This window comes from Monodelphis domestica, chromosome 3 (assembly GCF_027887165.1).
Source record: "Monodelphis domestica isolate mMonDom1 chromosome 3, mMonDom1.pri, whole genome shotgun sequence".
Lineage (NCBI taxonomy): Eukaryota > Metazoa > Chordata > Mammalia > Didelphimorphia > Didelphidae > Monodelphis > Monodelphis domestica.
The window spans coordinates 394,648,942-394,721,030 of NC_077229.1; positions in this window are offsets into that span (position 1 = coordinate 394,648,942).

Consider the following 72,089-nt stretch of genomic DNA (forward strand, 5'->3'; position numbering starts at 1 on the left):
TGAAAATGTATGTATTTTTCCTGATTCCCCAATTCTATCTCAATGTACAACAAAAATTATTTAGGTTAGTGTTTATTGAGCACTGGCCCTGACTATTCCAGAACCAATATGGCTGGTCTTAAGATCACCTCTATCAGTAATTCTCTGATATTCTCTTGTATTGGTCTGTTTTCAATCAAGATGAAGATCACAGCTAAGCAGATCAGCTAGCTGGGGAGCTAATACCACACCTGCATAGTATTTCCTGTTTCTGTCATTCACTGGACTGTTTTATTATCTTCCATAACCACTCCCACCAGTAAATATACCTCTGATTGTGATGTCTGTTGCAGGCAATGTCTGCTTTCTGCAAAATCTTGTGATTGCACTGATCCTTATTAAATTACTGTTTTGAACAAGAAATTTAAAAAATATTTAAAAATAACATTTTCCTCTACAACCTGGGCCATTGCTGGTCTGACTTTTGTCCTGCTAATGGACTTCAATAACTTCAAAAATAGAGTGAGGCCAATGGCTTTGTGCAACTCTGCCTCACTTAAATCCAAGACATCACCCCCTGCCTTTGTCATTGGACCTCTTCTAACATGAATGACAAACAATGACAATTTACCAGATAAAGTTTCTTGTTGCTGCTCCAAAGAAAGTACAATAGCTGCCTCTGAATCTTGGGGTTGATCTGCTTCAGTCACTGACTGCATGTTTAAATCCTTAAATAACAAAAACTGTGCCTAGGCGAACTTCAGTTAGGAATGGAGGAAGACTGTCACAGGAAGCACATGGCCAGAGGGTCCTATGGGGTGTTTGTACATTCTATTTTCACAGGACTTGGATCAACGAGGAAGACACAGTAACTCCTCTACAAATACTACATGTTAGTTCCGAGGGCAGAGCCCGATTGAGCCTTCATAGATTAGGGCTCCAACCTATTATACAACTGTAAAAACTGAATTTTCAACAATTTATTGTGTAGTCATTAAATATGAAACATCATGGACTATCAAATTGTGGGCCTAAGGACAATCTGGAGGAATTTAGGAGAAAGAACACTATCCACATCCAGAGAAAGAACTGTGGGAGCAGAAACATAGAAGAAAAACAACTGCTTGATCACACAGTTCGATGAGGGTATGACTGGGGTTTGGGGCTTTGAAAGATCACTCTATACAAATATGAATAATATGGAAATAGGGTTTGAACAATAATATATGTGTAACCCAGTGGATTTGCTTGTCAGCTCCAGGAGAGGGGAGGGAAGAGGGGTGGGAAAAATCATGAATCATGAAACCATGGAAAAATATTCTAAATAAATAAATAAATTTTTAAAAATTACTTCTGTATGCCAGGCACTATGCCAGGTGCAGTGAATGTAAAAACAAAAATTAAACATTCTCTGTCCTCAAAAAAAAATGTGGGTCTAGCACTAAGATGATATTTGGAGCACAACTTTAAAAAAAAGATTTATTTGTTTGCTTGTTACATTAAAATACCCAGTTAATTCCTCCTTCCCTCTCCTCCTCTATTAAAGAAGGCATCATTTGGCAAAAAGATATATATGTATATAAATATATATATGTATAATTCTATCTTATTAATTTCTACTTATCCTTTCAGATGCATTAAATTAAAAAAGGTTTTTTTTTTTGCATAACTTTTTATATAGGGTCATAAGTATAAAGCCAGAAGGAACTTTAGTGACCATCTTATCTGAACTCTTCATTTTACAAATGAGGAATCTGAGCTCCAGAGAAGTTTAAGTGACTTGCTCAATCACACATATAGAGATGGGATTGGAACCCAGATCTCCTGATCCAAATCCATTTTTTTTTTTACACTCTAACACATGGCCTCTCCATGTGACAATTACTTATTGCTCTTTATCTGAGCAACTTCTACCTAGTATTGTGAAGCTAAATAACTGCAAACATGACTGGAATACAACAGGATTAAAGAATGTATCAAAGGGGCTAATGTGGAAATCTGTTTTACATGACTATTTCTATTTGTAATGGGTTTTGTTTTTCTTTCCTTGTCAATGAGTGTGGGAGGGGGAGGAGGGAACCATATAATTCAGAATTGAAAATAACATAAAACTGATCTTTAAAAAAGATATATTAAAGAACTGTAAAAATGACAACAGAATAGAACACTCCTAGGCCCACCTAACATGCGGTCATCAGTACTGGGGTGGGTACTTTTGTGAATCAAGAGAGGGAATCCCATAGAATTTTGTTTAGAAAAAAAATCCAGTGTGTTTGATTTAGATATTGATTTAGATATCAAACTATATCCTAACACTACATCAGAGTATACCACTTGAAACAAAATATGTAAAAATATCTTATAATGGAAACATCAATATCATCGTTCTGAAATTTTATTGCATTCACATTGTCTTAGACAAACTAAATTTCTGAAAAAAAAAACATGGCTTTTGAGATAACTGAAAAAGATAACTGCTGAATTTTTAAACAGGAGCAAGAGCAAGGTTAATCAGAATCTTTTCTACTAAGAAACTGCTACAATATTTTTGGAAATTAAAGAAATGGAAGAGAGACCTTTTCAGAAAACCACATCAAAATGCAAATTGTTACTGCTTGATCTCCTTCTCAACATCCTTGTTAATAAAGCTTTGAAATGAGAAACTAGTCCCTGAAACAAGAAAGCCTTTAAATAATTTTTTTTTTTATGAAAAGAATGAGTTTATTTAGATTTTCCAGTTTTTGTACAGTACATTTACATCTTCAGTAGAAAACCTTTAGCATTTTCAGGCTGGCATGAATTAAAGTGTACGATCGTTGGGGGAAAGATATAGGTAATGCCTGATAAATGCTTTAAGAAACAATTAGGTTTGAATACACCTTTTCAGTTTGTCTATCCTTTTGCCTTACAAATACATACATACATATACACACACACTCACATAAGTTACTACCCGCCATGCTGGGCAGAATCCCACAACTTTACAGGTGGAGCCACATTGCAGATAGTGACATAGACAGATGACATATTTATTAGCTTGTCAAAGCCTCCCCTGTTTATGGAAGGCTCACCCAGCTAAACAAAACAGTCTGCTTCCCATTGGCTAATTGAGATGGCCCCCGTTGAGAGTCTCAGCAAAGTGCTTGATGAGGCATAAAATGATGATTAATTAATTTACTGCTCAGTTGATCATCAAACTGAGAGGTTTATGATTCTCACAGCGGTCAACACTCTCTCTTCAATGTGCAGCAGCAGGAGCAGCCTTCACTCTGGCCCGGCACTGCCTTTGCTTTGACCTGAGCTTTGGTGACTTAACTCGGAAGAAAAAGGCAGGTGGAAAAATCAGGAAAACAAAGTTTCAGGAGGTGCTCAGGCACCCTGTTATGGAGGGGCCTGGGATTGCCAGGACACAGTTCACAAAGCAGCTTTTCGTGGCTGATCATCCATCACAACTCAATTGGCACACATTGTTAGGATTTAAGGAGAAAAAATATTAAGAACAACAGTTCCTTTGCTGATTACATAAGGCAGAGTGAGCTGGTCCATTGACAAGTGGTTTTGCTGTTAGTAATGTGTTTAGAGTGGTCAGTGTCCGGACAACATTTAATATTTTGCAACCCAAGAGAGAAATTTTAGTTATTTAAAACTGATCATGACTTTTTCAAATAATAACTTATAGATGCTTAGATAGCATGAGCCTAAGACTAAAGATGGGTTAATGACAAGTTAGATTTTTGCACAGATTTTCAGTCAATTGGAATATTCTCACATATTTAAGCTTTTTCAAGAGATTAAAAAATATAGAAGAATAAAGACAAGACTTATGATTTTACTAGTAAAGGGAAGTTGCAGGTGAGAAAGCTTTCTCTACAATTTTGAGTAAACCCCTTCACTGTAACCTAAAGAGAGTTTAATTTAGAGAGTGGTCTACACAACCTTGAGAGTTGAAGTGATTTGTCTGGGGTTACATGGATTTAATGTGTGTCAGAGGAAGGACTAGAACACAGGTCCAGCAGACCTTGCCAATGATTTCTAATGATTTCTATCTCTCACAGACAAAATAGAATATTGATAGAGGCCCTCTAGTAATAATAACTTAAGCTCTAAATCTTGACTCTGATGATGGGGATGTAAGGAATACTAATAAACTTGTTTTAGAATATAAATATTTGTGAGTGGTAGACCATATTATTTTATTAATGGTTTAATATGGTAGTTAGGTGTCCTAGAAGATAGCAGAAGAATTGAGTTCAAATCTAGCCTCAGACACTTACTAGCTATGTGGTCTCAGACAAGTCAGTTAACTTCTCTTTTTTTAAGTTTATTTATTTAATTAGTTAATTTAGAATATTTTTCCATAGTTACATGAAGTCAGTTAACTTCTGCTTCTCAGTTTCCTCATTATGGGGACAATAAAAGCATCTGAATCCTAATGTTGTTAGGAGGATAAAATGAAATCATAATTTCGAAACCCTTTGCAAGTCTTAAAGAACCATATAAATGGTGGTAGTAGTAGTAGTAGTAACAGTTGTAATAACAGTACTAATAACTCAGGTTACCTAGCTTTTCTAAAATGGAAATATCCTTGATGGTCCTTTTGAACATGCCCACTTTGCTTAACATGGAGGCTGTTATATATTCTGTCATATAGGTGTGGTAGCCTCCTTTGATTGATTGGCCCCTCTTACCTTTAAAACTGGCAAAATTAAGGTATTCCTGTTTTTGTTTTCTGGTGTTTTTTGTTTATTTGTTTGTTTGTTTGGCTGTGTTCTTTCACTTACCCTCATCAACTCTGTTCAGAAGGTGGACATTCTAGTTCATCTGTTGCAAGAACTTTATGCGAGAGGGAAAAGACTTTCCTTCACCTGTTCACTTCTCTTTCACTTCAGTTCAAGAAACAGGCAGTATTAGTTTATATTCTTCATTGTTCTTCAGTTTCAGGTTCTAAAAGTAACCCTCATAGGATCTGAATGTTTGAGACATGACAGAATTGGAGTCAGAACCGTAGGCAGGATGGTATAGCCAGTCAGCCCAGCATGGAAGTCTTGAGAAGTTAGGGTGCCTAGACCTTGAGTCCTAGGGTGGTTTTGGACTTGGAATTATATTCAATAGGAACTTAGCTAAGCTTTGAACCTATATACTCATTTCCTTCCCAGAGACTGAGGAGGAATAAGGAAAGAATGAGTATTATGACTCTCCTATGTTGAGGAAGTATTTGTATATATGCGATTATATCTTCTGAAGAAAATATTCCTCTGTAAAAATTAATATTTTAATGGCTAAATGAAAATATAGTACAGAGGGATCATTCCATATGGACTGCAACCATTAACAGAGACTAGTTCTCTCCCCATCCCTTAAATGTACAAAAGAATCCTGAAGGGAAGAGTAAAATCTAATCTACTTAGCCTTCTATGCATTGAGGACCATAGTAATCTGTATTACACACAGACACATATGATATAATATTATATATATGCATATATAAATATATAGATTCTATTATATAACATTTATCAAACCTTTAAACATACATGTATATGTTTTTATCTGTGTGTGAATGACTAGGATAAATGCAGATATGGCATACTGCTATGAACATTTCAGTGCCTCTAAGACCTTTTTATAGTTGACTTATGGGTATATACCCAGTACTGAGATCTCGCTGTCAATTTAATAACATTATTATATATATGTGTATGTTTGTATATGCATGGGTACATATATGCACATATATAATATATCCATCTATCTTATCTAACTTAAAATAAGTTCCTTTTATAACATTGGTTAAGTGAAGAGTAAATAGACAAATGGCAGAGGAGTTCATAAAAGAAAAAATACACAATTTCAGTTAATAAAAACTAAGAAGATTTTACAAAAGCAAAATCAATATGGCTGAAATATCTAATAAAACCATTAATGGAAGTGGGGGAGATGGGAGATATCTTTGCATCCAGCTGTTGAAAAAAATGATTACCTAATTGACTCAAATATATGACTAACACCCATCATTCAAAGATATAAGTGACCAAAGCATATGAAAGAGTTTAAATTTAAATAAATTTAATTTTATAAGAAAAAATGAAAATCATCATTAACCATAAGAAAAATACTCCAAATCAATGATGAAATAAATCTGAATTTAAATGTTAAGGTATCATATATCCAAAAAATTAACAAAAATGTTAATGAAAAGAAACATCCAATATTAAAAGGAGTAATGGTGAAAGAGGTAAGCTAGTTATAGAGTTATAGATTGGTCCAGCCATTCTGTAAAACAATTTAAAATTAAGTAATAAAAAAGGTTATTAAATTGACAGAGAGATTTCAGTCTTGGATATGTACCCAAAGGAAGTCAATTATAAAAAAGGTCTTAGAGGTACTTTAATATTCATACCATTATGCCATATATACATTTATCTAAATCATTCACAAAAATCCTGAAAAAGCATATAATCAAGACTTGGGGTTGTCCACTAGAGACCTCTATCCAAGCTGACATTCACTAATGATTATTCTTTAGGTTCAGTCATTGAACTGGTTCTAATACTTTTTAACTGTGCCATCATCTAGCTCACATCTATCCATCTAACTCTACACCATTTTTGCCACAACGATTGCATTTGAGACCTTGCCAAATGCTTTCCTAAATTCCTATTATCTACTATTTCCTTCATTCCCTTAATCTTCCAAACTAGTTGTCCTATCAAAAATGGAAAAGAGATAGTCTCAACACAGTGATGTTTAACCATTTTTTAAAAATGTCATAGACCTTGTGGGCTATGGTAAAACCTATGGGACCCCTTTTCAAAATAATATTTTACATTTTCTAAAACACAAAGAGAATACAAAGAAACTGAAACCTGCCAAAATTGTTATGAAATTTTTTTGAAAAAAAAATTTGGGGACCCCAGGTTAAGAAATCTTGATCTTGTCTGACTAATATTGATGTTGCCATGCAAGGTTTTCATGCTCATTACAAACCTTTCTAAAAGTTGATGCACTATGCCTTTCATAACACAAAAGAGATCCCCACCCCAGTAATCAGAATCAAGCTTACCATCTATAACTTGAAGTTTTCAAATGGTCTAGATAAGCACATGTCTAGATGTGTGTCTGTGTATATATACATATATGTATATTTATAATAGAGAGGTTAATAGATCATCTTTGAAGTCTCACCTAATTCTGTCTATTTAATTTATCTTGACACATTCCTATTTAGTTTGCTTAGTTTGTGAAAAGTGTACATAGCATAGTTTCAGGCTCAAAATCAGAAAAAAAAAAACCCCTGGGTTTAAGATTACCTCTAAAATATATTGGCTAAGTGTCCCTGGGAAAATTATTTAATCTTTCAATGAATACCAAAAGTAAATACCAAAGGCTATAAAATTCAGAGAAGATACTGAGTTATAGAAGTAGGGGGAGTTTCTTCATCTGGGAAATTATAATTCCAATCCTTAACTAATTTGTATCCTGACATTCTCTTGCACTGTAATATACTAGTTTGTGTTGGAATAGAAATAATGATGGGTAGAAGATGTAATCTGAGGGCAACTGCTGAAGGGAGAGTTCAAGCTAGTGAGTTAAAAGGTGGTAGAGTGGTAAAGGACTGTCAATTCTGTAGGAGTGCAATTGGAGGAGAAACCTTCCATCCTGGAAGAAAGAGATCACCAACAGATTGTGGAATCTTTTTGGAGGCAGCTTTAGGAAGGGTTTCATCAGAGGATAAATTACAGGTACAACCATTTGAAAGGTTTGTAAAATATCATTTTGGCAGAAATTGTTGGCTATTCCCTTTTGAGTTGATTTTTTAATGCCCTACATGGCCTAGATTTTCCATTTTTCTTATTGTTGTGTTTGAACCTCATCAAGTTTTTATTCCTTGCTTCAGACAAGTTCTCTAATTGGTTAGGTCATTCTGAAAGTGCTCCCTGCACTGCAGTGTTGGCAATTCTATCTCAGCTGATGTCTCTACAGATTTAATAAGTGTACTCTTGATACCATGAACATTTCAGGTTCTGTATAAGGAACATATGGAGTTTTTGAAAACTGAAAACTATAATTGGCCATCAATAAACAAGCCTGCAAACAACAAAATGATCAACTGATTTATGGCCCCAAATTCATACAATTTGAGGATATTCCTCAGTGTGGCTGAATGCTTTCCAGTCCCAATTATAGTATCATTCTAGGGGAAAAAAATGATTTCTGAACTTATAGTACCTCTTGTGCTATAGTTTTTCGAGGTAAGTAAGCCCCTCTGTATACCAGTACAAGCATTATTTTGTGTTTCTTTCTACTGACTTCTTTCCATTAGTATAGCAATTTCTGATTACTAATGAGCACCACATTTTTCCTTGATTATGTAGAGTTTGGCCTTATGATCTAGAGCTTATCAAATCTCCCTTTGGTGAAATGTACACTTTTTATAACACAAACAAATAAACTCTTCCTGCTGGGATTTTTCCATTGTTCTTGCAGAAAAGTCAGGGGGGAAAGAATGAAAAAGGAGGGAAGGATAAAAGCACACTTACCTAAGTACTTAATTATTTAATGTGAGTTGAGTATGAAAGTGTGAGAATGTAAGGGGATTTAAATGGCGTTTAAATGAGTCCTGCAAATGCTATTCTTGCCCTCTGGCAAGGATGCTGTATATCAGCCTAAGACCATTATCTATGTTATTTATTTGAATAGAGAAGTCAAGTCCCCCATTTCTATGAACTAGGAATAAGCACAGCAACAATTTCTTCAAGTCTCTTGAGGGATTGTGACAGAAAAAACAAGAGAAGACAAACTGAAATTTTAATCCAGATTCCTTTCCTCCCAGATTAGTGTTGTCCACTAATTTCCTCTGAACTAGGTTCTCCTTTCTTTGAGCAGATGTCCTTCTGGCAAGCTCCCCTTGTAGAGGGAAAATCCAAAGTTCAATTAATCTAAAAGCCATTATTAAGTTTCTATTGTATAATATACATTATACTAGGCTCTAGGGATAAAGACAAAAAATAAAACAGTCCTTGATCCCAAGAAGCTAATATTCTAGGAAGGGACATCTTGCATAAAAATACGCACATACAAATAAAATACAACATAATCTGGGAGCCAGGGTGGCATTAACAACAGAGTAGTGATCAGAGGGGTGTATGGGGTGCTCAGGGAGGAGTAGTATCTTTGGTATGGAGGGCTTTTTGTGCCCTTCTAGGGCAGATCTCCAGCCTCTGACCCTCACCTGACACCTAGCTCTCACTTGTGGCTCCCAGTAGCTGCTAGCATGAGGCAGTGGCCACACCCCGGGCAACAGCTAAACCTTGTGAGGGTAGCCATCAGGTTGTCGACCCCCGGTGAACTAGGGCTTTGCTCACCCAGCATGTGAAGACTGCTTTGGGCAAACAGACAGAAGAAACCAATAAGAAGGTTCAACGGCTGAGATGGCAACACAGCAAAGCACTGTGGAATGCTTAGGGCGTGTTGGAGCACAAAAGACAACACGGCCTTCCAATGCAGCTGAGGAAGTCTCCAGGTGTAACAACTTTTCGTGCCACTGGACCCGGCTTCCAATGCTGAGAGACTGGGACTGTCTCTGTGCACCAAGTTTTCCACTTAAATCTCCTTCAAGCACAAGTGTTTTTGTGCACACTCATCTACATCACAGATGAAAGAGCAGAAAGACAATCGTCATCCTCCGTTACTGAGAGACTACTACTACTAGTGATCAGAAAAAGCTAGAGGGACAAGGTAGATCAAATAAGAGTGATTAATAAGCTAAAAAATGGCCATTTTGGCCTAGGCCCCTCATACATTATTTCCTCTTACTTTCCCACTTCTTTTTCTTGAATTCCTTCATTTGTATTAATTAAAATCTCCATAAAACCCAGCTGACTTGGGTATTTCATATTTGAGAATTTTTCCCATGGCGACCACTTTATTTTGATTTAACTCAAGACACTGTCTTGAAACCATATTTTCACGGTCACAGTTTATGCCAACAACTCTTTTAACTGTAACATATGGAGCACATAGATAGAGATTTCCAGTGTTGAAAATATAGGATTGAAGCTCAGGATAATGAAGAAGAAAGAAGAAAGAAGAAGAAGAAGAAGAAAGAAGAAAAGAAGAAGGAGAAGGAGAAGAAGGAGAAGAAGGAGAAGAAGGAGAAGAAGGAGAAGAAGAAGAAGAAGAAGAAGAAGAAGAAGAAGAAGAAGAAGAAGAAGAAGAAGAAGAAGAAGAAGAAGAAGAAGAAGAAGAAGAAGAAGAAGAAGAAGAAGAAGAAGAAGAAGAAGAAGAAGAAGAAGAAGAAGAAGAAGAAGGAGAAGAAGGAGAAGAAGGAGAAGAAGAAGAAGAAGAAGAAGGAGGAGGAGGAGAAGAAGAAGAAGGAGAAGGAGAAGAAGAAGAAGAAGAAGAAGAAGAAGAAGAAGAAGAAGAAGAAGAAGAAGAAGAAGAAGAAGAAGAAGAAGAAGAAGAAGAAGGAGAAGGAGAAGGAGAAGGAGAAGGAGAAGGAGAAGGAGAAGGAGAAGGAGAAGGAGAAGGAGAAGAAGAAGAAGAAGAAGAAGAAGAAGAAGAAGAAGAAGAAGAAGAAGAAGAAGAAGAAGAAGAAGAAGAAGAAGAAGAAGAAGAAGAAGAAGAAGAAGAAGAAGAAGAAGATGTGATCTGAACTTGTCTAGGCATTGCCAGTTTAGGTAGCACATGGAAGTATTTTGAAAAGGAGAAGAGAGAGCTGTCTAATCTGGACTGATTTATGTCTGTCAGATTATAGTAACAATCATTAACATTTACATAGTGATTATTATGGACATGGAACCTGTGCTAAGCAATTTACAATTGTTATCTCATTTGATCCTCCTCGATATCCTGGGATGTAGGTGCTGTTATTATCCTTATTTTATAGATGAGGAAATGAAGGCAAACAGAGGCTAAGTGACTTTCCCTGAGTCACATAGCTAGTAAATGTTTATGATATGATTTGAACTCAGCTCTTCCTGACTTTTGGCCTAGCAGGAATAGGGTTGAGGAAATATAGAATAATGGTAGGTCATGTAGCTTTTTCATAAGCTTCTTCATTTGGAGCCAACAATGTGATAGGAGTGTCCATGTTGGAACAGAGGTTCACTATTCTAAAGGAAGGATGGCTGGAGAAACCATCCATAGAGAGTCTGAATATAACTTAAGGAAGTCTGGCATGGCTGGATCACATGGCTGGATCACCAATGGTCTAGTTCATCAGGTGGCAATCTAACTAGCCAAAATATCTGATCTATAACATAGAATTTATGAGAAGAGCAGAGTAGAAAGATAAGGAAAAATGAAAAAGTAAGCACTATCCAAAGGGATACCATGAAATAGAGGGAGAATATTAGCAAGGCAGTAAACATATATCTGGGGCCTTAACAGTGGCAGATTTTTTAAAAATTTTCTTTGAATATAAGGGGAGTAGAATTAGTTTTCTTGGGCCATAGACAATGGGTCAGCTTGAGATGATTGGTCTGGTAGTTATTCATTCCAAAATAGGTCTCAGATTTCTCCCATATGACACTTAAAGGATTAGAAAAGAAGATAACAGAAAGCTCCAAATTGCCAATCAATTCCGCAATGATAAAACTAGGATTACATTAACATCAAGGTACAAACTGAGAAATTAGACGTAAAGAAACTAAGAAGGGGTCAAATACTATGTAACTGGTATTGAAATCTAGGATTAAACTATCATTTCCGTTCAGTCATTCTTAGTCATTTCTGACTCTTTGTTATCCTATTTGGAGTTTTCTTGGCAAAGATATTGAAGTGGTTTGCCATTTCCCTCTCCAGTTCATTTTACAGATGAGGAATCTGAAGTAAAAAGATTAAGTGACTTGCCATGGGTCATATAATTAGGAAGTATCTGAGGCCAGATTTGAACAGAAGATTAGTCTTCCTGATTCCAGGTCCAATATTCTATCTATTGCATCAACTAGCTACCCTTATAGAACCCTGCAAAAATTTTGAATTATTAATGTTTTAATATAATACTCTTTCTTCCATTGTATACTATTAAAAACTTTTGTGAGAAGTTCCTATAATTCACCAGAAAAATTCCTATTTTCTTATCAAGGACTAGATGTCTAGGGAGACAGAAAGTTCTATAGTCTTCCCCTTTCAGATTGTCTGGCAATTGGGAGTCATAGGAAGCCATCCAAAATAGAAACCATTTGAAGTCTGAATGGGGTGACAGTGAACTAGTACTGACTTTATTAGGATGTGTAAAAGACTGGTATTATTGTTGCATCTTGTGCCTGTACAGCCATTCTGGATATACTACTATTTCTCAATTTCTCTCTTAAAAGGTAGCAGCCAAAACTCAATATACTGTATTTCTGATACGTAGAGTATGGCTAGTAAAGACAGACAACAGTGGAACTTTTGTGTCCTAGAAATGATGCTTCTAGTCATGTAATTAAAGATAGTATTGGGTTTTGCAGAAGCTAGATTGCCTTCCTTTGAACTGTCAGTTTATTAGAAGCCCTAGGTCTTTATTATTTTTTTCAATGTGAACTGTTAAGCTAGTTCTTCCTAATTCTATATTCATGAAATTGATTTTTGAAACCTTTTATTATTCCTTCTATGACATCAATTCGTAATTTAGCACATTGTTTCATCTACTGATACTTTTTAAAAGTCCACATTCTAAATTCTAAATTTAAAATTTTCCATGGAAGAGGGTAAAATTCAGGAGAGAGAACCTTACCTGTTAAAAAGATTAGAATTCAAAGTAAAAAAAAAGACATTAGAATCTCATTTAGAAATTCTAATTTAGAGTTGTAAAGAAAGCATTTTGTAAATCGTAAAGCACTATAAAATACATAAAGCAATTACACTAGAGAATTAAACTAAGCAAACTTTTGTTTTCTTGGTTTAAATTACTCAATTAATTCTTTAAAATAAGATGATTGGTTTAAAATCTATATAAAAAAATTTCATTAACTCAAATTGGTTTTTCTGATTATAACTACTAGTAATTGTTTTTGCTGATAGGTATCTATATATAGATATCTATATATTTATATGTTATATACATTTCTTGTAACAAATATAGGTACATAAAATGATAAGAAAAATTTTAAAGTAAATTAATTTAAAATATTGATTTTAGAGTCAGAGGATAGATATTCAAATGTTGCCTATTGTATGAAGGAAACCCCCCTTGAGGGATCATGTACCAGGGTCCTACTTGTGTCCTGGTATTACTAATGCTACATCAAATCAGTGTGCTCCAGTGTGGGTCCCGGGACAGTGATGTAGGCACATGATCTGGAAAGGAAAAGAGATTTCAGGAGTTGGGTCTCCCTATTCCATTGAGCATATGGTGAAAGAAAGGTAGATGATGAGAGCCATGTGAAGAAGCACTCACATGGCTAGTTAGAAATAAGCTTTTCTCTATATTTGTCTGCCTTCCCTTATTCAAGTAAATATTAATAAATTCTATGAAAATTAAAGACTGGAATTTCATTTAGTTTTTAACACTATTCACTTCCTATGTAAGCTTGGGCAAGCCATTTAATCTCTGACACTCAAGTCAGAAAACTGGGGTTCAACTTTGGCTACTGATATTTTCTTCTTATTTTTTAAATTTTGCTTGATTTTGAAACTCTTTTATGCATTTATTTTTCTCCTTCCAACCCCCAAATTTGAAATTTAAAAGAAAAATGAATCATCAAAATGACAAATTCCATTACTTGTGTCCAAAATTATGTGGTCCAGTCTGAATTATAAATTCATCACTTGTCTCTCTTAGGAGGTAGGTGGCAATGGTCATCTTCAATGTTAAGGAACCATGTCTGACCATTCCATCCTCTTGGCCAAGCATGTTTGTAATGCTATAGATGTTGGGCTTTGCTCTTTTCTCTGTGGCTTTCAGGCATTTAAGAACTATATTCCATATATTAAGAAGTCATATGAAAGGATTCTATTTCTGTTCAATTCATTCTTCATAACTTCATGGATGTTTTCTCATTAGAAAAATTAACTTGATTGTAATTTCTTGCAGTGCAGTAATATCCCATCACAATCATATTCCATGACTTGTTTAGCCATTGCCCAATTGATGGCCATCTTTCTCACTTTCCAGGTATTTGTATCTAGGAAGAGAACTACAATAAATATTTTAAAGTGTATAGGTTCATTTCCTGTTTCCCTGATTACCTTAGGAAATAAATAAAATAACAGCATTGTTGCATCAAAAGGTAGACAGTTTTCTAACTTTTGGGGCATCATTCCATATTATCTTCCAAAATAGTTGGGTCAGTTCATAGTTCCACTAACAGTGTCCCCATTTTTCCACATCTCCCCCAATATTTGTCATTTTGTCCTTTTATCATTTTAGCTAATATGATAGGTATGAGATGATGACTCACAGTTGCTTTGATGTACATTTCTCTAATCAATAATGATCTAGAACTTTTTTTCATTTCTGATTTCTTTATCTAAAAGTGTCAGTTTATATCTTTTGGCCATTTATCAATTATAGAATAGTTCATATTCTGATAAATTCGATGAAGATCTCTATGTTTTGAAATAAGACCTCTTTCTAAGAAACTGTCTATGATACCCCATGCCTATTTTCTGCTTTCTTACTAATCTTGAGTACATTTATTTTATTTGTATAAAAAACATTTAAAATTAATGTATTTAAAATCATCCATTTTAAATTCCATAGTGCTTTCTAACTCTTTTGTATTTATAAATTATTTTCCTATTAATACATCTGACAGGTAAAAGTTCTGTTCTAATTTGCTTATGATAACTCCATTTACACATAGGTCATGTATTCTATTTAATCTTATCTTGGTAAATGGTGTGAGATATTGGAAATATTTGGTTTCTAACAGGCTGTTTTTTAGCTTTTTCAATTTTTAAACCAAATAACGAATCCTTATCCACAAAACTTGGATCTTTACTTTTTTAAAAAGTTTACTATAACCTTTTATTAACTATTTGTTCTATGTTTTATTCTAATTATTTACTTTTCTATTTCTTATCTGCTAACAGATAGTTTTAACATACACTTTTTTTAAAAGAAAGGATAGAAACAAGAAAAAAAGGGGTCATGAATGAGAAAATGAGAGTCTAAAATAAATGAAAAGAGAAGATAAATAAAAAGAGAGTGAGAAAAATTAGTTTTAGGAAGGGTCACAAAAATGAAATAAAAATAATAAATAAGACTAATTGAAAGGGTCTCCACTAAGATAAAAAAGGAGGAAAAATTTAATCAAACAAAAGCAGGAAAAAAAGATATTAAAAAATAAAGCCTTTGAAGGAAAGAATAAGTAATAGGAGGGGTTTCAGGTTAAGAAGAGAGTCATTGGAAATAGGGTGACATTTAGTTTTTAAGAAGGAAGCTAATGGTGTCAACTAGATGGCTCAGTGGATTGAGAGCTAGGCCTAGAGATGGGAGGTTTGGAGTTCAAATTTGGCCTCAGATACTTCCTAGCTGTGTGACCCTGGGCAAGTCACTTAACCCTCATTGCCTAGCCCTTACCACTCTTCTACCTTGGAAACAATATAAAGTATTGATTCTAAGATAGAGGGTAAGGGTTAAAAAAAAAAGAAGGAAATTAATGAAATTAAAGGAACATAATAGTATGGTTTCAGTTGCAGAGGGAAAAAAATAGCCTTTCTCACCCAATATTAGAGACAGATGGAGGAAAGAAAATATAATCCAAATTCCAAATTTAAATATTAATGGATTAAGCAATTCAATGAATTGAAAAGAAAGTGACAGATAAGAAACCAGACTGTACACTGTTGTTAACAAGAAACATTTAAGAAAAGAGTAACACAAAGTAAAGTAAAACCAAGGACAGCTGGGGGAAAAAAAACAACAACAAAAATTATCATGCATCAAATAAATGAATTTTTAAAAAGCAGAAGTTTCCATCGTACTACTTGACAAAGCAAAAATAAGCACTCAAAAATATTGTAAGTGATAAACAACATAATTATCATGCTGAAAGATACTATAGACAACAAATGAATATCTATAATAAGCTTATACACTACAAATACCTTAGTACTCAAATTCACAAAAAAACAAAAACAAACAAAAAAAAAAACCAAAAAATTTTTTTGAGCTAAAAGTAAAATACCCAGATAGTAATACAATAGTGACAGGAGTCTTCAACATCCCTGTCTCAGTTTTGGATAAGTCTAAGAAAAAGATAAAGGAAATAGAAAAAAGCTAGAATTGCAAAATTGCCAGAGAAATTAGAGTTAAAAGACATTGCAGAGACTGCTAGGTAGCTCAATAGATAGAAAGCCAGGCCTAGAGATGGGAGGTTCTGCGTTCAAATTTGGCCTTAAACAATTCATAGCTGTGTGGCCACCGACAGTAATGTTACCTTCATTGCCTGGCCCTTACCACTCTTCTGCCTTGGAAACAATATGCAGTATTAATTCTAGGAAAGAAAGTAAGAGTTAAAAACAAAGAAGCAAAAAGATATCTCAAATGGGATCACTAAAGTATCTTTATATTTCTCAGCACCATAGAAAATTTAACAAAAATAAATGGTTGTGTATTAGGCCACTGAGATATTTCAAACAGTAGAAAAAAGAAGAAATAGTTAATACATTCTTTACAATCCACAACATTATAAAAATAGTTGTTCAGAGCAACAGAGAAAAGGTACAAGTCCATATAGAAACAAACCAATGAGATTCTAAATAATGAGTAGGTAAAAAAATGAGTAGGTAAAAAATGAGTAGGTAAAAAATTCATAGAAAAAATAAGTAAGTGAAAGAAAATTATGATAATGAAACAACATATCAAAATTTCTAGGATATAGCTTTAGCAGTCCTCAGGGGAAAAATATCACATCCTTAAGAATATGCATTGACAAAATAGAAGAGAGGGTTAATAAACATTATACATTTGAAAAAGAAAAAACCAACAAATAAATCCCAAATAAGTTTATATATCCTGTATACCAAAACATTATCAAAGAAATTTGATGCAAATATTTATATTTTCCATTTGAAACTTTCCTTTCTTATCTAAAGTGAATTAAGTGTGTCTTTGTAGAAGTTTTTCAATTTCTTGTAATCAGTGTTACATTTTATTTTATTAATTGTCTTTATTTATTTGGTTAAGAATACATGTTCTCAAAACTGTGAGAGTATGTAATCTTTTTCTCTTATGATTTTTAAAATGATCTTTAATATTAAGGTCCTGTATTAATTTAATATATATTTTGGGATATGGAACAAGTATTGGTCTGTTTAATTTCTGCCAGACTGATTTCTAGTTTCCCAGTGGTTTTTATCAAACAAATAATTTTTCCCTAGCTAATCTATATTTATATCTATATCTATATCTTTCTATCTACCTATCTATTTATATATATGTATATATATATATATATATATATATAGCTAATAATTTCACTTTATTAAACATTGACCAGTCATGGTACATCTTATGGTAATCCCCATTTTCTATATCACTCAAGCCTCTTGTTCACACCTCATAAAGGGATTACCAAAATGGTTTCATTTTTATAGTTAACTCAACACCTCATTATTCACCTATTTTATGCAAGTAGGTCTTGGCCTTTTAAAAGACCAACTACTTTCCACCTAAAGATATTAGTGCAATTTGATTTTCCATCCCCTACTTTCAAACAGTCTTTCATTCTAAGGGATCTCCAACTGGGAGAGAGCTTCCACAGAAGAATCTGCACACTGTAGTTCTTATCAGATCAACTTTGTCTCTAATTTTTTAACTGGATATTGGTCCTTAACCTAAAGATCTAGCAAATTCCTGCTTCTTGTCCCTCCAATGCAGTACTTGTGATTCAGAACTACCATTTGTCTAGGAGAAAACTTCCTTTCCCCTGCTATTTTTACCCACATTCTTATTTCTATCTAACTTGGCTCTTTCTCTACCCAGTTTTATTCTCTGATCTTCACTCCCTTTTGGCCTCTATAATCCATGCTCTGTTTGTTTCTTTGATTTTTTCTTTTAGTAAAATTTGAACTTAATAACATCAATTAAGATGAACATTTCCACGTGCAAAGAAGAGAAAATGATATGTGTAATTGCCAATATGTATCACATACAGCTTTCTTCCCCTTCAAATATACAATAAGTTCAACATTTTAAGGCCTGTTATTCTTTATTCATGTAGTGATACTGCTGGGTCAAAAAAGTGTATACAATTTAATTACTTTTGAGCTATACTTCTATATTGCTTTGCAGAATGGCTACATTAATTCATGGCTCCAGGTTTTCCTACAATCAATTGCTGTCATTTCTTTTTCTTTTTCTTTTGGTGTTTTGCCAATCTGGTGAATGTGTGGCAAAACCTCAGTTATTTTAGTTTGCATTTCTCTAGCTTTTAGTGATTTAGAGCATTTTTCTTATGTCTGTTGATAGTTTGAATATCTTCCTTTGAGAACTGCCTGACTTCATTCTTTGATCATTTATCTACTGGCGAATGGTCTTGTTCTTATATATTTGAATTAGTTCATCTTTGATATCAGACCTTTATCAGAGACACATGGCACAAAATTTTTCTAGTTAACAATTTACTTTCTAATTTTAACTGCATTAATTTTATTTTTGAAAAATCTTTTCAATTTTATAATATCCAAACTGTTTCTTTCATCTTCTCCAATCTTCTCTATCTTTTGTTTGATTATGAACTCTTCCTTTATTTGTATTTGTGATAATTTTTTTTCCTTTATCCTCCAATTTCTCATGATTTCATGTCAGTCATGTATCCATTTAGGATTTATCTTGTCAACCTCACTTATGACAGACTGCTTTTTAGTCTTCCCTAGTTTTTGTTGAATAGTAAGTCCTTTGCCCTAGTATCTGGAATGTTTAGGTTTAGCAAACACTTATGCTATTAAATTCATTTGTTTCTTTTCTTTATAAAACTTTTACCTCATGTCTTGAAATCAATACAAACTTTGATTCAAAAACAGATGATGATAAAGGCTGGGCAATTGGAATTAGATAACTGGCCCAGAGTCACTCAGCTATGAAGTACCTGAGGCCAGATTTGAACCCAGGTCCTCCTGGATCCAGAACTGGCATTCTATCCACTGGGTCACCTAGCTTCCCTGAGTTCATTTGTTTCTATGTGTTATGTGCCTAATCAGTTCTATGGATGAACTTACATATTTTTAGGTATAATTAGAAACAACAAATACTCCCCTAACCTATGGAAGGCACAATTCTATATATATCCTCCTCCTTTCCCTTGAGCCATTTTATTCTCTCAAGAAGGAGGTGAGTTTCAACAGTGGCAACATCCTAGTAATATCCTCTCACTAGATTGGTTTAACCCAATTGAGGGTAACCAACAGGCCTCAAGCTCATCAGGGATTTAGGAGGATGTCTACTCTAACCATGTGAAGACTTCTCCTGGTTGATTGGGTAGAGGAAAACAATTTATTCTGATGGCTATAAAGGCTGCTAAAGCAGATACTGTGGAGCTCTTAAAGCTTCATCAGAAATCAAAGGCACTAAAGTCATCCACTACCTGGCAAGCCATTAACAATCATCCTGATTTTTTTTTCAAATGCATACCTTCCTTCTTAGAATCAATACTGTATTTTGGTTTTAAGGCAGAGAAGCAGTAAAGGCTAGACAATTTGGGGTTAAGTGACTTGCTCAGGGAGACACAGCTAGGAAGTGTCTGAGTCCAGATTTAAACCCAGAATCTCCCATCTCTAGACCCAGCTCTCAATCCAGAAAACCACCTAGCTAACCCAAGTAATACTGATTTTTGTCTTGCTGCTAGATGTTGATGATTCTGGAAGAGAGAGAGTGAGATTTTGTATATCTCAGCCTCATTTAAGTCCAAATCATGAGCAAATTAAGACATTGTCTTGTGATGTCATTGGCCCTCTTTGAAATGAAATGAATTGAAGGATGAACAATAATTGTCTGGCATATATTCTCATATATATTCTTTCTCTGTTTCCTCTTTTGCAAAGGAACACACACACACACACACACACACACACACACACACACATATATATATGAGCTTGAATAAGACAGAATGGAACTATCTCAGTCTTACTAGTTTTAAAAATTCAGGCTTTTCTGACCTGTTCAGATTATCTAGCCAATCAAAGGAGGAACTGTTATCTCTGTGGAAGGGAATGAAAAGGGCTTCCATGGTAGGAAATCAATACCTATCTAGACAGTTACCTCAATGTTGAGCTATGTGAATATGCTCCAAAGTCTAGTGCTTCTGGATGGTGAAGATCAGAGGTTTCTAATAGCAAGGAAATTAGGAATTAAATGAGTGAAAGGGGAAGGAATCCCTTTCCTTATTCACTGTCTGTTACCTACCTACCCCAGGCTCTGAGAAATGAACTTCAGGATGTTTGTTCCTATTTGGTGCCACCTGTCTTCGTCTTATAGGTTATAGTGGTGAGCCCCAGTGCATCAAGTGTTTGAGCCAGGATCTTTGACACGGTGGAGCCAGACAGGCAGCTATCCCAGCAAAGAAGTGCAAAGAAGTCAGGAGGTGGCTTTGGGACTTCGAACTGGGATGGTGCTTTATAGGTAATGAACTGAGCTTTGAACCTCACCTCCTTCTCTAGAGAATCAAATGACCCAAGGGAAAGGAGGAGGGTATATAGAATTATGCCTTCAATAGAGTGGGGGATTATTTGTTGTGTCTAATTATACCTTATGAAGTAAATATTCCTTTATAAAAGTGAATCTGACTATCTTTAGCTAAATAAAAACAAAGGGAACACCACTGGTGAAGCTAAAACTATGGGCAGAGAGCCTATAGTTCCCAAATCTGCTTAAAAGTATCTGAGAACCCCCCAAGAGAAATATAAAATGCAACTTACCTGATCTCCAGGCAGTGGGGGCAGATGGAGGCAGCATTTAAGTCTAAAGGAGGACTTGTTAACCCTTAACACTCCATACATTAGAAGAAGACAGACTGAATGATTTCTCCTTTTGGGAGTTACACAACTCAGCTCAACCAAGAGAATCTCAAATCTTACCCAAGGGGAAATTTTGAAGTCTCTACTGTAGCAAGCAAGAAAATAATAGACTGTCATTTACTCTATATTTTGGCTTCTTCCCAGTCTTTCTCTGCCTTTGATGACTGAAGAAAGGTTGGAATGTCCCAGGCTAGAAGCCAGAAGACAGCAAAGAGTGAAGAACTTCTCTTTTCTCCAGCTCTCACCAAATTTGTCCACCCTTAACAAAGGCAGGGAGTAATCAAAGTTTACCATGAAGGAGAAATATCCATGTAACTGATCTTTTTAGTGCAGTGTCACACTCTTAAACTTTTCTTTATCATCATCTTGATCTATAGCTTACTAACCCTTCAGTATTTTGCCAAGCCATCACACTGAGTCAGGTTGTGTCCTTCTCTTTCCTATCTCTTAGTACCTTCATAAACCATTTCAACTCTAACCTCTCCTCTATTCTTGAATCCTTTGGTCTTTTGTACTATAATTGCTAATTCATTACCAAATTTCAATGCTGGATCATTTCTATCACCTACTTCTTTGTACCTACTCATATACTGTTGAACTGACCTAGATGCAAAGCTCTCAAGTGGTGCTGCCTTGTTAGGTCCACTTAAAATGTGTTATCTAGTCTCAACTGGATCCTTGTTCTAGTAAAGCAATCCTTTTAATCCTTCCTAAATGATTCTCCATCTCTCTCTTCACAATTAGTTATTCTAAATATTCTCTTTTCTTCTAAAGCCTAACTCTTTTAGCCGAGAAAAAAATAATAATGTTTAGAAATGTAGCTAAGCATAAGATCATCGAAAGCCCTAACTTCTCATCAAAAGAATTTCATTATAATGAGTAGGAAACAGGTAACTACTGGAGATTTTTCAGTTGAGAAATGTCCTAACCAGATCAGTTTTTACTGACTAACCCTCTAAATAGTGTTTTAGAGAATAACTTGGAGGGATGATAGTAAAATCTGTTGAAAGGTTGTCTTTTGGGGAGATGGTGGTTCAAAGGTATTGTGGTATAGTTGAAAGAGCCAAAGACAGAAAGGGCTAGGTTCAGTGAATTGAGAGCCAGATGGGATATACTAGGTTCAAGCCTAGTCTTATACAAGACCTAGCTGTATGACCCTGAGCAAGTCTTTTAACCCCCATTGCCTAGACCTTACCACTCTGCTCTCTTGGAATCAAAACAGGGTACTAATTCTAAGTTGGAAAGTAAGGATTTAAAAAAGAAAGAAAGAGCCCAAGACTTAGAGTCATACTTGTTTTCGACAGACAACTATAAGCTATTTGGCCTTAAGTAAATCACTTATTCTCTCTTGGGCTCATTCTCTACATCTACAAAATGAGATTAGAATAGACAATATTTAAGGTATCTTCAAATCTAAATCCTATGATTTTATGAATAAAAATAAAGTAATAAATTAAAGAATTATTATAAAAATGGAAGAGTATTTGATAAAATATATCAGACAATGAAGAGGGAAGATTAAAATATAACACCTAGGGTTTGAACCTATGAAATAAAACTGGTCAAATGGTAATGCCTACTGGAAGAAATGGTACTCAGAAGTAGAAACACATTTAAAGGGGAAAGCTGTTTGATAATGCTAATACAGGATATTTGATTTCCAGGAATCAAGACAAAGTATCAGAAATTATAAACTAGGAACTATTTTAATGACTGCAGTAGAATTCAGTGAGCATAGCTGTTAGGACTGAAAACAAAATAAGAACTGAGGATGTGAATTCTAAAAGCATGACAAGTTAACCTATCCTTTTTTTATGGCCTGGAAAGAATCCTCCATTGAGCTGTAATGGAGACCTCTGCTGTTATTAAGACATCCCCTGCAACATGAAGATGGAGAGAAGGGAGGGGAAGGAGAGTTCATATTCAATACTGTCTTCTAACACTAATAAAGATGCAATACCTTGTGCAGAGTGGAGATTTACTCAGACTGATGCAGATTTACTGCTCTGGAAAAAAAAACCTTATTGTATGATCAAAGCCAATAAAAAATAGAAAACAAATGACACTGTAGACTGAATAGAATAAACTCACTCTTTAATGAACACTTATTGACCAGTAACCTGCAACTAATGTAACTATGGATTTTTACTTTGTCTATTCATAGCTCTAAAAAGCCATCAGTTGAAGCTTCCCTAACAAGAGTAAGAAGTGATAGTTAACAAAGCTGCATTTTATTTAGTGCTAAACAAAACAGTCAATTTAAATTTGAGGTGGGTGGGAAAGCGATCTTTTCTGTTTAATGTGAGCTGGAATTACCTCAATAAAGGATGTTTTTAGATGGCTCCCCTCATGTGATCGAGCGGTTATTTATTATGTGAGGCAACATTCCATTCATTAAAAAACATTTGATGGAAAAATTAGTTCATGCCCTACATCCCTGTGAGGGAATTAAAAACCTATAGTCACTGGAGGGGAGTATTTTTAAACTCCAATATGACAAACAGAGTTTCATTTTCTATTAGCTGATGTTACAGAGAAGATGAAGACTTGCTGTATTTATAGGTAAACCTGAATAAATGAATGGATGATGAGTAGGGTCATTCAAAGGGTCACAGGCAGACATCTCCAGGGTCACTTAGTCCAACCTCCTCATTTTACAGATGGGGAAAGTGAAGCTCAGAGAAGCTAAATGAGTTGCCAAAGGCATATAGGCAGTAAATGAGAGAGCCAGGATTCAAACTCAGGTCTTCTGATTCCAAATTCATCATGATAATTGACAAAAAACATATAAGTACCCTGTCTGCAGGAATGGTACAATCCTGGTCAGAAATGAGCCCCTGTTGGAAAAATCATCCTAGCTCTAGGAATCCATCAGAGGAAATTGTTCTAGGAAGATATTTTACCAGGTAGTTATTAGTTCTGCAGTCTGGCATAAGGTATTAGCAATGTAGAGCTGGGTCCCCTTTCCCAGCATACCTTGAAGATAAAGCTTTGCCCCTTTATATTTTAGGGTATGCTCAAATTTCATCCTGTGATTTGTAAAGTAGAAGTTACAGAAGAAAATGTTTTCTGAGAAGCATGTTCTATGGAGATATTTGGAGCAAATTCTTAAGCTCAGAACTTCACAGTAACTAAACCATCCCCAAACTACAGAGAAGATGTATTTTTTCCTTTTAAATTGAACATAGAGATTTAAAATGGTGTCTGTTTTTCTAGACTTAAAAAAAAAAGCTTTCTTGATGTTTTTTATTTAAAGTTCTGTTTTGTCAATATGTGACTTGATGGACACAAAATCTTAATCATGAAATAAAATGGACCTATGATTTCCTGGATTTGCACACCCATCTTTTTTTTTTTTTAAAGAAGTCATCACCTACTCCTCTGGTCAGAGATGAAATAACTTTGTATTTTAATTTTCGTCTCTGGGATTTGAGAAATGAGGACTAAAGATAAACTTAGAAAATATCCATTATTATTTAACTTTTATAAAATAAGGAATAATGTTTTTAATAAAGGTAATGATTTGAATGGATAGATGTCTTTTGTTATAGGGGAATATAAAGCAGGCATAATACCCTTGTACTGATTATTTTATTCCTTGTTTATTAACAACCTCTAACATGAAGTGCTATGACTCACATTCTAACAGCTTCTTTGGAGCTATTGTGGGAAAAAAATGAATGTACCCACAGTATGGAGCAACCTGGCAATTTCCCTCTGCCATTTTTGTTACTAGGCAGTCACATTTCTGACTACTGCAGCTTTGCCAATCCTACTGTTAGCACAAAGCAATTATTACCAGTAGGGGAACGGTTCATTCCTTCTTGAAACATAGCTTGTCACAGTCAAGGTTGTAGTGAAAGTCAAATGTTTGGTGGCATCACTGGATCTGTGCTCCCATGGTCCCTGCGAGGTGCTTAGCTTCACAGCTGGGGAGCCCAGGAGATGAGAAGCTTCAGCAGAAGCAAGGTCATTGCAGGACACTTCTCCAAAGGGGCAAAATAGGTAACTGGTCCACCTGTGCTTCTGGATTTCATTTCTTTTTCCAGGCTGTTGGGAGGCAAAAGTAACACCCCTGCAGAGACAGGTCAATAAACGAGGAGTAAAGAGGAAAATTGGACCAAAGAAAGGAAAAGGTCAAAAACACTTAGCAACTAAAAATAAAATAGAACATGGGAAATGATTGGTTGAAAGAGAAGTTTACTGGAGTCTAAACTTTTTCTGGACACCTGTGTCTCTCCATTTAAATATGCTTTGGTGGTTATGACTGCTAAGGCAAAAAAAAAAATCCTTTTAAAACTATTTCAACTAAATAAATCTTTTCTAAGTAGCCTAACTGTTCTCTATTTCTTTTCTTTTCTTTTTTACTAAAAAGAAACATACCAAAAACAAATAAGAGACTACCACTAAGTCTGAAAACTTTGCTCTTTAATGTAATTTTTGAACTGGGGCAAATGACAGAGATTGCTGGTGATGGAAAATTTGGAGACAACTTGAGACTGTCTACTGTGGAAGCTGTTTGGAATGAGGTTAATATAAGGGTGGGATAGGTGAAACAGATTAGGGCCAGGTCAGGATGGAACTCCCGTAGGGTGGCAGCTGCCTGAAAGGAGGAAGCTTCCATCTAACAACTTTCTAACTTAGCTAATTATTCCCGATGATCATGTGCTAAGTTAATATGTTTCTATGCTACTAAAGGACTGAAAGTACTATTGCACACACACACACACACACACACATACATCAATTTTGATGTTTTGGGGTAAAGTCCCCCCTTACTCAACCCTGGATATGGTTCTGCCATATATGTACATAGCATTATCTTTGGAGAATAAGCCTGTGGTTCTTTCCTCAGGGTTAACAGCTTCCCTGTCCTGATAACATAGGCAAGGAGGAACTGTGGAAGAAGATTACTGAATAGCAGATGTCTCTACTATGATAAATAAACTACACTAAAATCCATGTTCAAGGTGAATTTTGTGGAACTGATGGAGGAAAAAAGCTCAGCAAGGAGTGGCAGTGATTGAGCAAATGTAACTAAAATGAGTCACTGGACACCACAGGTCTCAGGTTTTCACAAGGTTTTCCATGAGACTCCATGAAGCAGGTGTCAGAAGGACCCCCTTCCTACTACCCTTCTGTAGCTTAGTAAAGCCATTGGGAGCTATGTATTGCTTTAAAATACATTGAAACATTTTAAAAATGCAGTTCTTACTTGCTGGCAGTCCTCTGCTTTGAGCAGATACTGGCACTGCAGGAGGAACAGGGAGTTTGCTAACTTTCTAAACCTTATGTCAAGTTCAAGTTTCCAAAAGATTCTCATTCTTGTTAAACAAGCCCATAAATGTCCTGGTTGCAATGTGTTTGTCATTACAACTGAAGCTTGTGCTTGTCCTCTTGGCTCCAGTGTGGAAACTCCCAACTTCACAAACCCTGTCCAACTCTTCGTGACCCCATTTTGGGGTTTTCTTGGCCTAGGCAGCTGGAGTGATTTCACATTTTCTTCTCCAACTCACTTTACAGATGAGGAACTGAGGCAACCAGAGTTAAGTGACTTGGCCAGGGTCAAACAGCTAGTAAATATCTGAGGCCAGATTTGAACGTAAAAAGATGAATCTTCCTGACCCTAGACCTGGCACTATATCTACTGCACCTTTTAGCTGCCCCCTCACAAATCCTAAAGCTTGAAGAAATTCAGTTCCAGCTTTGAATATACACTGCCAAAGTGATTTTATAGTGCAGTATTTTAAAATCTTTTTTTTGAAATTTAATTTCTCTTCAAATTCTCATTGATGATAGTATTTGAAATTGAGAAAAAAATAGACATTTTTTACACTTTACATATTATCTCATCGAAGTCTCATATCAATGGTATGAAATAAGTTTTACTCATCCCTATTTTACAGATGAGGAAACTGAGGCTCAGAAAGATTATTGCATATTTTTAGTCTAATAACCTGGTTTTTCCTAAGTAAAGTTTAGATTGCTTTGCACTATATACTGAAGACTAAATTCCCCCTTAGTGCTTGGGGATTTTTGCTCACAAATTATTCTTAGAGATTTGGAACATGGCAGAGTAGAAGATAACATTTCCCCTCACATTTTCTATTTTTTTAAATGAATCTTATAGTTGTCATGAATAATCTATATTATTTTGTTTCACCAAAGGTATCTGACATACATCTGGAATACTGAGTTAATCCTCCATCTCTTTTTCTCTTAAATATGCAAAGTGACTCTGTCCACACTAGCCAGATATTTTATTGCTCCAAGAAGGTTTAAAAGTCTTCATGTCTTACAATTTTGTGATATGCAGATGGAAAGGGCTCTGGACTTAGAATTGGAAAGTCAGAAGGTGATTTAACTTCTTGGATTCTCATTGTCTTTATATTTAAAATGAAGATAATAACCCAGGTACTACCAGCTGCATACTGGTGAGCATGTAAAGGGACAATGTATAGCCAGCATGTGCTCTAGAGCTACTCTTCCAATCCTTACTCAAATAGTAGTTCTAGTCCCCAGAGCTCAGGGTAGCCCCTAGGGATTGGGATTAATTTTGCTGATAACTCAGAAATCTTTACAAGAGGGTTCCCTTCTAAAAGAGTCAGTTGATATCAACTAGCTTAATTAGCTCTTAGTAATCATTTTTTACTCTGGAGTATAATTGTTGCAAAATGGTTGTCCTAAAAGTCTTTGAGACACTCTTCCCACTACATACTGAACACATGGTAAAAATGGTTCAAATGTAGAGAGAAAAAAAAGGGCCAAAGAACAACTCACAACCCCTGGGAGTTCTTTTTCTAGATTCCTGAAGATGCTTCCCTTAGGTATGGTGTATCTTTTTTTACTAGTTTCATTGTAGAGCCCTGACTCTTCATTTCAACCACATCTAGTCTATCTTTGTCTCCTCAAGCAGACAGTGCCATCTAACACTACTATCTTAGTGAAATTGCCAGAAAACCAAAGAAAAAATCCAAATATTCTTGTTTCATAAAGTCCACAAGGTATTTTCTGACTAAAATGGTGGTAGTTGTGGTAGTGGGTGACATTGGATATGGTCATCTCCAAAAAGGACTGGGTAGTTGTCTTGATTGAATGTTTTTTGTATGTGGTTTGTTACATTGAAAGATTCAATGTAGGTTATTCTGTCCCTTTCCAACCCTTTCTCTATTTCCATGTGATCTTTTCATATCCACTCATCACATTTTAACTTTTATTTTGTTTTTTATTAAATGTCTATACTTCCCAGTAGATTACAACCCGCTGTGGGAAAGGGATCATGTTGTTTTTCTTCTTTGAATTCCCAGTCTCCAGCAGAGGACTTGCATATAGTAGGTACTTAATAAATATGTGTTGCATTGTTGATACAAATTCACAAATGGAAGTATCTCATGTTAAGGGGCTTATCAGTCTATTTGAGAAGATAAGACATAAAAGAAAAAAAATTCAATACCAAACAGAATACAGTGCACAATCTTATGTATTAAGACACATCTTATGTAAATCCTGGACTTCTGGGTAAACATGGTGGCAGTCTACACACAGGACTCTTCCTCTCTTTACCACCTACCAATATAGACTACCTGAAAAAGCAAAAAAAAAAAAAAAACCCAAATTCACATGAATGAAAGGATTCTACAGTAGGGCAAAGCATTGAAGGTAGGAGGAATTTGGTCATTTCCACACCATAAGGGGGTGAAAAATCTTCCACCAAAATGTAAGCTGATTCACCCTTCCACCCCCACCCCACCTACAGAGCCAGAGTCAGAGTCAGCATACACTAGAATCAGTAAGTAGTGAGGGACACCTCTAGAGCAAGTGAGGGGCACCTCTAGGTCCTTGGCACCTGACTAATACCACCAAAGACCTACCCCTGAGAGCAGCTAAACCTGAAACCCCAGCAAGTTGAAGACCACAGACCAGGGACACCCACAGGGAGATCACCCAGAGAAGTGCAGTAAAACAGCAGATGCTGCAGGAACTCAAGAGCTGGCCTCAGGCAAAATCTTATTCCTTAGCTCCATACACAGAGAGCCTGCCCTCCTCACTCTGATTTCTGACTATACAGGGAAGGAAAAACAACCACAGTGATGGCAAACAGTGCCCAGGAACAACTTCTCAACACCAAGAAAAACAAGAAGGCTTTGACCCTGGATAATTTTTACAGAGATAAAATCCAGACTACAGAGGAAATAGCAGAAGAGGAAATCCGAATAAATGCACCAAAACCTTCCAAACATGGAAATTGGCCACAAGCTCTTGAAAATTTAAATTGGAGCTTACCAAAAAGATGGAAGCCTTCTGGCAAGAAAAGTGGGAAATATTCCAAAAAGAAAATAACAGTTTAAAGGACAAGAACTCCCAATTGGAGAAACAGCTGGAAGCCATGAAAAGCAGGATAGAACAAACTGAAAAAGGAAAGTCTAAAGATTATAGCAGAAAAGAAGGTCTTAAAGACTAGAATTGGGCAATTGGAAACCAATGATCTTGCAAAACGGTAAGAATTAATAAAGCAAAGTCAAAAGACTGACAAAATAGAAGAAAACATAAAATATCTCACTAACAAGATGACGGATCAGGAAAGCAGAGCACAAAGAGACAATTTGAGAGTCATTGGTCTACCTGAAAACCCAGAAATAAACAAAAATCTTGAAATCATACTGCAAGAGATTATCCAAGAAATTTGCCTTGTTTTTCTTGAACAAGTGAGCAAAATAGACATTAAAAGAGTTCATAGAATACCCTCTACATTAAATTCACAAAAGACAATTCCCAGGAATGTAATTGCCAAATTCAAGAGTTTCCAAGCTAAGGAAAAATTTTTACAAGAAGCCAAAAAGAGACAATTCAGATATCAAGGAACACCAAACAGGAATACACAAGATCTGGCAGCTTCCACACTAAAGGACAACAAGGCTTGGAACATGATATTCAGAAAGGCAAGAGAATTGGGTCTTCACCAAGGATCACCTATGCATCAAAACTGACTATATACTTCCGGGGGAAAGTATGGGCATTCAATAAAATAGAAGATTTCCAAGCATTTGTAAAGAAAAGACCAGAACTAAGTGGAAAGTTTGATATCCAAACACAAAAATCAAGAGAAACATGAAAAGGTAAATAAGAAAGAGAGGGGAAAGGGGAAAAATGTTTTTTTTTATTCAAACTTTCTTCTTTAAGGGCTTCAATAAGATCAAATTGTTTATATCAATATATGGGGAAATGTTATTTGTAACTCAAAAATTATATTCATTATTATAGTAATTAGAAGAATCATTCACAGAACAGATGGGGATAATAAGTGGTATAAGATGATATGCAAAAAAAGAAAAAGAAAAAGGGAGGGGGGAATCAAAGATGGAACCAAGATAAACTTAAAGAAATAAGATACATATGCTAATCTATACCACACAAAGAGGCACATGGGAAGGGGAGGTGAAGAATAGTATTATAAGAAGGAGAGAAAGAAAGTGCTAATAGATAACACCTAAACTTTACTCTCAGTGAAACCAATTCTGAGAGGGAAGAGCATCTTGATCCATTGGGGAATTGAATTCTATATTACCCTACAGGGAAAGTAAAAAGGGAAAAAAAACTAAGAGGGGATAGGGGAGGGAGTAGAAAAAGGGAAAGAAAGAAGGGTGGGAGGGAACTTAACAGACCCTAAAAATATAAGAAGAAGGGAACAAAAAGGTAGGGGGCAAAAAGTAAAGCATATTATGTGTGGGGGTTAGGGGGACTAATTAAAAACAAACCACTGGTTTAAAAGGATATAGCAAAAGAAAAAAGGGAAGAACTAGGAGAGTATATCAAAATGCTGGGGAATACACAAGTGCCAATCATAACTTTGAATTTGAATGTGATGAACTCACCCATAAAATGAAAACAAATACCAGAGTGGATTAGAATCCCAAATCTTACCATATGTTGTCTACAAGAAAAACACATGAGGCAGATAGATACCCCCAAAGTTAGAATTAAAGGTTGGAGTAAAATCTATTGGACCTCAACTGATAGAATGAAGGCAGGAGTTGCAATCATAATATCTGACAAAGTTAAAGTAAAAATAGATCTGATTAAAAGGGATAGGGAAGGTAACTATATCCTGATAAAAGGCAGTATAAACAATGAGGAAAAATCTGTAATAAACATGTATGCACCAAATGGGATAGCATCCAAGTTTCTAAAGTAGAAACTAGTGGAGTTGAAGGAGGAAATAGATAATGTGGAAGAGGCATGAAGAAAGAGAGAACTTCATGTTTGCAAAAGAAAGCTGGGGACCTGATCTGTCAATCATGCTGAAGATTCCACAACAGAATGTTCCCAGAAAAGGCAGTTGGAGCTGACCAGAGGAGATGAACTGAGTTTTTTCTTCTCTGAGGGTTACTGAATAAGGGACAAACTTCTTTTCTGGAATTCCTGACCAAGAGAGACTGGCTTTTTCTAATCTAGGCAGAGAGAGAGACAGAGAGAGAGAGAGAGAGACAGACAGAGAGAGAGAGAGAGAGAGAGACAGAGAGAGAGAGAGAGAGAGAGAGAGAGAGAGAGAGAGAGAGAGAGAGAGAGAGAGAGAGAGAGAGAAATGCTGCTAGAGGGGTTACTCTGGGGTTGCCTATTGATGACTAATAGATCAAACTATTTCCTACCCTCCACCCTTCCTTCACCTCCCTTAACCACCATCTTCTTGAAGCCTTTTGGCTTCCTCCCTCCCCCCTGAGTGGACTATAAGATTTATGAGGAAAATCTCTTTTCTCTTCCTTCCTCAAGTAAGGGGGTTTATTGGGAACAAACAGGATGGGAATTGAGGTGAAAGGGATAGGAGTGTCCCTAATCTATAAGGAGAATTGGGAGGATTATGGAAAAAGTCAGTCCTGTCACAACTGTGATTCAGAGACAGTCAGAAAGATGGAGGACAGCTGATAAATCTTCTTTCTTCTTCCAATTACACGAAGCCACCAACAATAGTTAATTTCTTCTCAGGTTAATTCCAGAAGCCCCCCCAAAGGTCTTTCTCTGCCTAGATCAGAAAAAGCCAGTCTCTCTTGGTCAGGAACCCCAGAGAAGAAATTTCTCCCTTGGTCAGTAACCCTCAGAGAAGGAAAAAAAAACTCAGTTCATCTCCTCTGGCTAGCTCCAACTACCTTTTCTGGGAACATTCTGCTTTGGAATCTTCACCTGGATTGGCAGATCAGATCCTCAGCTTTCTTTTGCAAGCATGAAGTTCTCTCTTTCTTCATGCCTCTTCCACAATAGGAAAATTATACTAGTGAGAGACTTGAACCTACCACTATCAAATCTAGATATCTAGAACTCAAATCAAAAAATAAATAATAAAGAGGTAAGAGATGTGAATGAAATCTGTGTCATGTCTATGTCAGCACATAATAGACAGGAAGTGAGTGGGCTTCTGGGAATCATAGTTTTGCTGGGAATTGTAGTTTTTAGGGTAATAGATTCCAATTTCACATAATATATATCTAGAAGAGACTGTAGAGATGAAATATCATCTAGTCCAATTATCCATGTAATATAGATGATGGAATTATGGTCCAGAGTACATAAATTACTTGCCCAAGTTCAATGTTGTTCATTCTTCATTTTTGAAGAAGACTAATGACATTATAGTGTGATTTAATTGAAGCAGAGTTGCACAAAATCATCAGCCTTATTCTTTATTCTAGAGTCATTCACGTCTAATGGCAATAGAAAAGTCATGATGATTGGCAATGACCTTATATGTAGTGGGTGTAGTGGCATCCTCAATATTTAACCAAGCTCTGAGTCAGTGAGGGCAACCTTTTTAGAGACCATGTGTTAAGCCCTGCCCCCCCAATGGCATGCAGTGCCTTCCCCCCTCCAGAGAACAAATGCCACCCCCACTGCCTTACCCCAGACAGGGGAGGGATAAAGAGAGACAAGTGACAGGGGAGGGAGTAAGCACAGAGGGGCAGGGATGCATGGTGGAGAGGGGGAAGGGAGAAGCTCCACCAAAATCCCTCTGTCTTTCTAGTAACTAACTATGCCAGGGATAGCACATGTGCCCACAGAGAGGTCTCTGTGTGCCATCTTTGGCATGCATACCATAAGTTCACCATCACAGCTCTATGATCTCCATAATGCTCATTTCAGCCATCTTCATAGTCTAGAACTGGTCAAGAAAAAGATGGCAAATCAGTGCATCAATTGGCATATTATTCATGGCAATAAATGTTCATAGTAGTCCAGTTTTTGATAAACCCAAAGATGCAAGCTTGTGGGACAAGAACTAATCATCTGACAGAAATAGCTGGAAAAACTGAAAAGTAGTTTGGTATAAATTGGGCATAGAACAATGTCTTACATATTATACCAATGTAAGATCAAAATGGGTACCTTTTTGAAACTTAAAGCAAATTAGGGGAGCATGAGATAGTTTAACTGCCAGCTTTATAGATGAGGGAAACATTTATCACCAAATGAGAGATAGATATAATTACAGAATGTAAAATGAATATGGTTTTATTACATTAAAATAAAAAATTAAAAACTAACATAGCCAAGATTAGAAGAAAAGCAGAAAATTGTGGGGGTAGGTTACAGGAGGATTTGCAGCAAATCTCACTATTAAAAGTTTCATTTCTCATATATATGAGTCATCTTCAAAGGAATTCAAGTCATTCCTCAGTTGATAAATGGTCAAAGGATATGAACAGGAAATTTTCAGATAAAGAAATCAAAGCTATCTATAGCCATATGAAAAAATGCTCTAAATAACTATTGTTAGAGAAATGCAAATTAAAATAACTCTGAAATACAACCTTACACCTATATCATAGGTCACTAATGCAATGTTGCTGGAGTTGTGAATTCACCCAACAATTCTAGAGAACAATTCGGAAATGTTTCAAAAAAGGTTATAAAACTGTGCATATTCTTTGACCCAGCAGTACCGTTATTGGATCTATATTACAAAAATATTTTTTAAAGGATAGATAAAACCTATATGTTTAAAAATATGTATCATACCTTTTTTGTGGTGATTAAAGAATTGAAAATGGAGGGGGTGCCCATTAATTTGGGAATGCCTGAACCAGCTGTATATGATTTTAAAGAAATATTATAATGCTATAAGAAATGATGAAAAGGATGAATTCAGAAAAACCTGGAAAGACTTACACAAACTGTTGCAAAGTGAAGTGAGCAGAACAGGGAGAACAGTACATACAGTAACAGCAAAATTGTATGATGATCAACTATGAATGACTTAGCTATTCTCATCAATACAATTATCCAAGACAATTATGAGGGATTTATGATGAAAAATGCTATCTGAACAGATGAAGTATGAATGCAGATTGAAATAGACTATTTTTCCCATTTAGGGGGCCATATTTTCTTTTACAACATGGTTAAAATAGAAATATGTTTTATATGACTGGGCATGTATAATCTATATCAAATTACTTGCCTTTTCAATAAAAGGGGAGGGAAGAGAGAGAAGGAGGAAATATGGAACTCAAAATTTTTTAAAATGTGAAAATTGTTTTCATGTAATTAAAAATATTTGAAAATATAAAAGCAAAGGTTAAATTTAACAAAATAACAGTGAAAGTGTTCTGTTCATTTGTAGCAAATTCTAAAATTTCTTTTCCACTGTGTATATTTCAGTGTTTAATTGATATTCTTTTTTCATTTGTGTCATTATCACTATCAACTCTTCTCCCATAATTCTTTCTATACCCTGAAAAAAAGAATATCTACTTTGTAACAAATAAGTTCAGTCAACAAGAACAGTTCTACATCTTTGTACTACTTAAAAATGTATACTTAATTTTGCATCTCTAGTCTGTTGCCTTTTTGTCAAGGGGTGGGAAGCATAAGTCACCATAAGTCTTCAGAAGCCATGACTGGTTATGTCTTTATTTGAGGTCTTAAGTCTTTCATAATTATTTTTCTTTGCATTCATGTTGTCGTTTTATTCATTTTTGTTACATATCTCAGGGTATAATTCTTGACAGGCTTCTTCTGGGTCTTTTTTGTCATTTCTAAAGCTTATTAAAATTCCATTATATTCATGTACAATAATTGATTCTGCAATTCCTCAGTTGATGGTATTCACTCTTTTTCTTTGCTACCACAGAAAGTACAGTTATCAATATTTTTGTACATAAGACTTTTCCTTCTGTCTTAGAAACTCTTTGAATTGTATTACTAGTACCAGATCAAAGGTTATTCACTCTTTTGATTTTATTGTAGTCCCAGTCACTGGAAAATTTATCCAAACTCCAGAGTTACAGAAAAGATGATGGAAATGACAACAGAAAGAATAATTAAAATGTACCTAATGAACTACTTTGCCTGTTGGAAGAAGTGTTCTTAGGGTGCTACAACTTGGTCACAAGCTTCAAAGGTCCTTTAAGTAGAAAGGAAATAGGTTAGGGTGGTGCTGAACAGGTTGGGTTGAAATACCTACTCTAGCTTGAAAAGGAGAAGCAGAAGCTCCCAAACAGAGGCTTTTGCTATTGACACTGGTCAGTCAATCAAGAAATATTGACTAATAGATCACTAGAGTTTCAGGAACTACTCTAGCTCTAGATAGCTAACACAATTAAGTTTCGAATTTAGTACCTTATAAGCTTACCTGGACCCTAGGACTAAGAATACTTATTAACCTTTTCCCTAATACACTCACCCTGCCTGATTAGGCTCTTACTTTTTCCTTAGTTCCTCATCCTTTTGGAATTAGGCTTTTGGTCCTGAACCTCTAAGATCCATAGTTGGCAAGACTGACCAGCTGGCCCAGACACACTGGATTAATCCCATCCTTGTTTTTTGTTTTGTATTGTTTTAGCTCTGATTCACTAGCAGTCATTTACTTCAGTTTGAATTTGCCTGATTCTCAAATTTTCAAACCCCCTTTTGTTTGTCCCCAAAACATACTGATTGCTCTGAGTCTATTTAAAGCTCACAACAAATTGCCTTTGGGGAGTACTCATTTTTACTCATACAACTTCCTGATTTAGTTTTTGCCTTAAAAAAAGGGAGGGGGAAGAGGCAGCTAGGTGGCTCAGTGGACTGAGAGCCAGGTCTAGAAATGAGAGGTCCTGGGTTTAAATCTGGTCTCAGATACTTCCCAGCTGTGTGACCCTGGGCAATTCACTTAAACCCCATAGCCTAGCCCTTACTGATCTTCTGTTTTGGAACCAATACATAGTATAGATTTTAAGACAGAAGGTAAGAGTTGTTATTTTGTTTTGTTTTTTTTTCAAAAAAGGACATATGTATATGCAGATAGGGAAGGGATAATTCATTAGAGCATTCAAGGCTGAGAATTCATCAGTAGGTGTCAAATCATGTCTCAGGTCAAACAGTAATTGAACCAAATGCTTTATTAATAGCTGACTTGTCTCCTAAGCATAAATTGAGGACATTAACTATTTAATTTATAGACAACTGTGTTTTGTTCCTAGTCTCAGGCATGGTAGAGTTCAATGCTCTAACATTACAAACATCAGATAAAGACCATATAAATGTAGATAATTCCTCATAGAGGTGTAATAAATGCTCTTTTAGTAGGGTATTTATGGTAAGACTAGTGCCGGAACAGTTACACTAGGAAATAAGATTAGAAGGAGAGCTGGGATTTTCACTCCTCCCCCCTTACCCACTTTCTGTGCCTTTCAATTGATTTCAACAGCTCTTCAGAGAAGGTAAGTTACCAGCAGCTTCTAAGAAATTAATTTCACAATATAATATATCAAAAGGGGTTTTATTTAAAGGAAACAAGTTAGAGAGATGGGATAGGGCAGAGGGAAAATAAGGTTTCCTTAATCTATTACAAATTTCAATATAAGGAAATATGGTTGATTTGTCTTTAAGGGGAAATTGCTAATAACTTGGAAAGGGATCTTCAGAGCTACACCCCAACTTTTCTCATGGTTATATTATTGGTCAGGAATTTAGAGCAGTCGTCTGCTGGCTCCTCTCTCCCAGTTCAAGAGAGCAGAAGTGAAGTTTCATATGTTGACTTCCTTAACTGTGTCTCTGACCAAATTCTTCTCTGGGGTCTTCCCTTCCATCCTCGATGGACAGTCCTCCAAGCTTCCATTCCTTGCATCTGCTTGCAAGTCTCTGTTGTAGTAATCAGTTTCTCACATAGGGGATATTTGGAAAGTTTGCTTTGCTGTGCTGAAAGGCTGGTAATACAGTCTCTACTCAAGCTGAGAATTAATGCGCCAATTTGGTTCTGTTTTTACATAGATCTAAAACAATAGGTCATATTGGGCAGCTATAAGATGTTGTTTTTTAACAAAACTTTGCCTAGTTAGTACAATGGACATCCATAAAGTATGTGTATATATATGGTCAACCAAAGCATTTTTTTTGTTTTGAGAATAAATAATTTTATAAATTGTTTTGTAAACCTTAAAGTTTTTTTTTTATAAAAGTTTTATTTAATTAATTAATTTAGAATATTTCTCTATGGCTACATAATTCATGTTCTTTGACTTGCCTCCTCCCTTCCACCTCCCATAGCCAATGAGCAATGTCAGTGGGTTTTATATGTTTCATCGATCAAGACATTTTCATATTATTAATATTTGCAATAGAGTGATCATTTAGAGTCTATATCCCAGTCATATCCCCATTGAACCATGTGATCAAGCAATTATTTTTCTTCTGTATTTCTACTCCCACAGTTGATTCTCTGGGTGAGAATAGTGTTCTTTCTTGAAAATCCTTCAAAATTGTTTATTGCACTGGATTATTACACTGCTGTTAGTAGAGAAGTCTATTACATTCAATTATACCACAGTGTATCAGTCTGTGTACAATGTTCTCCTGGTTCTGTTCCCTTTGCTCTGTATCAATTTCTAGACGTCATTCTAGTTCACATGGAATTCCTACAGTTCATTATTCCTTTGAGCACAATAGCATTCCATTACCAATAGATACCACAATTTATTTAGCCATTTCCAATTAAAGAGCATCCCCTCATTTTCCAATTTTCTGCTACTGCAAAGAGCAAGGCTATAAATATTTTATACACATATTTTTTCCTATTATCTCACTGGGGTACAAACCCAGCAGTGCTTTGTTTGGATCAAAGGGGAGGCAGTCTTTTAAAGTCCTTTGGGTATAGTTCCAAATTGTTTTCCAGAATGGTTGGATCAATTCACAACTCCACCAGCAATGTATTATTGTCCCAATGTTGCCACATCCCCTCCAACATTTATTACTTTCCTTTGCTGTCATATTGGCCAATCTGCTAGGTGTGAGGTAGTACCTCAGAGTTGTTTTGATTTGCATTTCTCTAATTATAAGAGATTTAAAATAATTTTTCATGTGCTTATTGATAGTTTTGATTTCTTTATCTGAAAAGTGCCTATTCATGTCCCTTGCCCAATTATCAGTTGGGGAATGGCTAGATGTTTTTGTACAAGTGATTTATATCCTTGTAAACCTGAGTAATTAGAGCTTTCTCAGAGGTTTTTGTTATGAAGATTTTTTCCCCAATTTATTCCTTTCCTTCTGATTTTGGTTGCACTAGTTTTGTTTGTACAAACCCTTTTTAATTTAATGAAATAAAAAAATTATTCATTTTACATTTTGTTAATATTCTCTATCTCTTGCTTGGTCTTAAAATCTTTCTTTTCCCATAGATCTAATCGGTATACTATTCTGTGTTCACCTAATTTACTTATACTTTCCTTCTTTATATTTGTCATTCACCTATTCTGAATTCATCTTGGTATAGCATGTGAGATGTTGACCTAAACCTAATCTCTCCCATACTGCTTTCTAATTTTCCCAGCAGTTTTTGTAAAATAGTGGGTTTTTGTCCCAAAAGTTGGGTTCTTTGGGTTTATCATACACTAGCTTGTTGAGGTCATTTACCTCAAGTCTATTCCATTGATCTACCCTTCTGTCTCTTAGCCAGTACCATATTGTTTTGATAACTGCTGCTTTATAGTACAGTTTAAAATCCAGTACTCCTAGGCCCCCATCCTTCACATTTTTTCCATTATTTCTCTTGATATTCTTGATCTTTTGTTCTTCCAAATGAACTGTTATACTTTTTTCTAATTTGAGTAAAAAAGTTTTTTGACAGTTTGATAGGTATGGCACTAAATAAGTAAATTAATTTGGGTAGTATTGTCATTTTTATTATATTAGCTCATCCTCCCATTAGCAATTAATATTTTTACAAATATTTAGATCTAGTTTTAATTGTATGGAAAACGTTTTGTAGTTGTGTTCATATAGTTCCTGTGTTTGTATTGGCAAATAGATTGCTAAATATTTTATATTGTCTAGGGTAATTTTGAATGGGATTTCTCTTTCTAACTTTTGCTGCTGAGTTGTGTTGGAAATATATAGAAATGCTGATGACTTATGCGGGTTTATTTTGTATCCTGCTACTTTGCTAAAGTTCTTGATTATTTCTACTAGCTTTTTAGTTGATTCTCTAGGATTCTTTAAGTGGATCATCATATCATCTGCAAAGAGTGACAGCCTGGTCTCCTCATTGCCTACTTTATCCCTTCAATTCATTTTTCTTCTCTAATTGCTACTGTTAGTGTTTCTAGTACAATATTAAATAATAGAGGTGATAGTGGGCATCCTTGCTTCACTCCTGATCATATTGTGAAGGTTTCTAATTTATCCCCATTGCAGATGATGTTTGCTGATAGTTTTAAATATATAATGTTTATCATTTTAAAGAAAGATTCATCTATTCCTATGCTTTCTAATGTTTTTCAATAGGAATGTATTGTATTTTGTCAAAGGCTTTTCCTGCATCTATTGTGATAATCGTGATTTTTGTTGGTTTGCTTGTTGATACGGTCAAATATGTGGATAGTTTTCCTAATATTAAACCATCCTTGCATTCCTGGTGTAAATCCAACCTGATCATAGTGAATAAGCCTCATGATCACTTGCTGGAGTCTTTTTGCTAGTACTCTATTAAGATTTATGCATCTATGTTCATTAAGGAGATTGGTCTGCAGTTTTCTTTCTCTGTTTTTGATCTGTCTGGTTTTGGAATCAGTACCATATTTCTGCAATAAAAGGAATTTGGTAAAACTCCTTTTTTGCTTATTTTGTCAAACAGTTTGCCTAATATTGGGATTAGTCATTCTTTCAATGTTTGATAGAATTCACTTGTGAATCCATTTGGCCCTAGGGATTTTTCCTTAGGGAGTTCCTTGATGGCTTGTTCAATTTCTTTTTCTGGTATTGTTTAAGTATTCTATTCTTCTGTTTATCTAGGCAATTTTTATTTTTGTAAATATTCATCCATTTCACTTAGATTGGCATATTCATTGCCATATAATTGGGCAAAATAGTTCTTAATAATTACCTTAATTTCCTCTTCATTAGAGGTGAGGTTACTCTTTTCATCTTTGATACTGTTATTTGGTTTTCTTCTTTCTTTTTTTATTAGATTAACCAGTACTTTATCTATTTTATTTGTTTTTTTTTCAAAGTACCAGCTCCTACTCTTATTTATTAGTTCAATACTTCTTTTGCTTTCAATTTTATTAATTTCCCCTTTAATTTTTATTATTTACAATTTTAGTGTTAATTTGGGGGTTTTTAATTTGTTCTCTTTCTAGTTTTTATAAATTGCATGGGAAATCCATTGACCTCTTCCCTCTCTAATTTTGTTGATATATGCACTGCTGGATATAAATTTTACCCTGAGTATGTCTTAGGCTATATCCCATATATTTTAGTAAGTTGTTTCCTCATTGTCATTCTTGTCAATGAAATCTGTAATTGTTTCTTTAATTTGTTCTTTGACCAACCAGTTTTGAAGGATTAGATTATTTAATTTTCGATTAGTTTTAAATCTACCTTTCCACAAGCCCTCATTGATTATGATTTTTATTGTATTATGGTCTGAAAAATTGTGTTTATTATTTCTTTTTTCCTACATTCCCTTGCAATATTTTTATGACCTAGTACATGGTCAGTCTTTGTATATGTGCCATGTGCTGCTGAAAAGAAGGTATATTCCTTTTTATTCCTATTTATTTTTCTCCAGATATTCATTAGTTCTTATTTTTCTAACATTTCATTAACTTCCCTTACTTCTTTCTTATTTATTTTTTGCTTTGATTTATCTAGTTCTGATAGAGAATGATTAAGGTTCCCCCACTAGTATGGTTTACTATCTATTTCCTCCTTAAGCTCCTTTAGTTTCTCCTTTAGAGATATGAATGCTATACCATTTGGTGCATATATGTTGAATATTGATATTCCTTCATTATTTAGACTACATTTCACCAAGATGTAATTACCTTCCTTATCTCTTTTAATGAGATCTGTTTTTGTTTTAGCTTTGCCTGAGATCATGATTGCCACTCCTACCTTCTTTGTCTCCATTGTAGCCCAATAAATTTTGCTCTGCCCTTTTACCTTTACTCTCTGTATTTCTACCTGCCTTAAGTGTGTTTCTTGTAGACAACATATGGTAGGATTCAGGTTTTTAATCCATTCTGCTATCTGTTTCCTTTTTATTGTTGAGTTCATCCCATTCAAATGCACAGTTATGTTAAATGTCTGTATATTTCCCTCCATTTTGACTTTCTCCTTAGATTCTGCCTTTTCTCTTATCCTCCCCTCTAACTTTTTGCTTTTAGTCAGTTTCCTCCCTTTCCCTTCCCAAATGTTGCTCCCCTTCCATGAACCTCCCCTCTTATTGATTTCCTTCTTACTATAGTGCCTTTTGAGTGACCCCCTCACTTGAATTGATCCCCTCCTCTCCAGCGCATTTATTACCCTTTTACTTCTCTATAGAGCATGATATAATTCTCTGCCCCCATGGATTTAATTGTTCTTCCCTCTTTGAGTCAATTTCAATGAGCATGATATTTAAGTATTACCTGTCTCCAACCTCTTTCACCCTTCCATTGTATTGGTCTTCTACCTCCTCCCCCCATGCTCTTCTTCATGAAATGTAAATTTACCCTATTTTATCTCTTTTCTCATTTCTTCTATCATTATCCACTCCCCCCAGTTATATATATATATATATATATATATATATATATTTTTTTTTTTTGACATTTCATCCTATACAGTTTGTCACTGTTTCCTCTATGTATACTTCTTCTAGGTACTGTATAATTAGATTTTTCTCCCCAGGACTCCAAATCCTAGCTCCCCATGTTCCTTATCACATTAAATGCTAATGTAGGGGGATATAAGATTTGTGTAGCTCCTCTCCCCTCTTTCTTTTCACCTGATCATGGCTGGTAAAGTGGTCTTTATGCTAGCCAGAAGAAGCTATACACATGGGTTTACTTTTTGTTAGAAAATTATGTTTAAATTCTATTTCTTTCTACTTCAAGTGATTATTAATAAAATTTATAAAAATAATACTTGGGGTTATTGGATATTGATTTAAATCTTACACTACCCTGATGATAATAACAATTTTGAAGCATTACCAATATCATTTTTTTTCTCATAGGAATTCAAATCATTTGAAGGTATTGGGTCCATTAAATTTTTCCCCCTTTCTTGATTATCTTTTGATGATTCTCTTAGGTTTGTGTTTGGGCATCAAAATTTCTATTTAAGTCAGGTCTTTTCTTTAGGAATGCTTGGATGTCTTCTGTTTTGTTAAATGATCATACTTTCCCCTACAAGAATATAATCAATTTTACTGGGTAGTTGATTGTTGGTAGTAAACCTAGTTCCCTTGCTTTCTGGAATATCATTTTCCATGCCTCCCAGTCCTTCAGTGTTGATGCAGCCAGGTCCTGTGGTATCCTAACTGTGGCTCCATGATGTCTGAATTGTTTCTTTTTAGCAGCTTGTAATATCTTTTCCTTGGTCTGGAAGTTCTTGAACTTGGCTATAACATTCCTGGTCATTTTCAGTTGGGGATTGAAATAGAATAAATAAATGGAGTGGAAATTATTACTTATTGAAATAAAAAAGTAAACTGACACAAAACTGTTTCTTCTGCAATGACTGCTGTTCTCTGGCTTTGACTAGAGAGGGCTGCTAAGGGAACCTGAGACTGCTTATTAGTAATGGAGGTACGAATGAGAAATGCTGAGGGATGCCACACAGGGATACTGCCGTACAGGGATGCTGGTTCACAGGGAACTTGCTCTAGGGTCTGCTCTGGGGTTTGTCTAATGATATCTACTGATGGCTGATGGATCAATCTATTTCCTAACCTCCTTCCTTCCTCACCCTCTCCCTTAACCACCCTCTTCTGGAAGCCTTTGGCTTCCTCCCCCACCCCACCCCCAGTGGACTATAAAATACTCTAGGTTTCTTTCTCAGGTAAGGGGTTTATTATGATAACAGGATGGGAAACTGAGGTGAGAGATATGAGGATTTTGCTAAACTACAAGGATAATTTTAGGAGGGTTTGAGGAAGTATTCCAGTCACAAACTGTGACTATAAGACAGTTAAGGAGACAGAGGACAACAGCAGTTCAAAATCTTCTTTCTTCTTCTTCACAAAATCATCCTGGCTTGTCTCCTTTCTCAGCTTCAACCCCAGAGAAAAACAAAGTTCAAAGTCTCAGTTTCTCCTGACCAGCTCAACTCTTAAATAAACCACCAACTCAAAAGCTAAGTTTCTCCTCTTGCCATCTACAACTGTTGTTAAGATTAAAATTAGTTTCTCTGCTAAAAGTATTATATTTTATGAGGTTCATTAAAGATTATTAGAATTAAAAAATAAAGAAAATACAAAATAAGAAAGCACATGCCTAGGAGGGCTGAAAGCCCATTCAATTTCACTTACTCTACATCTTGAGAGATGTGTGTGCTTAGAAGTGGAAGCAGGAAGCAGGGAGAGAGAGTAAGCGGTACAGTCAGTTTAAATACCCCTTTTGCTCTCAGCCCAGATGAGGACCTCCAGTGAGATTTCAGGGAATTTTGGGAATTAAAGTCTGGGGTACAAATCTCCATTTTTACACTGTACAAAGCCAGAGAACCCCAAAAAACCAAATCAACCCTACAAGGGTCTTTCAGCCAGCTTTTTCAACCTCCAGAGAGAGAAAGTGACTCCAAGTCCCCTCTCTCTATCACCTCAAACTACCAACTACTGGGAACATTCCATTTGGAACCCTGGTTCTTACATCTTGGTTTACAAGTTCTCTCAGTTTCTCTCCATGCCTCTACCACAGAATTTAATACAGGAAGGATTTGTGGATTCTTTCAATCTTTACTGTACCCCCTTATTCAAGAATATCAGGGTAGTTTCCTTGGATAATTCCCTGTAGAATGATGTCCAGCCTTTTTTTTTGTCATAATTTTCCAGTAGTCCAATGATTCTTAATTGTCTTCTGAATCTATTTTCAACATCTGTTATTTTATCAATGAGGTGTTTCATATTTTCCTCAATTTTTTCATTCTTTTGGTTTTGCTTTGTAGACTCTTGCTGCCTTATGAAGTCATTTGCTTCTAGTTCTTTGATTCTAATTTTTAAGGAATGAATTTCATCCCTGGTTTTTTGATCATTCTTTTCTTTTTGAATTGTTTTTCTTTGTAGGTCATCTTTAACTTTCTTTACCTCATTTTCAAACTGGTCAGTTCTGACTTTCAAGACACTATTTTCTTGTTTTAGTTCATATGCCTGTTTCCAGATGACCTATTTTGCTTTTTAAGTTCTTTTCCCAATTTTTTTCAGCTTCTCTTAATTGTTTTTTGAATTGTGTTTTGAGTTCTTTCAAAGCCTTTGTCCAATTTGCTGGAGTTCATGAGGTTTTATTTGCTGTTCCTTGGTCCTATTCTATTACATTTGTTCTTTGTTCATTACCTGAATAGAAGCTGTCAATTGTAATTTCTTTTTTCTTTTTCTTTTGTTTACTCATATTTTTCTTCCTTATTTCTCCCCAGTAATTGACTATATTCTTACTCTTCTGTTTAATTGCTGGATCTGTGGGTTTGGGCTATTCTGTCCTGAAGGGGATTCTTATCTGCTCTTCTGACTAACTGGATTAGACTAAGGTTGCTGGCCTATTGTATTGATTAGCCCTGAGGCCAGAGCTAACTGCCAGAAGAAGCCTAAGATGAAGGTGAAAGTGTGGAGACTGAAGGTCAGGTAAATTTGTCCTTCTCTCCTACCCCTTTGTCAGTCACCTCTCTGCAAGTTGTCTGGTCAGAGCCTAAGTCTCCATCCCTGGCACTGATGTATTCTGTTGCAGTTACAAGGCTTTACCCTGAGATCCCAGTCAGCAGGATTCTTATTGTAGGTCTGAGCACATTAGGTAGGGGGAGGGGTGTTGGAAATTGGGCTTTCTTGTCCTCTGAAGGCTTCTTGTCTGCATTATTGCTAGATTAGATTAAGCCTGGCCATGCTATTCTGGTGGACCTGCATGTGCCCTGAAGCCAAAACCTTCAGAGGCAGAAATATGCCCATGCTGGAGGAGTAGTGGCTGAAGCCCATGCAACCAAGCTGTTCTCTCTTCCCCTCTCCTCCAGCTGCTTCCCTACCAGCGATGGCCAGAGTGCCCTGTGCAGCAGCAGCAAGGCACTACCTCCGGGCTAGAGCTCTCACCCTGAGAACCCAGCAACCACCAGCTACCACAAAAGTCTCAAGACAGTAGGTTGGGGAGAGATCTGGGGACCTTCCTTCTTTCTTTTCCTTAAACCTGAGGATTCAAACTTCTCTGGGTATCTTTGATGTTGAATAGAGCAGGAAGGTCCCCTGACTCTGCCTTGTTGTTGAATTTGTTTTTGTGTCCCCCTTGAAGAGCTTTGTTTTTGATTGGTGTGGAAGGGTTTTCACAGAGGACTTGAATTTTGCTTCTAAGCCACCATCTTGTCTCCAAGAATTTGAAAGCAAAATATTTAGTCCATTGACTTATTTCTTCTATGAACTTAGGGGGTCAGGTTATATTTGACCTGAGTCCCTTTGACTAGAGAAATTTCTCTATGAAAATATTTCCATTTGCTAATACTAAAAAAAGGAGTAGTGAGGAACATTGACTAAGAGTCAAGTGAGGCTAAGGATTAGGTAATATAAATATATCTGGTAGGAAATTCTTGCTTAGTTATTTACAACTGCATTTTAAGGAAATCATAATCTACTCTGCCTGCAGGAAATATAATAAAATAGATATTTTCATGAGCTCTATGTATGAAACTGCATAGTACCACAACCACCTCTACTGGCTAGGTAAGAGTCTACATTTTTGTAAGCACATAGAAAGTTTCAGGAACAAAAATTCTCATATTTCTTCTGAAAAATAATAAAAGATATATACTGTTACTGCATACTGGTCCATATTTGTCTCTGAGAAATGAAGTATGATGTTTAAATCACTCAACCTGTTGGGAAGGGAGAGTATGTGCCTCCCTCCCAGATGTTGACAGCAATCATTTTATTATCCATTGAAGAATAAAAGGAAAAATTGACCCCTCTTCTTTATGTTCCCTGTGAAGAACTGAAAACCAACCACCATATGTATTTATTTTACTCTTGACAGAAGTCTATTTTTTCATGAGGTCTCAATTTTTATGGGAGCTGGATTTTGAGATTTGCCCATTCATTTAAAGCAGATGGCATATTTAAGAGGAATTGATTTAAGATAGGCTGATACTTAAATCCTTCTATAACAAATCAGACAGCCCTTTCTTTCAAACTAAGTGCTGTTGGCAGCTAAGGCTAACTTACTCCAAGTACACAATTCACAAAGGACTTAGGATTAATGATTTCAAATATTTAGGAAGGTTCGGTTTTTCCACATTTGAGTTTGCTTTTATGTGTTCCTTAAATAACAGATTAAACTTTATTTTCCTTGTGAACATTAGAAAATATATTTTGAACAATTCCTTTTTTAAAAAAAATTCTCATAATTGCTGTTAATATTATCAAGTCATTAATGATCTGAAATAAAATTATTCCCTAAAGTGTGAAATGTTTGAAATTCTATCTATCTATCTATCTATCTATCTATCTATCTATCCATCCATTCCTCTTTTTATCCAGAATGGCATACTGGATAGAGTCAGAAATATCTGGCAGAATTCAACTCTCACCTCAGCTTCCTACTAGCAAAATAGTCATAGGGGAGTTGTTTAGTCTCTCTATATCTTATGCAATATTTTAAGTTTATACATTGAAGAGCAGTTGCAAACTGTAAGTTGAGAGTTCCCAAATAGATGGAATTATACATTCTTAATGTATTGGCATATAGTTGTCACTACAATCAACAAGAATAAGAAATTAGTGTTTTAATGATAAAGTTACACAACCAATTGTTGTGTAGATAATGTCATCAATTTCATTATAAATAATATAGACAGCATGTAAGGAAGAGACTATTAAATTGAGTTAAAAGATTGAGTTTAAGATTCATGTCTGTTGCTAATTAGACTGATGGGTGGCTAGTAACTTCCTTTTTCTGTTTTATTTTCCTCATATTTAAAATGTGAAATTTTGAATCAATTTTTTTGAAAACTCTCCCCTTCCCTAAATTCTATAGTTCTACTTCTATGTTAACTTACAATGAGAAATTCTTATCAGAGTTGTCAAGTTCTGCCTTTGTTGCTTATCCTGATATTTTTAATCTCATCCAATAACTCTAGAATCCATGATTTCATTAGTATCAAGATTCTTTCTTCTGATAAAAAAAATTATAACCCATTACAAGACATAGTCTTCATGAGTTATGACTGAATAATTATTGTCAGGTAGTCAACATGAGTGATGAAGCTCATTTCACTTAGGCTAGTTCTGAGAAGACAAACACACCACCCAGCCACTGCTAAACCCAGAATTCATACCATATCACATTGATGGCACTTACCAGAACCTTTTTCTCTGGTGGAGTTTTCAAAATTGTGGGATGTCTTTGCCATGGGGATATAATAGAGTAGAATTCTCAGTCTAAGCTTTTGATGAGATCAACATTCCTATTCCAAACTCTTGCCTCCTTTTCATTACAACTAAACAAAACAAAATCCTAGATATAACCTTTGGAACATAGTGATATATATTTGTTATACTCATCTATATGAATATATATGTACATATACTCATATGTGCACATAATTTTTATTTTTGCACATATGTTCACATATACTCAAATATATGGATATATCATATAAAGTTATTATAATTACATTTTATATATAATAAATATAAATAATTTATATAATATAACATAATTAAAATATTATATATCAATGTGTACATATATATGCCTACATAAATATGTATCTATATACATAGTGATAGAAATACATACCACTTCACAACACACAACTTTCAGAAACTTCACCAGAGTTTTGGATGTCACCAGCTCCCAATAATCTTGGAGGCTTTAAAGTTAGTAAATAAACAATGAAATTGAGCCTAATACAGACATATCCATTAATTTTGTAATTGACTATATAATTAATTGATTACATGATTAATTGACAATGGCCATGGCCTAAAACATGTTTATATAATTTCATTAAGGGAAGGATGCTTTTTCTCACAATCATTTTAAAATATCACAGTATTATAGCATGTTAGTATTAGAGGGTCCTTAAAAATTATCCAGTCCAACTATCCCATTTTCTAGACAAGTTGAATGGAACCCAGAGAATTAAAATCTCACGTCCACAAGAAAGAAACAGATCCAGTTTGCAAACTCAGGTCTCTCTAGATTTCCCAGTCCAGTGCTTTCCTCCCTATAATACTCCATTTGTGTATACTTAAATTGAATATGGAATAGCACCTATGGAAAAAACAGTGTTCTTGAAATTAAGACAGATTTTTAAAGTCCCCTTTTTCTTTCTTTTTAACATTTTCTCTCAATTATATGTAAAAACAGTTCTTAACATTTATTTAAAAAAAATTCAGTTCCAGATTCTCTCTCTCCTTTCCCTTCCCCCTCCTTGAGAAGGTAAGCAATCCTATATAGATTTTTTTTTATGTCCAATGAAATTCCTTTTTTCTTGTGGAATCTTCACAAAGCTTTTTGTGAGTGAAATCTCTATGCTGTGTGAGGTGCTCAACTGACTCTCAGGGTCTGCTCCCCTCTGTCTGTACCATTACAATAATTGCCTTTTGGTTATTCTCTCTGTCTTACCTTCCCCCAATCCAGATCTCCTTCTATTTGATCTTCAAATTAATTTTACTAAATTATAGGACTGACCATGTCATCACCATTCCATTCCATAAACTCCACTGGTTCTCTATCACCTCCAAGAGAAAATATAAACTCCTTTGTTGCTTAAAGCCTTTCATCAGCTATCCCCCTCTGACCTTTCTAGACTTCTCAACACTTTATTTCACCACCCGTGATGTAACACCTACCCCCACCCCCACACACACAGTTTGAAATCCTGCTACACTAGTCTCCTTTCTATTCCTTTCAGAGGATAATTCATCTCTTAACAATGCATTTTTGCTGGTTGTCTCCTATGCCTGCATTTTTCTCCTTTCTCATTTTCTCTTCCTGACTTCTCCTACCTCATTTTCTCTTCCTGACTTCTTTGGTTTCTTCAGGTACTAGTGAAATACACTTCCTTTAATATTTTAATATTCCTTTTTTTTGTTGATCCATCTGTAATTCATCCTTTATCTTATTTCTGCATTAGACTGTAAGCTTTATTTCTACATTAGACTGTAAGCTACTGGAGAGCAGGGATTTTATACATATATATATATATATTTTTCTTTTTTTGCCTTTCTTCACACCCAAGTACTTAGGTACTAAACAAATATTTGTTCGTATGATTTGACTAAAACAAAAGATTGGAATAGCATTATCAAAAACAAAATTCTTTAAAGCAAACTTTTCTTTCTTAAAGGAAAAATAATAATTTGTACTGAGGTAGCACTAAAGAGCATTTGGAGCGCTGGTTTAGGAATTAGATGGCTTGAGTTCTAATCCTGTTTTGGAATACTCCATGTCATTTTTAAAAAGCTAATTATACTTCCAGGACCCAAGTTTCATTTTTGAAATAAAATAGTTGGAGGACCAATGGAGGCCCAATACTAGGAGTATGCAATGCAATCTAGTTTCCACTGAAGAAGTAATGTAGATAAATTGGAGTTGTGAGGAGAAGGATGTGATAAGATAATTTATTTGGTGTCTACAAAATATCTTTTTTTCTGTTCTTTCATTTAAATTTATTTATTTATTTAACTTGGGAGGGGAATTTTGTTTAATTAGTTAATTTAGAATATTTTTCCATGATTACAAGATTCATGTTCTTTTCCTCCTCTGTCTCCAGCTCCCTCCTATAGCTGACATGCAATTTCACTAGCTTTTACATGTGTCATTGATCAGGACCTGTTCCATATTATTGGTATTTGCACTAGGGTGATCATTTAGAGTCTATATCCCCAATCATATCCCCACCGACCCATGTGATCAAGCAATTGTTTTTCTTTTGTGTTTCTACTCCCACAGTTCTTTCTCTGAATATGGCTAGCATTCTTTCTCATAAGTCCTTTAGAATTGTTCTGAATCATTGCATTGCTGCTAGTAGAGAAGACCATTACATTTGATTGTACCACAGTGTATCAGTCTCTGTGTAAAATGTTCTCCTGGTTCTGCTCCTTTCACTCCTCATCAATTCCTGGAGGTCGTTCCACTTCACATGGAATTCCTCCACTTCATTATTCTTTTGAGCACAATAGTATTCCATCACCAATATATACCACAATTTGTTCAGCCATTCCTCAATTGAAAGGCATCCCCTCATTTTCCAATTTTTTTTTTTTTGCCACCACAAAGAGCACAGTTATGAATATTCTTATACAAGTCTTTTTCCTTATTATCTCTTTATGGTACAAACCCAGCAGTGGTGTGGCTGGATCAAAGGGCAGGCAGTCCTTTAGTGCCTTTTGGGCATAGTTCCAAATTGCCTTCCAGAATGGTTGGATCAATTCACAACTCCACAAGCAATGTATTATTTTCCCAACTTTGCCACATCCCCTCCAACATTTATTACTTTCCTTTGCTGTCATGTTAGCTAATCTGCTATGTGTGAGGTGATACTTCAGAGTTGTTTTGATTTGCATTTCTCTGATTATAAGAGGTTTAGAACACTTTTCATGTGATTATTAATATTTTTGATTTCTTTATCTGAAAATTCCCTATTTGTATCCCTTGCCCAATTATCAATTGGGGAACGGATTAATTTTTTGTACAATTGATATTTATCTCCCTATAAATTTGAGTGATTAGGCCTCTGTCAGAGGTTTTTGTTATATTTTTTTCCAATTTCTTGCTTCCTTTCTAATTTTCCTTGCATTGATTTTGTTTGTACAAAAAAACTTTTAATTTAATGTAATCAAAAATATTTATTTTACATTTTATAATTTTTTCTAGCTCTTGCTTGGTCTTAAAATCTTTCCTTCCCCAAAGAACTGACAAGTATACTATTCTGTGTTCACCTGATTTACTTATAGTTTCCTTCTTTATTTTCAAGTCATTCATCTATTCTGAGTTTATCTTGGTGTAGGGAGTGAGATGTTGATCTAAACCTAATCTCTCCCATACTGTTTTCCAATTTTCCCAGAAGTTTTTGTCAAATAATGGATTTTTGCCCCCAAAGCTGGGATATTTGGGTTTATCATAGATTGTCTTGCTGAGGTCACTTACCCCAAGTTTATTCCATTGATCCTTCCTTTTATCTCTTAGCCAGTACCATATTGTTTTGATGACCAATGCTTTATAGTACAGTTTAAGTACTGCTAGGTCACCTTCCTTTACATTTTTTCATTTGTTTTCCATTGTTTCCCTTGATATTCTTGATCTTTTGTTCTTCCAAATGAACTTTGTTATGGTGTTTCTCTAATTCAGTAAAAAAAGTTTCTTGGAAGTTTGATGGGTATGACACTAAATAAGTAAATTAATTTGGGTAGGATTGTCATTTTTATTATGTTAGCTCATCCTACCCATGAGCAATCAATGTTTTTCCAATTGTTTAGATCTAGTTTTAGCTGTGTGGAAAGTGTTTTGTAGTTGTGTTCATATAGTTCCTGTGTTTGTCTCGACAAATAGATTCCTAAGTATTTTATATTGTCTAGAGTTATTTTAAATGAAATTTCTCTAACTCTTGCTTCTGTGATGTATTGGAGATATATAGAAATGCTGATGATTTATGTGGGTTTATTTTGTATCCTACTACTTTGCTAAAGTTGTTGATTATTTCCACTAGTTTTTTATTTGATTCTCTCAGATTCTTTAAGTAGACTATCATATCATCTGCAAAGGGTGATAGCTTGGTCTCCTCAATGCCTATTTTAATACCTTCAATTTCTTTTTCTTCTCTAATTGCTACAGTTAGTGTTTCTAGTACAATGTTAAATAATAGAGGTGATAATGGGCATCCTTGTTTCACTCCTGATCTTATTGGTAAGGCTTCTAGTTTATCCCCTTTGCAGATGATGTTTGCTGATGGTTTTAGATAGATACTGTTTATTATTTTTAGGAAAGGCCCTTCTATTCCTATGCTTTCTAGCATTTTCAATAGGAATGTGTGTTGTATTTTGTCAAAGACTTTTTCTGCATCTATTGAGATATTCATGTGATTTTTGTTGGTTTGCTTGTTGATATGGTCAATTATGTGGATGGTTTTTCTAATATTAAAACATTCTTGCATTCCTGGTATAAATCACACCTGATCATAATGAATAGGCATCATGATCAGACTTGATGGAGTCTTTTTGCTAGTATTCTATTTAAGACTTATGCATCTATGTACATTAAGGGAATTGGTCTGTAGTTTTCTTTCTTTGTTATTGACCTGCCTGGCTTTGGAATCAGTGCCATATTCCACAAAATATCTTTTAACTCTCTTCTCTGAAGAAAACCCAGGGATGACTTCCCTTCCTTAGGTCAATATGGAAGGTTCTTAGAGATACTCTCTCTCTCTCTCTCTCTCTCTCTCTCTCTCTCTCTCTCTCTCTCCCCCTTTATATATATATATATGTTATTTATTTGTGTTTGATAATATGAAAATAAGGATTAATAACATGGAAAGCCTTTAACTAACAGGGAACTAACTTTTTACCCACCCTCCATGTCAGTCTCATGACAGAGCCTTCATTTCTTCCATCTACATTAAAACTATTTAGGAATGACTAAAAACACTCCCAAAATGCTATCTGACTCTAAATCTACCTAAAATCCTTATTTAATTAACCTAATTAGATAAAGAGATTCTCCAAACACATATAAATTCAGTCAAGATGGCAGCTGCTAACTGACAATCTGGTAACCCTGGTATTGCCCAGAGACCAGACAAACAGCTTTAATCTTTCTCCTTCTCCAAAACTGTTATCCAGCAAAGCAGACCTATCAGCTTCTTCTTAAAGATGATATCTCTCAATCAGGGAAGTAAAACCCCCCTTCAGATGGGATGCAGAGGTCTCTCTTCCCTTCCACCAGCCAAAAGTAAAGTGTATGATGTCTGTTTCCAACAGCAGCCAGAGAAAGCCACTGAAGCCCAGTGATTGAGTGCCCCAGTAAGAGGATCTCACCAACTGCCCAGAATCTGTTCCTGTGCTCTCCCTTCCAAATTCTGGTCTCAGGCACTGCTCTCTACTTTGCTTGTACCCTCAGAAATCTCTTTATCAAATAGCTTATTTTATTCAATATCTTAATCAATATCCTAGTTTCCTCACTACACCACCAGCTAGGACTCTAACCAAGGCTTGAAAAGGGAAAAATACTGAACAGTAACAGGGGAATCTAAGGAGCACAGTGGGTCATCCTTCTAGTCTAAGCTCATTAGTTCAATCCATAAGCAACTCAGTAGAATAGGAACTATGGAATAGGGGTGGGTATGTGTAATGGACTTGGGCACTGAATAAGAAATAGTACTGTTTCTTTGATATGGAGATTCTGTCCTCTAGCTCTGTTTAAGCATAGGTCAAGTAGGTTTGTTGCTCCCACCCCAGAGTAGGATCTTTCACTCAGTCATTTAGCTTAGAACTGGAATAGGCTATAATAGTAGTGATTTTTCTCTGACTAAAACAGTATTGTAGACTTGGCCCCTAGGATCAGAGCAAGTGTAAGTAGGCAGTCCAACTGATCCAGCCCTACAGAGTGCTCCAGCTACCTAACAAGGGCTGAGGCCAGAAAGTGTCTTCTGGACCACTACAGAAGGATAAGTTTACAATTATTTTGCCCAGAGCTAAACTAGGGTCTAGAATCTTGAAAGACCACAAAGGCAACACTTAGATTGAATAGGACCCATTGAAAATTTCCTGTTGCTCCTTTGATCCTTGAAGAACACAGTACACAATATCACACAAAAAGTAGTGACAGAATATTCTATATAAAAATCAAAACACAGATATCGTTTTGACTCCTAAATCAAAGAGATAAAAGGAAAAGAGAAAAAAAACCCCAAAAACTATAGGTCAATTCCATCATTGCTATTGATATAAAAATTTTTAAGTGAAATGTGAACAAGATTATAGCAATATAATACAAAGATCATATATCATAATCATATTTAATTAATACCAATAATGCAGAACTTGTTTAAAATTTAGAATACTATTACCATAATTGACCTTACTAATAATTAATTGTAACAAAAAATAAAGAAAAAAAGTTCTTTTTGCAAAATGCAACATCCATTCCTATTAATGGAAAGCACAGGAATAAATGATGCTTTTCTTAAAATGGTAAGTACAATTTCTCTAAAGCCAAGAGAAAGCATTATTTGTAATGATGATAAACTAGAGACATTTCCAATTATATTGGAGTGAAACAAGTGTGCCATCTCTCACCATTATTATTCAGTATAATATAAACATATTAGAAATATTAGCTATAGCAATCAGACAAGAAAAATAAATTGAAGGAATAAAAACAGACAATGCAGAAACAAAATTATAACTTTTCGTAGATGATATGATGGTATACCTCGAGAACCCTTGAGAATCAACTGAAGAAGTAGCTGAAACAATAACTTTACCAAAGTTTCAGGATATAAAGCAAATCCACACAAATAATTAAAATTTCTGTATATTACCAATAAAATCTATACAGAGTTGAAACAAGTGATTGAAGCAAAATCCATTATGGTTTAGTTGTACTCAGAAAAAACACAGGAGTATCAGATATGAATTACAAAAAAGCAAGTATATATATATATATATATATAAATAAGTATATGACAATGGTGATAAAACTATGATATTAAGGGACTTCAATGTACTCATTTTAGAGCTTGAAAATTGAATGAAAAAAACAATAAAGTATATAAAAACTGAAATATATATTTTTTAACGTTTGATATAATGGAAAGGAATAAATGGAATATACATATAACCTAACTATGCAGAATACTTACAAAAACAAATACAGAGTAGTAGAAATATTAAAAAATCTTTTATGAAATCTGCAACAAAAATTATATTTTCAAAAGCCTTTGAAGAAAGGATTAAAATAGACTGGACATAGACTTGGAAAATTTTGGGGTTTGAAAAATATCATAGAAGTGATGGACAATTTCATTAATGCTGATGATGACAATGAGACAACATATTAACATTTTTGGGAGTGTAAACCTCAAAATTTCTCAGACTTATGAATATTAGGGGTTTCCTCCATTGGGAATCTTCTACTTAAAAAAAATCCCCTAGCAGATAGTGAGAATTCTACTTGAATGTGAGGGCTCCTTGCCTTGGGAATATCCCTACTCCACCCTACTTAGGACTGCTTTAGGACAGAGAGCTCCTTGAGAACAATGAAAAGTGCTTATGGAAAGGACAGGAAGTTCTTTGAGTCATGACTGTTTTAGAATTGATACAATGGGATACTAAGTACCTATAAAGGTGGGGCAACTTGTAAACTACTTAAACCTAAAAGGGTGATAACTTATTCAGAGGTTTTTCTTAATGAAATTTGTCGACACAGCAGCATTTTTTTCCTGACTTACTAAAGAGATTAAAACTACTCAGCTGTGAATTCAAAATGGGCGGTTCTTTAGAAACATCTACAGTGATTGGTAGATGTAAGGACTTAGGGGAGGTGACATAGGAGATTTTGCCCTTAAAAATAAGAGCTCAGAGAAGAGCTGGAGCTGATTCTGAGGGAGCTCATTTTGAGAAGACTCATTCTAAGGATCTCGATTTCTGACTCTCATTCTGAAGGAGAGCTCCTTGAGGAGCTCCTCTGAGGGCCTCTGTCCCTCTGGGGTAGGAGCTCTGGAGGCTCTTGAGAGAGGCCCTTTGAAACAATCTCTGGCTGGAAGACTCTTTGAGGAAGGACGCTGGCCTGGTGTTACTAGAATCCTTGTTTACTCAGACCTTGTGGTGAGTGTTAAAAAAACTGACTGATTTCTCTTTTGAGACTCAGGTCTGGGCCGTGTTGGCTTGAGGCCCTTCATACTTATTCCTTTCTTACTCTCTCTCTTTCTTTAATTACTCGTATTGTTAATTAAAATCTCTATAAAACCCAATTGACTTGGGTATTTGAATAATTGGGAATATTTCCCTGGCGACCACCTTATATTTGATTTAAAAACCCAAGACACTGTAGTGAAACATATTTCTGCGGTCAAATTTACTCACCCTCTCTTATATCTATCACAATTTATATCTTCCACTATTTTAATCACTTTTAAGACCTCAACCATTTTAAATCTCACAGGAGATAGTCAAAGCAATGCTTCAAGGAAAATGCCTATCTTTAAACACTTTAATCAATAAGAGAGAAAAAAGAACTGACTAATTTGACATAAAACTTTTAAAATACAGAAAGAAAACAAAATTAAAATGTTTAATATCAAAGAAGACATTAACAAAATTGAAAGAAAAAAACATATACTCAATCAACTTCAAACTGTTTTTAAGCAATAAAATAAACCATTTCCCAATTTGATGAGAAAAAAAGGAAAAAGAAATTATTAGCAAAAAGTGAAACAAAATTCACAAATGATGGTAAAATGGAAGGTACTTTTAGAAACTATTTTACCAAGCTATGAATCAATATAGCTAATTTAAATTGAATAGAGAAACAATTACAAAAATATAAAACCATTTAGCTTAGTGGTTTGCATATGAAAAATACATATTCTGATATGAATGAAATACCTAGATTAACAGAGCAAGAAACAGAATTTTATAACATAATCTCAGAATTTAAACCAGAAATTAAATAAGCCATTAATGAATACCCAAAATGGAGAGGGGGGGGAAGACCAGGGATTAACACATGAATTCTATCAATATTAAAAGAATAATTAATTCCAATATTACACATATTAGATGCAAAAAGTAGGAAAATAAAAGATCCCAACAATTTCTTTCAGGATGCCGGTATGGTTTTGATACCTAAAGAAGGGAAAGTTAAAACAGATAATGAAAACTTTAGAAATTACAGACTAATATCTTTAATGAGCTTTAAAACTTAGAATTAATGTTAGCAAAGTGGCTACAGCAACATATCACAAAAAATTTATGCTATGACTAAGTTTAATCAATAGAAAGAATATACATTTGGTCAAATATTCTATAAATTATAAGTATAATTTATCATACTCATAAAAAGAAAAATCATGTGAATATTTCAATAGCTTCAGAAAAAGCTGACAAAATATAACATCCATTTCTGTAGATAAATACTAGAAGACATGATAATAACTAGATCTGTCCTTAATAAAAGTAACATGTATTTAAAACCAAGAGGTAGTATTCTATGTAATAGGGATAAACAACTTCCTGATCAGTGAGATGAAAAGTAAAGGAGGGCTGCCATTGTTCCCTATTATTATTTGACCTATTGCTAGGTATGGTAGCTATAGTAAAAGGACAAGAAAACTAATTTTAAATAACAATAGCCTAAGAAGAAACAGAACTATCACTTATTTGAAAATAATGACATGTACATAAAAGAAATCTAAAATTCAACTAAAATTAATTGGAACAACTATTGTAATAACATTATTGGTTAATAGCAACCACATGGAATAGGTGCTATTATTATATCCATTATATAGATGAGGAAATTGAGGCTGAAAACACTTTAGTAACATTTCCAGGGTCACATAGCAAGTATTTAAAGCTATATTTGAACATAGGTCTTGATTTCAGGAACAGTAGTCTTGGTGTTACCTTATCTTATTAAGGTATTGATACCAATACCTTGGTTCCTCAATTGATAGTTAATAGATATGGACAGATGGCCAATATAGAAAATTTTTTACTTGATTATGCACATAATTATGTATATTTGTTATAAGGGTCCCCCCCCCTTGATGGCAGATGTGGTGAGAAAAAAAATTGCTAATAGAAAAATATAATTAAAAATAAAGATGTTTTACTAAAAGATTTCTAAGTTAATTTCCAATTCAAAAACTCTGTGATTTCCTTTAAAGATAGGAATGAATCCAATGGTCTAATTATATAAAGAATAATTGAGATACATTATAGATGCACCATCATTAAAACATTTAAATAAGTATAACTGATAATCTATTTTAAATTTGAAATAAATATGAGGTATAAGGATGATTTAGGTCAAATTCAAAACAACTTGTCCTAAGAACATTCACAAAATTAAGACAAAATAATATAGATTGATCTGATATTTGTCTCTGGAATTTGTATCTGAAATTGGGCCCAATTCACATTGGAATTTGCACAAGTAAATTTCACTTCATATCATACTACATCAATGTCTTTCCTCTCTGAAGTTTTTATGTGACCTATGATTTTGCTTCGTCTCACTTTGCTTTGTTGTAGGAGAGTTAAAAATATTTATTGAATCTCCTGTATATGATCTCTACCCTTAAGGAGATTTTGATCTAGCTATGAAATCAGACACATTTAAAAAAAAAAAGAAAATTTGTACAACATCAGTCTATGAAGTATGAAATGACTAAATACATAAAGGAATGTAAGTTCATATTCCCCAGGGAAAGCATAGCAATGAAACGAAAATGAAACATACCATTAAACTGGAATAGTTAGATTTCACTTTTAACTTTGCCTATAAGGAACTATGTGAAGTTGAGTAATACTCATCCTATGCACATCAGGCTTCTCCTTTCTAAGATAATGGAGTTCCCATGCAATTTCTAAAGTCTCTTCCAGATCTCAACATTTCTTTATAAATGAAATTAGTTAATTTAATTCAGAAAAGATGCTTTATAAATGTTAAAGTTTTATATAAATGTTGTCCATTGTTATTTTATGCTTAGTTAATAATCCTTTCTTATGTACTTTTACTTCAATGAGCAGTCTTCTAATCTGTCTGGGGTGGGGCTCATTAACAGGCTAGGTGACATATGATTTAAAGGGTACCAGGAAGGTATCCTACACCAAACATTTCCTTCACAGTTCTTCAAACAATAATTGAAATTCTACCATCAAGATTTCATTCCTCTGATTTATGAGATTTTCCCCATACTCAAATGCACAGATCTTTGGAAATACATCAATAATTAATTCCCTTGCATGAATTAATTTCAGATTCTTTCCAATGAACCACTAGCTCCATAAGAGAATGGATAGAATCCTGTGGCACTTCGCAGGAAGAATAGTCTGATACATGTGTGTGCATTTTGTATTATGTGTGTGTGTAATATATTTATCTTTATATGGATTCTATAGTATAGACCATTGGTCAGGCAGAGAATGGCATAAAAGTAAGGATGCCTCTAAGATTAGAATCATGAAAGGGATAGAGAGAATTTTGAATGAGCAAAGAGAAGGAGAAAACAAGCATTCTGCTTAGCAGTTTTTCCTGGCATTTCATCTAATATTAAATAGAAACCTTTTTCTATATAACCAAAGAAGTGATGAGAGAAAAGATATATATAAATATATGATTAGAAATAGGACTCTTAGTCCCTCTAGCATGTCAGTCCCTTAGTTCCTTTCCTCATTATGAATGCTGATCACCAAGAATCTTTTAATTTATGAATATCTTTTAAAAGTTGAGTTTACCAGGTCAGTATCCTAGATATATTCTTACTATCCACAAAGGGATAGAGCACAATTCTGATGTTTGTCATTGACTATTCATAACAAAAATTGATATTAGAATGATGATAATGATAATGCTACTGTTGTTGCTAATGGTGATTATGGTGATACCTGGCACGTTTATTGAACATTAGATTACAAAGTGCTTTAGATATGTTATCTCATCTGAGCCTCTCATCAATCCTAAGATGTATGTATTACAGGCATCTTTATTTCCATTTTAAAACTGAAGAAAGCAAGGCTCAAAGGATGTTGTAAAGATTAAAATTAATATCCAGTGCTCCAAATATTATATTTAATATTTATTAAATATTTATCTTGAAATATAAGGAAGTAAGGCTAGCAAAAATTCAGAGCTGCTCCTCCCTTCTCTGCCATGGAACCAGAGAGACTCATGTGGGCCAAAACCACACTCAAAACTCTCCCCACATATGGAGACTCAAAACAGAAAAAGGAAAAGGGGATTGTGGGAAATGTAGTCTCTAGGGTTCAAGATTCTAAATCAACACAACCCCCCCGTGATCTTTTGGGAGATCAGTTTCCCCAATGGATCATGAAAACATAACTAACTTATAACTTGAACTAGAGGTATATATATATATTACAGTTTTTAAAGGGAAATTACAATAATTTGGGGATAAGAGGAAAATATAAAGGGAAAAGGAACAAAATCAATAATAGGTGCATTGATAAAAAACTAATTGGGGGCAGTTGCCTTTGGCATAAGAGTGTACATTCAAAAACAAAATCATTCAACCCCCCAAAGTTCAAATTCACCATATCTCAAATTTCACTTTGGATTTTCTGATACAGTGTGTGGTCTCTGCAGGCATCTTGTTCGCATCTTCTAGATTCTGGGATGTAGTCTCTTGTTCTAAATTTGGCTCAAATTCAAGTCAAAGTTCACAATAATAACATGGTCCCCTCTGAGGAAAATAATAATACATTCCCCCCCTGAAGAGGATACATGGTCAAGTCATAAGGCATATGAATCAAGTATCAAAAAACATCAAGGAATCAAAGAAATTAAAATAAAAAATAACTTCTGAGTCAGTTAAAATATAAAAATAAAACTTGAAAAAAATTCTGGGAAGAAGGAAAAAAAATCACAACTCACAACAGGTTCTTGTAGTGATCCATTTCCCATAAGTATACAAAAATTAGTCACTATCCCAGTTAGCAGTCTCAACTACAGAAAGTTGACACATCATGAGAGAAAATAGAAAAAGAGACTAGATCTCAAGACAAATGGGAAATAGAGTTTCCTGGTTTAACCCTTTTCTTTGTTTTTTTTTGAGATAATGGAGACAGAGCAAACAATGTCATATGCTTGACATAGAGTGTGGTACAAGGAAGTCCTGCATTTAACACATGCTAAACAGCCACAACCTCAAGTCTCACACACGATCAAGTCATTGTGCTTTTTGTGAAGAATGTCATCAATCCCCATAGTATTGGTTTGGTTTCCTTCACTTTTTTGTGCTCATTTGACATTTTGAAAATGAAGTACTGTGCTCCTTTGTGTTTCATTTGTTCTTCGATTAGACATAGTCATTCGAGCTAAAGTAACATAATAATTAAATGACTAGTGGCAGTTTGCATTGTCCAAAGCTCTTTGAGTATATTTCTTATATGCTAGGTAAATGGATATCTTAGCTTATGCTATTGCAAAAAATAAAAATAGTTTAAAAATTTTCAATACTAGTGATATGTGTGTCAAAAGCAAAAAAAATGAGAAAAGGAGGAAGAAATCAAATACTGTATGGCACATGTAGGAAGAAAATAAAATGTGAAAATTGTTTATATTTCACAATTACAAAGGTAAAGTATAGGGACAAGTTTTCAAAAAATAAGATTCATTTCCTCTTTAAATTACCATTATCCACAATGTGAGTGCAAATGAGGTAGACAAAGCAATAATACATTCAAGAAAATACAAAAACAAACAGTAAAAGCACAAAATGTTACAAAAGCCACATCAGGTCAATATAGGTCACTAATACAGATTTTCTTCTATGAGGTTGTACATGTGTTGCCCTACAAGGCAATTTGTGCCTTGGATAAACCAAATAAACCAAATAAAGTGTAACAATATAGTACAAATCCAGCAGTCAACTACAATCAGTGCAAGCAATTATTTACCATCAGCAGAAGGTAGTCGTTTTACATGGCTACAATAAATCCATGTGTCCCTCTCTCCAATTTTTATGGCTGTTGGTGTAGTTAATATAATCTGGAATAGTCCATCATACACAGGTTCAGTTGACCCAGTATGTTTGAAATTCTTTATGTACACACTATCACCTGGGTTTAAATCATGAAGTGAGAAATCAATGGGGCCTGCTTGAACAGCGGCTCCAGTCATGGAGTTCTTTCAATTTTGTTTGTAATTGTCTGATCTATGTAGCAATGGTTGCATCCCTTCCTAACAGAGAGGTATAGGCAGGTGCAAATGGTTGTGCCTGAATAGGTGGATGTCTAAATAGCATCTCAAATGGTGAGATGTGTAAGTCACCTCTCGGTCTACTTCTGAGATAAAATAGGGCCAGAGGTAGAATTTCAGCCCACTTTTGATGAGTCTCCGTGAATAATTTGCCAGTCATGGTTTTAAGTTCTTTATTAATTTGTTCAACTTGGCCGGAGCTCTGGGGATGATATGATGTATGAAATTTAGGAGTTATCCCCAGACATGAATAAATTTGAGATAAAACCAAATTGATTAAATGAGTTCCTTTATCCAAATCAATACGTGATGGCAGGCCAAAATAAGGAATAATTTCTTTCAAAAGGATTTTATCAGCAAAAGCTGCTGTGGCATGAGCAGTAGGAAAAACATCAGGCCACCTGGTCAGTTGATAAATTATGACCAAACAAAATTCATACTGTCCAGCTTATGGCATAGAGAGAAAGTCAATTTGTAGTTGCTCAAATGGTGTGTAAGCAAGAGGACGTCCACCAAAGGCTTTTCCTTGAAAGGCTTGTTGATTAAAGGCCTGACAGGTAGGACAAGCTGTACATATTTTGTAGACGATTGTGGTTATTCCAGGTGCTATTCATACTCTTTGTAACAGAGTCTACAATGCCTTGGGTGCAAAATGACCATCTTTATGAATAGAGTGACAAATATGGTTATAGAAAGCTCTAGGAAGTAAGGGTTTGCCATCTGATGATACCCATATTTCAATTATCATTTTTGCTTGAAATTTCTTCTTCCATTTTTCCACTTCCTTGTCATTATAAGAAAGGTATAGATCCAAACCATCAGTAATTGTAGTGGCATAATTAATTCAGGGCCTTCTAAGGTTGCTATTTTGTTGCGATATCTGGTTGGTTATTTCCCCTGGAGACAGGGTCAGTGCCACCTGTATGTACAGAGCAGTGAATGACAGCTATAGCTTTGGGGAGCTGGATGGAAGAAAGAAGTTCAGTAATAGGGTTTGCATTGGCAATACATTTTCTAGCTGATGTTAAGAATCCACTCTGAAGTCACTGTATGCCAACAGTGTGATATATGTCAAAGGGGTAATGGGAGTTGGTGTAAATTTTGACTCTTTTATCCTTTATAGTAATACAGGCCTGTTTCAAAGCTGTGAGTGATGTACCCTGTGCACTTACATTTGAGGGCAAGGAAGCTGACCATAGAGTATCAAATTCAGTAACTACTATAGTTCCTGTCCCTCACAAATGAAGAACCATCTGTAAATAATATTAAATCTGAATCATTCAAAGGGGTGTCCAATAAATCATTACAAGGTTTAACAACAGTGAACACTAAAGATGTACAATCATATAAAGGTTCTCCGGAAATTGGCAAATCAGGGAGCAAGGTTGCAGGATTAAGAACTCCACAGAGTTTTAGTGTGATATGTTCATTATTTAATAGGGTTATCTCATATCTAGTAATCCTTTGATCAGTAAATGCCTATGTCCTATGTCTTAATAACAATGCCTCAACCTTGTGTGGGCACATTATGGTCAGAGGTCATCCCAATACCAGATCAAAAGATTTGTTTACCAGTAAAGCTGTAGCAGCTACTCTTCCAAGGCATGGTGGTGCTCAGGCAGCTACTGGGTCAAGTTGGGCTGAATAATAGGTTAACGGGCATTGAGCAGGTCCCAAAAATTGAGTTAGAACAACTCAAGCTACCCCTTTTTGTTCATGGACATATAACGTAAATGGTTTATCATAATTTGGTATGCCTAGAGCAGGGTCAGATAGGGTAGCTTGTTTTAAATTTGAAATAGCTGTTAGTTGCTTTGTTTCTAATTTAAGTGGTTCAAGGACCAAGTTTTTTGTGAGTGCTACAAGGGGCTTAGTGATTTCCCCATAGAAAGGGATCCACTGCCAACAAAATCCTGTTGCTCCAAGAAGAGCTCTCAACTGCTTTTTAGTGGTAGGAGTAATTAACTTTTGGATACTTTCAATATGCTAGAGAGAAATTAAATGGGACCCAGCAGTTAAAATAAATCCTAAATATTGTACCTTGGGGAGACACCACTGAACTTTGTCCTTGGAGACCTTGTGGTCTCTCTTATGTAGCTCTAAGAGGAGGTGTTTGCTATCCAATTGGCATGCTTCATTGTTTGGTGAGGCCAGTAGTATATCATCCATATACTGAATTAAATAACTGTATTTAAATTTTATGGCATCCATATCAGCAGTTAAGAATTGTGTGAACAGAGTAGGGCTCTCCATGAAACCTTGGGGCAAATGAACCCAAGTCCATGAGATCTCTTCCAGGTGAAAGAAAAGATATGCCTGGAGTTCTCATGTATGGGAATAGAGAAAAAAGTTGAGCACAAGTCTACTACTGTAAAGTATGTATCTGTGCTAGGAATAGAAGAAATAACAGTATTTATGTTGGAAACTACAGGGTGTCTTTTTATAACATGGTTGTTCACTGCTCTCAAATCCTGGACAATGCAATAGAGATGCTTGCCATCAGGCCCCAGTTTTGGCAGGATGTACATATTGTATTCAGATTTACAGGTATTTATGATTTCTTGGTCAATTAGGGAATTTATTTCTGGTGTAATGCCATCAATTGACTCCTTAAAAAGAGGGTACTGAGGAATGAAAGGAGGTGGGCTAGATTTTGTTTCAATTTTGACAGGGACAGCCAATTTAAGTAGGCTGATATCAGAAGAAGATGTGGCCCAGAGAGGCTCAGGTATATCAGTTGGGAATCTCAAAACTAGGAGTCTCCTTTGGTTCTTGAGTATCTGATAGATGTATAGGGAGTAAAGTTAAGGATTTCTCAGGAAGTTCCAGTGTCATAGAGATATCTGCAGAGCAAGTTATTGTGGCCCTAAGGTTGTATCCTTTGATTCCTGTGCCCCAACCTCCTGCATACGCCTTCATAAGCTTTGGGTACTAATTTGTGCTCCCCCCCCCCCAAAGGGCAGTAGCTCTCTGGGTGGCTTGAGGACAAGCTCCACTCAAAATATACTGCTATGGTATCATTTGGTATGAAATGTCAGATGCCTTATTTATCACCCTAGGATAATTATCAGTCCGAAAATTATGATTCCTGAAATCACCATTATAATTATTATTCCTGTATTTGTTCCTATAAGAATTTCTCTAGTTGGTATAGTTCATCAGTACCCAGGAAAAATTCCTACAGTTCATCATTATGTGGCCCTTCTTATGACAGAATTGGCAGGTAATGGACTGATAGGTTCTTGGATAGGGTTTAGAGCCATTGATTGATTAGGTTCTTGGGAGAAGGGCTAGTGCCATTGGTTGATCATCATGCCCTTTGTTTTGTTTATCAATCTTTTCCTCCAAAATTTTGATGTGTTTTCTCAAGGTTTCTATGATATTATTAGCCTCTTCCTGTTTTTCCTTTTAGCATTTAAAGACATAAGAAGAAGTGTTTTGCAACTCTTCAACGTCCATCTGAGGCTACTGTGGGCAATGTAACTTAAAATAATCTTGGAGCACACTGGAAGAGTTGTTGATAAAATGTCTCCTTATTGCTTAATATCTTTGTCTTTAGAAATATCAAGGCCTAGATATGGACCCCAAGCTCAATGAGCTTATCCATGAATTGTCAGGGTGCCTCATTTTCTGATTGTCTAAACCTTTCAAATTTTGACCATGCTTCCATAGCCTTGGAGCATTCTCGCATAGCTGTTATAATGGCATCCCTACAATGATATAATGGCAACCAGTCCACAGTATTGTTATAATCCCATGCAGGATCCTGAGCTGGCCAGTGTGGTACACTATGCCCCTAGGCCTTGTTAAGATGAAATATGATTTTATTTTTCTTACTTTCCATTAGAAAAGCATTGAGCAAATTCTCAACATCCTTATAGGACATGTCACATTGATAAAAAAAATATCAGCCATCTTCTTGGTCACAACCAAAGGTTCAGATTCAAATCAAGGTATATTATGTGTCATTTCTCTAATTTCTTGGGGAGTAAAGGGGTATGGAATCTTAGGGTCACCACATCCCCATTGCCTCCTATTTTTAGCACTTCCATTAATGGGAAAAGGCCTTCATAATAGTCCTCTGATGCCTGTGATTCCTTAGAAATTGACTGTGGGGGTGCCAAGGCAACATTGGTATGAACCGGTATGGTAGTAGAATGAGAATTTTTTGGACTTGGGGCTGGTTGTGAGGTGGGAGAAAGGACAGGAGAGGAAGGGGTTTATTAGAACGATCAGGGGAGGCAAGATCAGCCAGGAGTTGCAGAGCATCAGAGAGATGTTGCAGAGTATGAGAGAGAAGGGTTTGCACCTGCTGTATATGAGCGGGGTGTCTCATCTCCATTTCGGGAGAAAAAGTTTCATCCTCTATTTGTGGTTCAGGAGCAGGCTCATAAAATTCAAACTTGCTTTGGATGGGATCAGTATTTTTTATTAGTTTATGTAAGTGTTTGAAATTTTTTAATTGAATTTTCCTATCGGCCTGCATTGCTGCTTTAATCTCTTGTATAGAGATATCTTTTGTCTTCAGAATGAAGATCAGAAAAATAAAATGTCCTAATGTTACAAGGAGGAGGAGGGAATTTGGAATTTTACATACTTCTAATTGGGCAAAAGGCTTTCATGCATGGTAGCATTTATGCTGCTTAGCATTTTGATAAAAAAATAATGTATATTTTTGTTGATTTATTTTTAATTATTATTATTATAAGGGGTGGGGTAGAAGGTGAGGGTATTTAACTTATTTGATTTTTTAATGACTTTATTGGATTTTTTTAAAAGGAAAAATTGTTTTTTTTAATTTTTAAAAATCATTTATTTATTCATTCATTCATTCATTTATTTATTTATTTGTTGCTGACATCTAGTGGCAGTAAACAACCAGTGTAGCTAAGCAGGAAAAGAGGGAAAAAAGAGAAGAGAAAGAAAAAAAGGAAGAAGAAAAAAAAACAGTGCTCAATACTGTCCTCTAGTGGCCAAGAGGCAGCACTACAACTGGGAGGAGTTAGGGGCGTGGTTAGGGGTGGTTAAAAAAAAGAACAAAGGCTAGGACTCTCACAGCCAAAGGAAAGAGCCTGTTGGAGCCTAGGGGGCAATCAGATGTCCCACTGGGAAAATAGCTTCCTTTCAAGCTGGCTGGGGTAAGGGAAGCTTATACTCACCAGCTTGAATGGAGATCAGGGCAGCAGAAGTGGCAGCAGAAGTGGCCGCAGAAGTGGCAGCAGAAGCGGCAGCAGCAATGCAGGTGTTGTGGTCAGGCCGGAACTAGCTCTGGCTAAGAAAACAACAACAACAACAACAAATGCAGCTTTGGGTCATGGGTAGGAGAAGCTAAGCCAGATGTGACTAGGCTTCAGCACCAGGGTGGGCTCGGGTTGCTGTGGCTGAGGCAACAAAGGAGCGGTTTTCCACCAAGTCCCCTAAATTAAGGCAGCTGGGCATGGCAGGGCAGCTGGGGTGTAAAGATACTCAAATATAGCTGCCAGAGGCTTGGAAGGCAGGAGGAGGGCTAGAGGAATGAGCCGCAGCTGGGTGGCTGTAGAGGGGGGGGGTGAAAACTACCAGTAGTAAAGCAACTTTGCTTACAAACAGCAGTTTTAAACTTGTAACCAGTTTGCCAGCTTTAAAGAAAAGGAAAAAGAAAAGCCGACTTTTAGAGTCCCTTCGTGGTCACCAAAAAATGTAAAGATTAAAATTAATATCCAGTATTCCAAGGATTATATTTAATGATATTTATTAAATATTTATCTTATAAGGAAATAAGGCTAGCAAAAACTCAGAGCCGTTCCTCCCTCCTCCACCATGGAACCAGAGAGACTCACGTGGGCCAAAACCACACTCAAAACTCCCCCCATGTACTGAGACACAAAACAGGAAAAGGAAAAGGGAATTGTGGGAAATGTAGTTTTTAGCATTCAAAATTCTAAATCAACACAATATCTTACCTACGGTCATGTATATGTTGTGTGTGTCTGTGTTTGTGTTGTGGAAAGGAAAACTTTGTCAAGTTCTGGACTTTCTGCCACTGAGTTGGAACAAACAGGGGGAATATTAGAGAGAGAAGATATTGACAAGACAGATAGTTGCTGGAGGAAGGGGCAACTGGAAGTGGCAGTTGGTCTTGTGATGAGCACTTCCTTGCTCGCCCTGGAAGTGGAAGGAGCTCTCTCTCTCCCGGTCTTTGGATAGAAGTGCCTCTGTTTTCCTGATTTTCCCAACTATGTGCTCTCCCTAGATTCCTGTGAACGTGTCATCAAATAAAAGGACTTAAGGGAAGCAGTTTGTACTGTAAGGCCAGTCTTTAGGGTGTCAGCCCGAAGAGACAGGCCCAACCAGATCTGAAAGTCAGAACTTTTCTCCATCTTGCTATCTACTGCTAAGATTTTGAACTTAAGAAAAATAGCGCAGATTCGCATAGACAGGAATAACAGAAACCCTCCACCAGTCTGTGAGGCCTGGCCTCAGCTCAAATCTAAGAGAGACTCAAACCTCATCTGGGGAATCCCTCTTCCCTGATACCCTCCCAATCCAAACTTGTTATTAAATTTATCTTTATTGGATATCGCAGTCAGAAAAGAGGACTATCTTTTCAGGGGACATAGAGGAAGCTGAACCTCAGGACAGCCATTAACTGACAGATATTAACTGTCTTTATTGGACCCCTGCTGGGTGACCTTGGTCTGGGGGAGACTTGTCCCTCAGGAGGGTCCATGCTTACCTGCTCTGGGGTATCTGCAACATCAGTCTATAGAGAAGATATCCCCTCAGGCTATTATAAGTGGCCCATTTCTCAGGAACTCCATTTTTAAAAAACAGCTTCTCGGCAGGGGGCATCTCTCTCCTTTTACCTCACTGGCAGCCATATTCCCTCTTTCCCTTCAACTCCTCCATTCCTTGCTATAAAACCTTCCGTATCCCCTGTTCATCAATCCCTCCCATTTTCACTATAAATATTACAGTGTCAAAGTTAGGATCTGAAGATAAATTTTCCTGACTCCAAGTTGACCACTAAATATAGCTGAAATAATTTGGTCAGTTCTGGCCAGAATATTTCAAATTGGTCATACAGGAGGTATAATGCATTCAGAAGAAGATGACTGGGAAGATGAGGGGGCTATAAATCTTGAAATATTTATATTTTACTGAAGGAACATAGGGTTGTTTAATTTGGAAAAATGTAGTTGAAGATGTGAGACCTAATCATGTTTTTTTTTTTTTTAATATTCAAAGGATTGCTGCATGGAAAAGCTATTTGCCTTATTCTCTTTAGCTACAAAGGATAGAACTAGGTATAAGGGTGAGAACCCGATTTCAGCTCAATCTAAAGAGCTGTTTCTTAATTTGAATCATCCAAAAATGGGATGACTTTCTTTGAGAGGTAATGAGACCTTTGGCACTGAAAATGTTCAAGCAGACTAGATGAATCCTTTTGCAATATTTTGTAGAAAGGATTGCTGCATCAGGTAGGAGGAATGGTAATCTTAAAGGTTCCTTCCAAATGTAGTTAATGTGATTCTATGAATTTAACAAATCAAATTTTAATAAAATCAAAGGTCCAACTGATTATTTTTTTAACCAGACCAATTTCATCAGTAGTAGGAGCTCTCAGCAAGTAACATCTAAAAATACAGATAAGCACCTGTTCTGCAGCTAGAAGTTTTAGAGATTTGCCTTGAGAGTGAGAGGTTAGGAAACATGTCCGGGGTCAGTCAGTATGTGTTAGAGGAAAAATTTCATGCCAGCTGGATTCAATATATCATAGTTTCTCAATGATTGTTACTAAAATGATATAACAGTGAATCCTTATGAATCTCACCATTTCTAGTATATTGTGAGAAATATTTTCAACTACATTTTAGACATGCCTATGTTCGATGTGTCATTAGAGCAGCACAATAAATATTCCTAAATGATGTTTTAATATCCTACATTGCTTTAAATACAGTGGTAGTACCCAATATGTGACCAATCAGGTTATCTTGCTTAACAAATGATGTAGTTATTACATTGGGTAAGAGTCACAGATCTTACAACATATCTTGGCAGATGTGAATCATGAAATTTCTCAGACTTTTGAATGTTAAAAAATTCCCCATTGGGGAATTCTCCATTGGGACAATTCCCTATTAGGGACCATTCCCCATCTAAAATGTGAGAACTCTACTTAGATCAGAAATGTGAAGACCTCTACTCCACCCGTACTTAAGACTGCTGTAGGGGAAAAAACTCCTTGCTGAACAATGAAAAATACTTACACCCATACTTAAGCCATGCCTATTTTTAGAATTAATTACAAAGGGGTGCTAAGTACCTATAAAGGTCAGGCAACTTGTGAACTTAAAAGGAGCAAAGAGAAAAAAAACTTGCACGGAGATTCTAACCTACTCAGGTGTGGATTACTAAAAAGATTAATCTACGCAGGTGTGAATTCAGAATGGGCTGTCCTTTGGAAAACGTCTACTGTGATTGGTAGATGGAAGAACTTTGGGGAAGTAACAGGAGAAAACCTGCTATATAAGAAAAAGGACAGACTGTTGAGAGGAATCTCTTGAGATATACAGGCTCTTGAGAGACAATCTCTAAGGAGGTCTTTCAAGGGAGGCTGACTCTGGCTGGAACTCCCTCTGGGGAGACTCTGTCCCCCTGAATCCTCGCTTGAACAGATCTTATGGTGAGTGATTAGGACTGACTGATCTTTTTTTTTTTTAGGGCTTAGGCCTGGGTTGGCCAGGGCTGCCTGGGCCGTCCTATTCTTTTCTCATTTATTTCCCTTTTCTCTCTCTCTCTCTCTTTCTTTGATTCCTCATTGTATTATTAATTAAATTCTCTATAAAACCCAGTTGACTTGGGTATATTTTCATAATTGGGAATATTTCCCTGGCGACCACCTTATATTTAATTTAAAACAAGACACTGTAGTGAAAACATATTTTCCGCGGCCACAATTTACTCCTCCACTCATATCTACTACAATTTAAGTCTTCCACTATTTTAACTCACTACAGTTTACAACATCAACCATTTTAATTATTACAGTTTATGTCTCCCACTCTTTTAAATCTCACACAGATTAGACATGGACCTAAAGAACTTGCACAATTGGGTGTTTTTTGTTTTTTTTTAATTTCTGGATACTTGGAAATACTTGAGAAATTACTGAATATCATGAAGAATGGAAAGATATCCTTATACTCAAATATGATCAGTACATCTCTCAAGTAGGATTTTGTTAACCAAATAATGCTTGTCATTTTGTAACAAAGTTGATGTTATCTGAAGTATTTTTGTATAACAACTAGTTGAATTTGGTAAGAAATAAAAATATTCAAGAATACCCAACTATTAAGTATAAAGAGATTAAATATTTTATAAATATAAATTTCTTATATTCATATTCACCGCAATGATTATTACTGTTATAAATAGCCTCCTAACAGGATTCTGGGAGAAAATTATAAATGACATATTTATTGATGTCTGGTAGCTACATTCTTGTTCTTCACTTCCATGATATAAACTATACAAACATTTTAGACCATCTTCATTTCCTTTTGATTTATTTGTAGAAAAGGTTGGCCCTCAGAAAATTCTTCTGCTGAAGTAAAGGTTCAGATCATGCTGAGAAAAATTTGTATTAAAAAAAATAAAACAGCAGGAATTCAGGAGTAGGACTCTAATGTTGATAAAGCATTAATCATAATTTTGGTTATGTGCTCATAAATACCTATCATTAACCGAGTACACTTGATAACAATGATAACTTCCAGTACTGTAGACTATTATTCTATAGTAGTTGGGTGGTAC